General features: G+C 53.0%; 6 protein-coding genes across 12 annotated transcripts in view; 4 read left to right on the top strand and 2 right to left on the bottom strand.

The window, feature by feature from the left end:
* Window positions 1-5,010, top strand: part of ATP4A (ATPase H+/K+ transporting subunit alpha) — a 12,442-nt gene extending 7,432 nt beyond the window's left edge. Inside the window, exons 13-22 of the mRNA XM_057314350.1 lie at window positions 1-87; window positions 177-327; window positions 414-582; window positions 672-826; window positions 1,871-1,994; window positions 2,407-2,552; window positions 3,786-3,919; window positions 4,179-4,280; window positions 4,372-4,463; window positions 4,648-5,010. The exon at window positions 1-87 is cut by the window's left edge and continues 50 nt beyond it. Coding sequence (XP_057170333.1) covers window positions 1-87; window positions 177-327; window positions 414-582; window positions 672-826; window positions 1,871-1,994; window positions 2,407-2,552; window positions 3,786-3,919; window positions 4,179-4,280; window positions 4,372-4,463; window positions 4,648-4,676 — 1,189 coding nt within the window. The 3' untranslated portion in view covers window positions 4,677-5,010. The remainder of the gene's footprint in view (window positions 88-176; window positions 328-413; window positions 583-671; window positions 827-1,870; window positions 1,995-2,406; window positions 2,553-3,785; window positions 3,920-4,178; window positions 4,281-4,371; window positions 4,464-4,647) is intronic.
* Window positions 5,011-7,742: 2,732 nt separating this feature from the next.
* On the bottom strand, window positions 7,743-9,527 carry TMEM147 (transmembrane protein 147). The gene is made up of 7 exons (XM_026484503.4): window positions 9,331-9,527; window positions 9,193-9,262; window positions 8,697-8,756; window positions 8,475-8,611; window positions 8,252-8,336; window positions 8,043-8,164; window positions 7,743-7,959 (listed from the first exon to the last, which is right to left on the bottom strand). The coding sequence occupies exons 1-7, from the start codon at window positions 9,405-9,407 to the stop codon at window positions 7,836-7,838; spliced, it is 675 nt and encodes a 224-aa protein (XP_026340288.1). The 5' UTR covers window positions 9,408-9,527; the 3' UTR covers window positions 7,743-7,835.
* Window positions 9,528-9,756: 229 nt separating this feature from the next.
* On the bottom strand, window positions 9,757-18,800 carry GAPDHS (glyceraldehyde-3-phosphate dehydrogenase, spermatogenic). Its single transcript, XM_026484323.4, has 11 exons — window positions 18,734-18,800; window positions 16,181-16,337; window positions 15,332-15,428; window positions 15,049-15,155; window positions 12,565-12,655; window positions 12,354-12,472; window positions 11,923-12,004; window positions 11,464-11,615; window positions 11,142-11,304; window positions 9,999-10,096; window positions 9,757-9,914 (listed from the first exon to the last, which is right to left on the bottom strand). The coding sequence occupies exons 1-11, from the start codon at window positions 18,798-18,800 to the stop codon at window positions 9,842-9,844; spliced, it is 1,206 nt and encodes a 401-aa protein (XP_026340108.1). The 3' UTR covers window positions 9,757-9,841.
* Window positions 18,801-23,076: 4,276 nt separating this feature from the next.
* SBSN (suprabasin) lies at window positions 23,077-27,629 on the top strand. The gene is made up of 4 exons (XM_026484445.4): window positions 23,077-24,902; window positions 26,356-26,421; window positions 26,528-26,572; window positions 27,454-27,629. The coding sequence occupies exons 1-4, from the start codon at window positions 23,094-23,096 to the stop codon at window positions 27,475-27,477; spliced, it is 1,944 nt and encodes a 647-aa protein (XP_026340230.2). The 5' UTR covers window positions 23,077-23,093; the 3' UTR covers window positions 27,478-27,629.
* A 6,041-nt stretch (window positions 27,630-33,670) lies between these two features.
* On the top strand, window positions 33,671-47,506 carry DMKN (dermokine). 7 transcript variants are annotated; one of them, XM_057314150.1, is made up of 20 exons: window positions 33,675-34,335; window positions 34,596-34,811; window positions 34,924-34,980; window positions 35,265-35,315; window positions 35,474-35,650; window positions 36,280-36,336; window positions 36,722-36,799; window positions 37,048-37,098; window positions 38,435-38,482; window positions 39,132-39,185; window positions 40,297-40,344; window positions 40,547-40,594; window positions 42,839-42,895; window positions 43,200-43,247; window positions 44,877-44,924; window positions 45,044-45,085; window positions 45,415-45,483; window positions 46,513-46,536; window positions 46,644-46,687; window positions 47,200-47,506. In XM_057314150.1, coding segments are annotated over exons 1-20 (1,596 nt in total). In that variant the 5' UTR covers window positions 33,675-33,957; the 3' UTR covers window positions 47,201-47,506. The 7 variants fall into 7 exon arrangements, with proteins under 7 accessions (XP_057170136.1, XP_057170134.1, XP_057170137.1 ...); XM_057314149.1 differs by having other exon boundaries at window positions 33,679-34,335; window positions 46,644-46,691; XM_057314153.1 differs by lacking the exon at window positions 34,596-34,811 and having other exon boundaries at window positions 33,671-34,335; window positions 46,644-46,691.
* An 8,682-nt stretch (window positions 47,507-56,188) lies between these two features.
* On the top strand, window positions 56,189-59,221 carry KRTDAP (keratinocyte differentiation associated protein). The gene is made up of 6 exons (XM_026484527.3): window positions 56,189-56,302; window positions 57,680-57,718; window positions 57,811-57,852; window positions 58,030-58,074; window positions 58,731-58,778; window positions 59,063-59,221. The coding sequence occupies exons 1-6, from the start codon at window positions 56,216-56,218 to the stop codon at window positions 59,099-59,101; spliced, it is 300 nt and encodes a 99-aa protein (XP_026340312.1). The 5' UTR covers window positions 56,189-56,215; the 3' UTR covers window positions 59,102-59,221.
* Window positions 59,222-66,835: the final 7,614 nt, after the last annotated feature.

The raw sequence follows: 66,835 nt of genomic DNA, 5'->3' as shown, positions 1-66,835 counted from the left end.
CAGTGTGGGTATCATTTCAGAAGGCAGCGAGACTGTGGAGGACATCGCCGCCCGCCTCCGTGTGCCTGTGGACCAAGTTAATAGGAAGTAAGCCCCTGCCATCCTCCCCGTGGTTCTTCCCACACCCTGTGCAGCCTGACGCCCTGGTGATAACCTCCCCCCGCCTCCCTTCCCAGGGATGCCCGTGCCTGCGTCATCAATGGCATGCAGCTGAAGGACATGGACCCGTCAGAGCTCGTCGAGGCACTGCGTACTCACCCAGAGATGGTGTTTGCTCGAACCAGTCCCCAGCAGAAGCTGGTGATCGTGGAGAGCTGCCAGCGACTGGTACGATCTGCTGGCGGAGGTGGGACAGTGGGCTGGGCAGCCTGGGGTAGGCCCCTCCCTGACCACCCCTGTCCCCCGCCCTGCAGGGCGCCATCGTGGCTGTGACGGGGGATGGCGTGAACGACTCCCCAGCCCTGAAGAAGGCTGACATCGGCGTGGCCATGGGCATTGCCGGCTCAGATGCTGCCAAAAACGCAGCGGACATGATCCTGCTGGATGACAACTTTGCCTCCATCGTGACCGGCGTGGAGCAGGGTCCGGGCTGGGTCGGAGACGGGGTAGGGGGTGGGGGGGCCCAGGAGGACGCAGGCAGAGAGGAGGCTGAGGCGCCCGCTGTCCCCTAGGCCGGCTGATCTTTGATAACCTGAAGAAGTCCATCGCCTACACGCTGACCAAGAACATCCCTGAGCTGACGCCCTACCTCATCTACATTACCGTGAGCGTGCCGCTGCCCCTCGGGTGTATCACCATCCTCTTCATAGAGCTCTGCACCGACATCGTGAGTGCCCAGCCCCGCGCCCCGCCCGCCCTAGGCGCCGTGCACGCAGTGCGCCGAGGCCCACAGGTGGGGACAGGCAGGCAGGTCCCAGACAGAACTACAGACATGGACGCACAGATGGACCCTCAGCTTGGCAGAGACCTGCAGACTCAGAGGAGGACCCCCAGACACACACACACACACACACACACACACACACACACACACATCTGGCGACACTTGGATCACAGACAGACATCCCTCAACAGACTTGGACAGATGCTGTCAGGCCCCAAGGCAGACAGACAGACAAAGAACCACAGATACAGGCATGAATGTCGCCAGGTGCGTGGCCATATCGACTTTCTTATTCAACGGCACTTACATAGTGTCTTTTCTGGGCCAGACAGGCATTAACTTACTTACTTTTGTCCTCATAAGCACTCTATGGGATGGGCTTTATTTATGTATCACCCCTGTTTTACTGATGAGCGAACTGAGGCACAGACAGGTTGAGCGGCTTGTCCCAGGTCACACAGCCAGTAAGTGGCACAGTGGGATTGGAGTCCAGGCAGTCCAGGGCCCCAGGGCCTCTGCTCTTGACCAGTCCACTCTGCGGCTGCTCTGCAGTGACGGACAGATGGGGTGGGGGAAGGAAGGACACGGGGGCACAGAGACTGAAGAAATGCAGAGAGAGTGACAGGGAGAGACAGGACACAGGGACACAAAAGCAGAAACAGTCACAGAGAAAGAGACCAGAGACAGGGACAGAAAAAACACAATAAGAGGGAGAGGAGGGGTGGGTAGTGGAGGTAAATGCAGATGTTCCAGTGGAGATGGACGGCCGGTCAGATGAGACACAGCTGTAGATGGACATGGTAACACAGCCTCATTGGAGGGCCAGCTGGGCTGTGCTGTCCGGGCCAGTGTGCCCGCACGGTCACCTGCCCACCAACCGTAGTCCTGTTCTGTCCACCCAGTGGGAGGGGGTTGCCAGGGGGAGGAGGACCCGGCACATAGGGGACAGGCCAACCCTTAACCCTGGCTCCTTCCGCTTGTGGCCAGTTCCCGTCTGTGTCCCTGGCATATGAGAAGGCAGAGAGTGACATCATGCATCTCCGTCCACGCAACCCGAAGCGTGACCGCTTGGTCAACGAGCCCCTGGCTGCCTACTCCTACTTCCAGATCGGTGAGGGCCCTTGCGGCTGGGGAGCCCTGTGCTCCCTGCAGGGCTGCTCGCCTGCCTTGGCATCTCTAACCGGGGCTCTGGCTGGTTCTGGACCCCGGGGTCAGCATTGATCCTGGATCTCTGTTGTTCTCTGCATCCGCGTCTGCTGTGATCCCCGTGTCCCTTCTCTGTCTCTCAGCGTGTCTCTGTCTCTGTCTGCCTTGTCTCTTGCGTCCCAGTTGATCTCTCTTGGGATCCTTGTCTCTGTGTCTTTCCATGTCCGTCACTCACCGTCTGTGTGCCGGTCTGTGTCCTTGACCCTCTGTCTCTGGGTATCTCTCTCTGTCCCTATCTTTCCATGTCCTTGTCTCTCTTCATGTCCCTGTCTAGGTCTCCATCTCTGTCTCCCCGTGTCACCTTGCCTGTCCCCCAGGTGCCATCCAGTCATTTGCTGGCTTCACTGACTACTTTACGGCCATGGCCCAGGAGGGCTGGTTCCCACTGCTGTGTGTGGGGCTGCGACCATATTGGGAGAACCACCACCTCCAAGATCTGCAGGACAGCTATGGCCAGGAGTGGGTGAGCCCCTGCCCCCCTCTTCCTGTGGCTCCCTCATTTCCAGTTGTCCACATGTGACAGAGCTCAACCGGAGCACCCCCGGTACCTGGACTCTCTGCCGGTTCAGGGGCTTCTCCCACCACCATCTTGAGCTCCACGCTGCGGCTGCTGATGGTCACGGCTGCAGGAGGTCCCCCTGCCCCCAGTAGCGCGTCATGTCCGGTGCGGAGCCACACCCCGATGCCGTTACTGGGCCACAGCATCACTCACACAGAGTGTCTGCCCGCGTGGCCAGCTGTCATGAGGGTCTGGGGCCCAGAGAGGCTCGATCTGGCTAGCGGGTGTCTTTAGTTTGCCCTGCAGTGAGACAGGCCGGGACGTTCCCCTTGAACAGTCACTGTCACGGTTGAGAATGCAGACCGTGGAGCCAGGCTGCCTGGACTCGTGGTCTGCCGGCATTCCTCAGCAGCTGGGTGACCCTGGGCAAGTTGCTTTGCCTCTCTGTGCCTCGGTTTTCCCATCTGTAGTGGAGATGCTGTCTCCTCAGTGACCTCACCATGTGGTCCTCAGACCTGCAGCAGCAGCGTCACTGGGAACTTATTCGAAATGCAAATCCTCAGTCCTCACCAGAGACCCCTGGGGGTGAGGCCTGGGCGTCTGTTTTAACCAGCCCGGCTGAGGGTGCTGAGGATGCTGAAGTTTGGGCACCCCCGTCTTCCTCAGAGGGTCACTGGGGGGATTCGGTGGGATAATATGTGTGCAACACTCGGGCCTGAAGCCAAGTGCGTGTTCCTCACAATGAGCTGGTATTATAAACAGTTACATTGAAGAAATGGTCTGAGTAGTGGTTGCCCCTTTGAAATGGGGGCGTGTGCCCTGTTCCCCAAAGGCCCTTCTGGGCCACGTTACTCATTTTTGTCATCTGCCCGGGCACCGGAGTCACTGGACTTTGCAAATTCTGCCCTAGGAGTCCGACTCCCTTTTCCCAGGACTTCTTGTGGGTGTGTGGGAAAGTCTGCATCCCTCCTTCCTCGCTCGAGAAGGCAACTGGCCCGACCCGCCATTTGCCCAGGCGCTGACACCTAATCTCTGCAAGGCCAAGATCTCCAGCCCCCCCACCCCCCCAGGGTCCTGCAAACCTGGCAGAGGGTGTCTCTCTCCTCTTCCCCGCTCCAGCCTCTGATGGGAGGGCTTCACGGCCCCAGGCCCTCTCCCCCCGGGCTCAGGCCGCTTCTGCTCCCCTCTGGCCCGCAGACATTCGGGCAGCGCCTGTACCAGCAGTACACCTGCTACACCGTGTTCTTCATCAGCATCGAGATGTGCCAGATCGCGGACGTCCTCATCCGCAAGACGCGCCGCCTCTCCGCCTTCCAGCAGGGCTTCTTCAGGTGTACCCAGCCAGCCCCGCCCCCCACCCCCGTCCCTCTGTCCTCCAGCCCCCAAGCCCTGCTCCAGCTCCCACCACCTGCCTCCCCCCGGCCCCTCTGTTTTCTTCCACCAAAGGGGAGATGTGACAGGACCCGCATCCACTGTTGACGCGTCTCCCTGCTGCTGATGCCATCTGGCCTCCTTTGGCCCAGCACCCTGATTTCCACCTGGTCCCCAGCTCCTCACGGCCTGTCCTTGTCCCACCCTGCCCGCCCGCAGGAACAGGATCCTGGTGATCGCCATCGTGTTCCAGGTCTGCATCGGCTGCTTCCTGTGCTACTGCCCCGGAATGCCCAACATCTTCAACTTCATGCCCATCCGGTGAGGGGCCGGGAGCTGTGAGTGCTGGGACGGGCATGGGAACACAGACTTGAGGGTAGCCTTCACCTTGTCATCTCACCTGGGTCTTCAGGTACCAGTGGTGGCTGGTCCCCATGCCCTTTGGCCTCCTCATCTTCGTCTATGATGAGCTTCGGAAACTTGGAGTTCGCTGTTGCCCAGGGAGTGAGTGTGGAGACCGAGGGCCTGGGGGGGTGGGGGACTGGAACATCCTCAGAACAGCTGCCCTGACCTTTGACCTTTGAGCTCTTGACTCTCCACATCTAGCCTCCATTGATCCCTGCGTCTGAGCCCCTGGTGCCCATGATCCACATCCTGCAGCCCTGAGGCTCCTTTCTCTCTCTCTCAGGCTGGTGGGATCAGGAGCTCTACTATTAGAGGGACTGCCACCTTCAAGCCATCCCTGCGCCCCCCAGAGCAGAGGTGGGGGGCATGGGACCCTCTCGGAGGCCACCTCAACATCTAAGCAATCAAGCCCCAGCACCACCTGTGTCTGCTCCTGCAGCCCACGGCACCCAACCTTGGAGGGACCTCCCCCCGCCCCGCAGAGCTGTGCCTGGGCGCAGTGCTCTGAGGGCGGGCAGGGGGGCTGGGGCAGGGGGTGGGAGCTCTCGGCTCTGCCCTTCGCACTCCAGGCGGGTGGGAGGGCTGCCTGGGGCTCTTCACATACGCACTTGTGCTGCGTGACAGTAATAAACCAGCTCACACTGACGATGCTGTCATTTGGTGCCGGGTCCTGTCCTGAGTGTCCTTACTGATCCCCTTTGATCTCCCCCCGTCCTACAGCTCAGCAGCTGTTGGTTCAGGGCTGTGTCTCAGTTCCTGGAACACAGCCTCATGCATAGTAGGTACACACGAAGTCTTCCTGCGGGGACTGAATTCCCGTTTCTTTACCTGGGGTGACAGCATTCTCAGGCACCCTCAGGTGCCATGCCTTCACCGCTCCACTCGCCTAGACACCACCTGTGGCCTCTCTCCCTGGCGCGTTCTTGTTCTCCCCTCGGCAGCCTCCTTGACAGGGGCTGTCAGAAGCTTTCCTGCCTCAAGCAGCCCCCACCGGCCTCCCTTCCCCGGGTGTCTCACTCTGGTTCCACTCGCTTGCTCCTCTGCTGCTGCAGTGGGACTGAGTCTGGAGGCTACAGTCCCAGGTCTCCTCCTCACACCCCTCGTCCCTGAAAAGTTAACTCCCCGACTGCTGGAAACTGCCTTGACGCCCCCGATCTCCCCCCGCCATCCCCAGCCCCAGCCCCTTCTTCATCTCTCTTCCTTAGTATGAGCCTCCCTGGTAGGACCCCAGGCTTCTCCCTCCTCCTCACCACAGCCCCCCTCTGCTGCCCCCATGGCCTCAGTTCTGTCTCTGCAGCAGCCCCCCCCCCCCCGCATATCCCAGGGATCCCCAGTAGCCTCTGCATCATCCTCCAAACCCGCTCCCTTCCACTGTCCCATCAGCGTGCTTCCTTCTCCCTGGGAAACGTGGTGAGCCCTGGACTCCCTGTCCTTCCCTGGCCCAGAATCCTCTGTGGTTCATCCTGCCCCTGCCGACTGCCAATCTCACAAGCCAGATCTTATTCCAGCCAATTCTTGGGTCACTGGAAAAGCCAGGCCTGTTCTCTGACCTCAAGGCCTTTACACAGGCTTTGCCACCTGCTTTTTCCTCCCGCTCCAATAGCTCATCCTTTAGGTCTCAGCTTACATCTCCTCTCTCACAGGGAACGCATCCTGTCCCCCAGGTTGGGCCCCCCAGCCCATCCCTGATCTGGCCTGTGCTCCCTCCATGGCAGCCCCAACCGCTCTGGTCTCCCTAAGCCCCATATGTGGGATTGTTCCACACAGCTGGCCACCAGCAGGGGCCCGGATCGGAGTCCCAGCTCAGCAAATAGTTGTTGAAGTCACTTCCGCAACCTTCACTTGTCCCCATACTGGTCCGAGGCTAGGTGGGCATGGGATGGAGTTGTGGGAGAGCAATCCTATCACAGGCCCACCCCACTGGGCTGGGGGAGTGCCCATATACTCCGTGACCAATCAGTCGCTCGCCTTGTCACCCCTTCCCCAAGACACCTGCGGACCCTGTCTTGATGAGGGACAATTGAAAGGGGGCAGGGCTAGGTGGTGGGCTGCCCTACCTGAGGGTAAACGCTCCCTCTGAACACACCAAGACTCACAGTACAGCTGTGCTTCGTGTTTTCTAGCCCAGGGTTAAGCAACAGGATGATAGAACCTGACAGCACGGAGGGAAGGAGGGAAGGGGCACTTGCCCTAACCCGAGCGCCTTGGGAGGTCCACCAGCGCTGGGGAGCACCTTCCTGGGTGGGCAGGATTTGCACCAAGGTGGAGCATAAACATGACATTCAAAGCCCTGCTTCTGACAGGTGCCCCTCAGGGAGGGGGAGGGAATGGGGCAGGTGGCTGGCTCCACCAGGACAGGGAAGGGCTGGGGTGGTGTTGGGGGATATGGAGAGCCCATGAACTTGACAGGTTGACCTGTCAGCTGGGAGGCTCCTCACCTCCTCAGTCCTTGGAATGTGCATTCTCACTCGCCGCCCCCCCCCCCCCAGATGCTGGATATAGCCTTGGGACAGTGACGTAGTATTAGATGATGTATGTGACTGAACCCAGTTAAGGCTCCAATTCTAAACTTTTAAGATTTGGCAGGTGGGTGCAGAGATCTAATTGTCTTGCAACCCAAAGAAAAGCCTTGAAGAGTTCCCTTGCTTCTTAAACCTGCCACCTACCAACCTGGAGTGGCCGCCTTTCTCCTCTCTGCCCTTTGGCTAATGGGGGTGGTTTCTGATTGCACCTGAGAAGCTCCCAAGGAGTTTGTGGAACAAGAAGTAGGGAGGGCAGCAACTAGGACAACATCCAAGTGGGTGGGCACAGCTACTGTGCTAGGGGTGTCTGCACCCCACCCTAAGACTCCGGCCAGGACTTGATGTGAGGGCTACAAAACCAAAGCACGGAGGCGCTCAGAATCCTGCCCTCAAGAGCAAAAGCCACAGTTCAGGTGGCTGGACTGTTCAGTGTGCAATGGGAAGTCTCAGATGGTTGCAGACAAGGAGGTTGCACTAATAAAACTGGCATAACAGACAGATGCCCTTGGCCCCCATATGAAGGGTAGATCAGAAGGGAGGTTGGGGCTGAGAGCCTAGGAGGTAAACAGCCAGGGAAGGGCCAGGTTAAGGCTTTGAGGAAAAGCCTCCAAGAACTGTATCCCTGGATTCTAGCTACCTTCTATCACCTGTTCCCTGAGGGCCCCGGTCTCTGCAACTGCTCAAAGATGATCTCTTCCAAGCCCTTCTATCCTGGGAAAATGAGGAGCCGGGGAACTGCTGCAGAACACAGAACAAACCAGTGCTGGCCAGGTTCCCAGCCTATCTACCTGGCTTCAAAGCCAGAACCAGAACCTCTAGAACCCAGTGAGCGTGGTATTGGTGGACAGTTCCAGAGAGAGATGGAGGCAGAAACAACGTTCCAAATACTGTTTACTTCACTGAAACCTGGAGGCAGGGAACGGGTACGTGAATGTCTGGGGCACCAAGCCTAGGAGTGCACGTTGACAACGGCGACATAGAGGGCCAGGGTGCTGAGGGCCAGCAGCCCTGTCACCACTGCCCGGGCCAGCAGTGCTGTCCAGCTGCCCAGGGAACAGAGGTGGACGAAGGTCCTGTGGGGAAACATCACCATGAGAGAAGGAGAACAGATAATCCACCCCCATCTGGACCCAACCTCAAACCCCACCCAGCTCACTCCATGACAAACGCCTTGTAGACGCTAAGGAACATCAGTAGGAGTACCGCTGGCCGAAAAGTATGGTACAGATCGTAGCGTGTTATCATCCAGACCTGAGCAGATGCGACGATGTAATGGACCTGCAGGGAGGCAGGCAGTCAGGCCCAGGCCTCAGGGGAGAGCACAGACAAGGGCAAAAAGGTGTGTGGGAGAGCAGGACTGCATACCAGACTGATGTTGGAGTCAATGCTCATCTGGATGTACTTCCAGTCAAACTCAATGCCCCGGGCTCCAACCCAGAGGGGGATGCAGCTGAGGAAGGCAAAGGGAGGGATTCTCCAGCACCCAAACACCCTCAGCACTCAGAATCTGAGCCCCCCCTCCCCTAGCACCTCCCTAGAACCCACGTGTCCTTTCTCAGGATTCTGGGCTCTGGGCTGCTGCACACACCGGGACATAATGAGCTCGGCGGTGGCCCAGCCCAGGGCAGCAACCATGATCTTGTACTCCCCCTTGCCTGCATTCCGGGACATGACAAGGTTTAGGCCTATCAGGTCTGCCACATCCACGCTGGCCTTCATGAACTCCTGTGGGTCAGGTTGAAGCTTGAGTGAGCACAGGTGGCAGGGGGCCCCACTCCTGCACTCCCTCCCCCTCCCTTGCCCCACTCACCCCAATGAAGTCATAGATGCCGCCTTCCCAGGTGGGAAAAAAAGTGGCCAGGAACAGCATCTGAGAACAGAAAACAGATCATTGCAAGGGGAGGGAATAAACCAAGTGGAGTATGTAGGAAGTCAGTGTGGATGTGGAGAATAAGGTTCTGGGGTTCAGGGGACCCTTGGGGAGAGGGACCACCAGAAGGGGGACGAGATTATAGGATCAGGGTAGATAGAGGGTAGGGATCTGAAGTCTGGGTTCTGTGGTGATCCCAGGCTATCGGGTCAGGCATGAGAGCTGGGGCTAGCTACCCCAGCAGTGTTAGCAGCACCGTGTGGACCCTGGGGTTACTTCGCGCCTCCTAAAAGTACAAAACGCTCCACCACACAACTGAGTTTTCTCAATTTTACTCAAGTGCTATACAAAAGTTGCTTGGAGACCTTTCCCCAGGTTCCACCCCTTCCGGAGCACGTCTTCCAGGGTATTCTCGGGGGTACCCAGGCGCCCTCACCTTGCACAGCTGCACGAAGAGGTAGGTGACCCCGGCCTGCACGCACTTCCAGAAGGCGTTGTACTCAGACCTGCAGGAGCGGGCGGTGAGGCTTAGCCCGGGCCCGCGCCCTCCCGCCCGCGGGCGCCCCGCACTCACAGGCCGCTGCACTTGTAGGTGATGAAGTAGGGGAAGTAGGCCAGGGCGAAGCAGTTCCCGAAGTGGAACAGGGTCATGGCGCCGGCCGCCGGGGCCCGCCGGAGCGCGGGGCCCTGCCTCGGCTTGCCTAGCGCCCCAACCCGGGCCTGGCGCCCACCTGCCTCCGCCGCGACCCGCGCGGCCTTCTGGGAGCGGGGGGCCGGCCGGCGCCGGCGCGCTGACGTCACGGCCCGCGGCCGGTCCCCGGAGCCTGCGCGGCCCCAGTGCGCCGGCGCGGAGCCGGGCTCGGAGGCGGGGCGCGGTGTCCCGCGGGCGCAGGTGGAGTGCTTTTCAGTGCGGGGCGCGCCGTGACCCCGTGTGACCGGCGCAGAGACACGGGCGCGGCTGTGAGCACTCTGTGTTTTTATTTCACAGCGGGGCGCCCTCCTTCCCCGGGGGAGGCGAGAGCGGGAACGGGAGGTGCGGGTTCCGGTCCCGGAGCCTGGGGGAGCAGAGGAGGGGCCATCCTGCTTCACTTGTCGCGGCTGAACATGTAGCGGAGGAGGTCCACCACCCGGTGACTGTAGCCGTATTCGTTGTCGTACCTGGCGAGGGAGGAGGCGGGTCAGGGGATCCCTCCCGACCGCTCCTGGTCCGCCCCCCACGCTCCCGGACCCGTCCCCCCTCACCAGGAAATGAGCTTCACGAAGGTGTCGTTGAGCGCAATGCCGGCGTTAGCATCGAAGATGGACGAGTGGGTGTCGCCCACAAAGTCCGTGGAGACGACCTGGGCGTCCGAATTTCAGAGATAAGTGTGGGTCGCGGATCAAGGTCCTCCAGGAGCCCAGGCTCTGACTCAGGCACATGGGCCAGCCCTTCATCTACACTATCTGGTGGAGCCTTGCTGTGTTCAGGTTCTGGGGACGGTTTGAGGAAGGCACGCGGGGGCTTTGCCTGCGGCCAAGGGACGAAGACCGCAGACACTCTGCTGCTGCACCAACACACGTCACTTGCTGGCAGTGATGCAGGCCTCCATCGTGATGGCAGGCCCCAGAGAGGCCCTTTGAGGGCGCAGGGCGAGATGGGTCTGGATGTCTAGGAGGATCTGGTCACCGCGGGCCCTCCGCAGTGCCTGAGGTGGAAGGAGCCTCAGCACAGAGGCCCTGAGGGTTTGGCCCTAGCGGTGTGGTGTAAGCCCACAGAGGAAGGTTTTCAGCAGTGGGAGGATGTGATCTGCTTTCCTTACAACAGGAGAGCCCGGTGGCTGTGTGACAGCGGAGCCATAGGAGTTAAGCAGAGACAGCACCAGAGGGGGAGGTGCAGAGATGGCACGATGGGGAGCAAATGCACGCTGATGTCCTTTCTCTGCAGGGAAGGCCCCTGGCCATGGCCTGCCCTGAACAAGTGTTGAAAAATGGGAGCCATTGTCTTACTCACTAAGCTCCTATTGAGCACCTGCGTGGGTGCCAGGCCCTGGGACAATGGCTGGAGCCACGGATTCCCAGAGTTCCCACTTTCTTGTGGTGCACATGCTAGCAGGGCCAACAGTGACTATGAAATGAAATTTTAGGTAAGGGAAAGGGCCAGAAAGAGTATCTTAGGACAGAAATTGAAGTAGAGACTTGGAGGAGGTGAGGGCAGACTTTGTGGCCACCGGGAAGAAAAGCTACTCAGGCCAAAGGAACAGCAAGTGCAAAGACCCTGAGGCAGGAAGAGCAGACCTTCGCAGCCCTGCAGTCCCTGTCATGATACATTGTGAGCAGCTCTTTGGCAAGAGGAAAATCACGTTTCCTCTCTAGAGGGCTCCTCCCAGGGTCCCCCCCAGCCCCTACCTCATCCTCGGTGTAGGCAAGGATGCCAGCCATAGGCCCCTTGGCTGCTGCTTTTATGGCATCTTTGATGGCCTCGAATGAGGTAGGCTGCGCCAGGCGGCAGGTCAGGTCCACAACAGATACGTCTGGGGTTGGCACCCGGAACGCCATTCCTGTCAGCTTCCTGGAGAATCCCACATTAGGGGTGGGAGTCAGAACCCAGGACCTTTCCATCCATCCCACATTATCTCTGCTTTCCCCTCGATACACTTAAGGGATTGGGGGCCAGTCCAGTCCTCCTGGGGTGTACCCCCAACCCTGGTTGCAGCTTCTGCCCTCATACCCTTTGAGGTCTGGAATGACCTTGCCAACGGCCTTGGCAGCCCCTGTGGAGGCTGGGATGATGTTCTGGTGGGCACCCCGCCCGTCTCGCCAGGCCTTCTTCGATGGCCCGTCCACCGTCTTCTGGGTGGCAGTGTAGGAATGAACTGTGGTCTTGGGGAAGAAGAAGGCCGAGGTGAGCCCTTCCTCCTCCTAAGCTCCGCTGCCTCTTTTTCCCAGGCCTGAAGTGGTGACCCAGGTGTGGAGGCTGGTGGGACCACCACCACAGACCACAGGAGGTCATGGGCAGGCCAGGGTCCAGCCTTTCTGCAAGTTGCCTGGTGTTTTAAGAAACTTCAGCACTTGGCTCTTCCTCCCGAAACCCTCTCTCCCTGTTCACCCCACACACTAAGTAAGTCCTGGGAAGAAGAAGTAGAGTTTCCCTGCCACCCTCCTGCCTCAGCCCCTCTCTCCAACTCACCATCAACCCTTCCACGATCCCAAATTGCTCGTGGATGACCTTGGCAAGGGGGGCCAGGCAGTTGGTGGTGCAAGATGCGTTGCTGAAATGGCACAGGTGTGAAAGGGCGCTGTGCGGTGAGTCGCAGAGGCAGCCCTGCACCCTCCCCTCCCTCTCGGGTCATGCACGCAGGCCTGGTTTTGTGGATGTCAGGATAGGGATGAGGGGGATCACTGGCGGTGCCCTTCAGGCTGAAGGAGGCGCTGTAGTTAGGGCTGGGGGAGCTCGCCAAGCATGTTTTCCAGGAATCCTGCTGTTCTAACAGGTAGTTTCAGGGAAACGTTAACACGATGGCGTGAAGGCTTTGGGAAGGGCGGTGCGAAGCAAAGAGGGTGAGGCTGGCATGTCCTCTGGGTGCCACTCACACACTTGAGAATGTTGCTGACCATTACCTGACAACTTTCATGGAGCCAGGATCATAGTTCTTCTCATTTACCCCCATGACAAATATGGGTGCATCGGGTGACGGTGCGGAAATGACCACACGCGTGGCACCTGCCTCGATGTGGTACTGGAGGAGAAGCACAGGTGTCAGGGGGCCCTCGGGGGCTACCTCCACACCCCCTCCCCCCGCCCAGCCCCGGGCACTTGTCCCCCACTTACTGAAGCTTCCTCTAAGGACAGGTACACGCCTGTGGACTCCACCACAAAGGGGTTCCCGACAGACTTCCAGGGAATATCTCGGGGCTGCTTGCTGTGGAGGGGTGGCAGCCCCCGAGTCAGTCTCCTCCTGCACCGCCTGGCCTTCACTGTTCCGAAGGCTGACCAGACGCCTTCCTGCCTGGCCTGCACCTGTCTCTCCCCCTCCAGCCCAACATCCTAGCTGTCCTGATGGATTTCACCCTGCTGGTTTCCCATTTCATCACTGACTCCACCTTGCAGGCCACTTTTCTGTCTTGATTCGACCACCCCTGCTGTGCCTGGGGACAAGCTTCTGCCTTCCTGACTCAAGCCTCAACCCCCCCTGACTGCTCCCAGCCAGGTCAGGCCCATTCTACCTATGCTGCCCAGAATGCACCCCAGGAAGGTGAGGCCTGTCCTGCTGCTTCTGGTGCCCGGCCCTAGCAACCTCCCCACGGCCCTCCTCGCCCCTCCTTACCACGCAGCTCCTGCACCAGGAGCCAGCTGCCGGGGGCTGGGCAGCTCCCTGAAGATACACTGCATCCCCGCTCCCAGGGGAGGACTGAAGCCTGAGGCAGCCCCCGGGCCAGCAGTAGCTCGTGGTTTACTTTAGAAAGGGAAAGGAGGGGCGCCTGGGTGGTCAACTCTTGGTTTCAGCTGGAGTCATGTTCTCGGGGTGATGGGATTCAGCCCCATGTTGGGCTCCCTCTGAGCCCGGAGTCTGCTTGGATTTCTCTCTCCCTACCCCCTGCTCGCTCGCTCTGTCTGTCTCTCTCTTGTAACTAAATCTTAAAAAAAAAAAAAAAAAAAAAAAGATTTTGCTTCCTGTTTGAGAAGTTCACATTTCTACTCTATATCAAATGTGTGTATTTGAAACATTAAACATCTATTAGATGTTGCTGTTTTCTCCTTGGCTTTAGCCAACAAGCAGTAAGTGAATGAACTGTATACTGTTTTTGTTTTTTTATCCCTCACAGGGTTTATCACAACAGTGGTACGTTCTTCTGTGATGATTTGTTAGCACCTGTCTTGTCTTCTAGACCATTCTATGCTACTGAGCCTGCTCCCATCAGAGGGTTTCAATCGATGTTTGTGGGTTTTGTTTAACCATTGTACACGTTTACCAAACACCTGCCTCATGCCCATGTTCTAAGTACTCTACCTGTACTGACCCCTTGACCCCCGAAACCTAAGGAGTAAGTACCGTTACTGGCATTTCTCCAAGGAGCCAGCCCCAGGGCAGAGGGGAGGGGCTGCTGGAGTCACCAGGGAAGGCAGCACCTGGGTGCCGGGTGTCCGTTGAAGGGACAGCTGTGTGGGGACCCGGAAGGCAGGGAGAATGCCCTGGGTGGCAGCAGTGCCAGGCCGAGTAAGGAAAGGACGGGATGGCCGCACAGCAACTGCTCCGCTGGGATTGTGTTTGGTGTTAGGGTTCCCAGCTTGGGTCCGGCAGCTTCTCATCCTCACCAAGTCTCCTGTTCCCCCCTCTACCCACCCACCCACCCACCCCCACACCCAGCGCTGAGCACCGCATCACAAGCCCTCCTGCCCCACATGTGCAAGCCAACAAGCCGCGGGGCTGGGAGAGGCTGTGCCCCAGGGCTGAGCGCAGGGTGAGTGCGTGGGAAAGTCTCAAGGCGCCCCCGGGGCCAGCGGTAGCTGCTAATTCACATTAGAAAGCTGAAGGACGGTTCCGGGTTCCCCTTTTGTACATTTTTAAAGTTTTTTTGTTATCATAACAGTTTATATATGAAGCATTTAAAACATCTAACATTATTGCTTTTGATTTACAGATTCGAAACATATCCTTAGATGGACAGAAAGGGTATTAATATCAGTATGAACCATGTGAAATGGGTACTAAGAAGTCAGCATTGGGGGGGGCAGGGTAAGAGGTACTGGTTTAGGATCCCCCCCCCGGGGGCGGGGGTGGATGGCCAAGTGGTTGGGATGACATGGAAAGGCAGGGGGGCAGCGCATGGTGTTGGGGGCCCCAACAGGAGCTGGGGTTTTATTCATGGGGGGCTGGGAAGCCCTTGGAGGGTTTAAGTAGGGGAGTCACGGAGTCCAGTTGATGTTTTTAAAAGGCCTCTGTGGCTACTGTGTAGGAACCGAGTGGAAAGCGTTGGCTAGATGGCGGTGCCACTTCCTGCGGAGGGAGGTGACTAGGTTTGGGGGTTGAAGGAGAATCAGAGGTTGAGTGTTAAACATACTGAGTTGACATGCCTGTGAGAAAACGTGTCAATGTGTGTTAAAAATATTTTGAGTAGAGTGGGACACCTTTCTAGATCAGTGCTTTTTAACCATTTTAGGGGTCAGGGACTTCTCTGACCCAGGACCCAGAAGCACGCACACACACAATTTGGGGGGGTTCTGAGCCCGTGGGGGAGGTTGGACTCCCATTCTGGTCCTCACCACAGCTCCCGCGTTAATACGCCACAGGCATGCGTCAGACAGCACGCTTACCACTGGAAGACACTGATCTCCTGGTTGTCCACGACCAGCTTTCCGCTCCTGTACTCCACGCTCCCCTTGTACCGGCCGTGGGTGGAGTCATATTTAAACATGTACACCTGCGGGCGACAGACAGGATGGCTCCCGTGTCGGGTGGCAAGGGTGGAGAAGCGAGCATCCTTAGGGAGTCCCCGCCTTGGTGAGGGTTCCACATGGCACCTGGGAGCCTTGCATGGAGCTCTCCTCCCCACTGTGGTCCCGCCTTTCCCAGGTCTCCCCTCTGCCTGCTGCTCACCATATATTCCGGGTCAATGAATGGATCGTTCACTGCTACCACCTTCACACCCTTCTCCATGCAGGCCCGGAGCACCAAGCGACCGATGCGTCCAAAGCTGTCCAGGGACAAGGGTGGTGGGGGTTGTGTTCAGAATCCTCGGGTGGCAGGCAGAGGAGGGGATGGGAGGGAAAGGGATAACAGAGGTGGTGCACTCTAGGGGGCTGGGTGGGACTCCTCAGTCTGGGGAAAGAAGACAAAGTGTGGGCACTGTCCTCTCTTGCCCAGATGTCCTCTCCAACCTCTTCACTGCTTTTCCTGCTTCCTCTACCCACCCATCGCACCCTCCTATTCCTGGCTTTGTAGCTGGATGGATCCCCTAGAACTGCAGGCCTGAGTATGTCACTTGGCCTGAACTCCTCCATGGCCCTCAGTCAGTAAAACAGATCCAGACTGCATACCGTGCTGTGGCCTGCCAGGCCCCTGCCAGCTTCCCACCTCCCTCCCCCTTCCTCCCTTGCTTGCTCCACACCCTGACTCCACTTCCTGCGTGTTCTTAGTGTTCTTAGCGCACTGAGCTGCCCCTGTCTCAGAGCTGGCTACTGCCCTACTCCCCAGTCTCACAGGACCCGACTTCCACACTGTTCACAACACACATCATTCAACTGTCGCGTTCCTTCTTCGATTGCTGCCTTCCCACTGGAATGTGAGCTCTCTGAGGGTGGAGCCCTGTCTACATTTTCCCTGTTACCTAAGGGTGGGCAGAATGAAAGCACTGATGGTGAGAAATGGGGAGATGCCCCAGGCAGCAACCAGAGGAAAGGCTGGGCCCTAATACTTCAGGAATGGCTCAGGCCGGGGCCACCTCACCCATTGATGCCCACTGTCAGCTTTCGAACCACAGAAGGCTTCTTAGGTTGAGGAGGTGGGGATTCATTCTTGACTGGCTCAGGTTTGGGCTCTGGCTCAGGCTGCGGCTCCGGCTCTGTCTCAACCTTGGGCTCCGGCGGGGGTGGTGCTCTGGTCACTGTCGGGGGTTGGGTGGGGGCAATGAGCTGCGCGGGCCCGGTGGGAGGGAATGAACACTTTTGGCCCCCCAGAACCCGTTGCTGGCTCCTGGCCCCTGGCGGCCAACCATCTAGCTGTTTCTCCAACCTACCTGATCCACACAATGAGCAGGGAATGGGCTTGCTTTAAAATATCAATGTCAGGGCCCCTTCCCTGGAGAGTCTAACTCAGTGCACGTGTCTTTTTAACAATCACTTGGGGTGATATTGTCTGTGCCTCAGTTTCCTCCTCTGTAAAAGGAAGATGATAGTATGTCTCTCTGAGAGTCCCTGTGATGATTAAGTAAGGTGATAGATGTAAGGCTTATGAGAGAGTCTAGGAAACAGTCCACTTACATGAGTATTTCAAAGATTGTTTCCCAAACTCGTCTGATAATTGCTCTAACCCAGCGGACCCCAAGCTGTTATGATAAGAACCCTGGGGGTAGGCCTCTTCCCAGGGAAATCTGACTCAGTGGGTCTACACTGAGGCCCAGGAATCCTGGTTCTAAAAGCACTCTGGGTGATTCTTATCCTCAGAGTAGTTAGGAAATCGAGGTGTATCATAACATGAAATGGCTGGAAACCCACACCAGCTTCCACCTCTCCAAAGGCACACACTCCCACTCCCGTACGAAAACCCCCATGCTGGGGGTGTGAGAGCCAGGCTGCCGATAAGGGCTTCAGGAGGGGAGATGTGGAGGCCGCAGTCAGGGGGCCAGGCTGGCAGAGGGTTTCCAGCTGGGAATCAGGCCTGACTCTCCCCCCTGCCCCGCTCAGCTGCCTGCCAGCTGTGTAGTCCTGAGCAAGTTAATGACCTCTCTGGCCTGTTTGCTGGTGCCACATCTGCCCTTCTGCCTGGGGGCTTCTGGGAGGACTCAGATCTCACCACCCAGCAGGTGCTGACGTCAACAGAGGAAGGAGGTTGCTACTAAGAGTATTTGTGAAGAAAGGTAGAAGAGGTTAGAGTGGGGCTGGAGGAGGTAGGTGGCCGTTGCTCTTGGTGCCAGAGTCAAAGGCACAGAGACAGGTGGTAGGGCTAGAAGCCATGGGTCCGCTGGCCTGTGTGTGGTCCTCCTGACCTCTAGGGGCTGCCGCAGACCATGTGGCCTGAGCCTGGGCTGTGGGTTTCCTGTGGCAATACCAGTTCTTAAAGTTATGATGAGTGCTTATTTGCGGCAATGACCCTGTGGTTTTGGTGACCCTAGGATATTTGCCTTCCTGGGGGTTCTGCTTCCACTATCAGGAGAGGGGGAGATCTGTCCATGGGGTTGAGTGGGAATCTGAGCCCACTCCTCGACCTTTTAAAAGCAAACTCAGGTGGTTCTCCTCTCCCATCTTCGCCCAGGCTTCCTCTCTCCTCCCCTCCAGTCGAGGGGTGGGGTGCCTGGGCTAGGAAGGCTGCACTAGGAAGGAAGAGCCTGAAGGAGCTTCTGTGATGAAGCATCACCTAGTAGGTGAAACAAGGGCACAGGCGCGCGCTCTCCTCATTAGGATGACGCTCCCATTTCCTGGGCGCCGCCATGGGCTAGGTCCTGTGCGCGCTGAGTGCTGTAGGCATGCACTATAAATCCACCGTACAGAGGGGAGACCGAGGCCCGAGGTCGCAGAGCGAGTGCTGAGCAGGGAGGAAGTTCGCAGCGGCAGCAGAGAACCTGCCCGGGGAGGCTTCTTGGGGGTCCCTCCCACTGACCCGCCGCTGGCGTCCCGCCCACCCCGGCCCGTGGCCCGTGCGGAGGCAGCGCGGGAATGCGGGCTGCCCTTCGGGCCGACCTGGGTTCATCTGGCTGGAGTGTGTGTGCACCATTGGCTGGATGGGGTAGGGCTGCCCAGTGGGAGTGAGCAGGGGACTCCGAGTCCCAACTCTGCTATTCCCGTGCTGAGAGACCTAGGGAGGCGGCTTAAGCTCTCCCACCTCTGATGGCCACTCCTGAGTGGGGACAGTAAACACATTGGCCTCCCCGGGGCGGGGGGGGGGGGGCGGTTGTGAGGCTTCAGTGCGCTCACGCCTGGAAGGCGCTTGGCATGGCCCTGGCAGGTTGCTAGCGCCCAAGAGGACAAAGCCCACCAACCCCCAAACGGCCTTTGGCTCTGGGCGATGGGAGCATCCATCCCCAGAAATGTGCCCTCGTAGATGCGGCTCCGGCCCCTGCTTCACAGCGCCAAGGCCTGTGGGGACCCGCTTCCTGCCCCCCCCCCCATTGCCATAGAAACCACTCCCAGAGCAGGGGTAGGGAGGGTGGGGCCGGTGGGAAGGCGCGCCGCAGTCCGTCTCCGCCCCCTCACTCGAGCGCAGGGCGAGGCGGGCACGTGGGCCGCAGGGGCTCCCAACCGCCCTGTCTCCCCTTCCCAGGGGTTGCCCCGTCGCCTCCCTCACCCGGGCACGGCTGTCGCAGCAGCTGGACAACGGTGACATTGGTGAGGACGATGTCGCGTTTCGACATGGCCTAAGGTTTCATGGCCTAGCCGCTCGGGGACCGCCGCGATGTTACTGCGGCGCGGGACGCCCGGGCTAGTGGGGCCGGAGCTTCTCGCCGGGACGTCACAGTGCCCAGTGATGTCACAAAGGCGGTGGCAAAGCGCGTGACGTCTGCATGCCGAGTCTCACCGTCCCCAGCCACCACTGGCATCTAGCAAAGAATCCAGCTTTCTACACTGGTTCTCGAGGCCCTTGTCTCTCCCCCTTCCCTTCCTTCTCCCTGGCTCTGTGCTGCTCTTTGGCCCTCCTCTGGATAGTTAGCTGCCCTAGCAGTTCTCTCTTGCCTGGAAAGCCCTGCCCTGTCCTTGCTCAGGGGGCGTCCTGGTTTCCTTCAGGTGCCACTCTTTAAGAGGGGCCCTCCTAACTCTCCATGTAAAGCTCTCTCCTTCCTCAGTCACTGTCGCCATGGCCCTCACCCCCTCAATCTACTCATCTTCTAGAAGCTTCGTGTGACTTCGCTTCCTGGGTTAGATGCTTCAGTGTGCAAAGCTACTCCATGGCTATGCTCTCTACGTTTTTTGTTTTCCTCACAGCATATGCCTCTCTTTAAAAATCATCCTGTGTATTCGTTTTCTTGCCAGTTGTTTCTGCCCACCAGAGTGTAAGCTCTCGGAGGGCGGAGTGCTTGTCTGCCTTCACTTTTGTATCCCATCGACTAGAAGGTTTGGTGTCTACGGGTGCTCACTCAATGAACGCCAGAATGCGAACATAAATATGGCCGCCTCCCATTCCTTCTGACCACCAATCTTAAATTTAAGTGACCTCCAAGCCAGACCCTCTCACTGCACCCCGTTCTTCTCCTTGTGGCTTTTCATGTGGTTTGTCATGATCAACTTATTGATTTACTTGCTCAGGGTGTCCCGTTGTTCACTGCGGGGCCTTCGCCGCCACCTAGAACTACGCCTGGCACAAAGCAGCTTCTGGGGAAGAACAGGACAGATGGCTCCTTTCCTCTAACGCACTGGGGGTGGGGGCTTATTTGCACATCTGTGATTCACAGATAGGTGCCTTCACCTGCAGGGCTGGCTGACACACAGCTGTGACCAAGATTTTGGGGGTGTGGGGGTTTGGGCCAGGAAGGAGTCATCATCCCAGACAGAGGTGTGGAAGCAAGAAGGAGCAGAATGACGTAACCTCTTCCTTCCCTAAGTCTTCACGGGAACTCAGTTCGCTAAGCACCTGCAATGGGACAGGGTGAGGGTGAGGCGCTCCTGCTTAGATGGTCCAGAGAGGTGGAACTGAAAATAAAGGGTGTACAGATGGGGAATTTCAATGACCCAAGACCAAAATGCAGGTATTAATTAAACAAAGGGGGACAAACTTAACACATATGATGGGGGTTGGGGGGGGATGCAGGGTGTGGAAGATCACACAAATAAAACCAGGACGGAAAAGAGGCCAACTTTGTACAACTTTATAATAACAGATGTGAAAAGCTAGATGCAATTAAAAATTTTCTTAGAAAATATAAAGGTGCAGGGGCGCCTGGGTGGCACAGCGGTTAAGCGTCTGCCTTCAGCTCAGGGCGTGATCCCGGCGTTCTGGGATCGAGCCCCACATCAAGGCTCCTCTGCTATGAGCCTGCTTCTCCCACTCCCCCTGCTTGTGTTCCCTCTCTCGCTGGCTGTCTCTATCTCTGTCGAATAAATAAATAAAGTCTTTATAAAAAAAAAAAAAGAAAATATAAAGGTGCAAATCAGAGTAGGCCAATAACAAGAGAAGAACCGGAATTAAGATCTATTCTCCCCAAGGCTGATTCAGATCCAGATGACTTTATGGGCAGGATTTGCCAAAAAGCACCGGGAGCTAATGTTTGCCAGCCCGCAGGAACTGGTGCGGATCCCAACCAGAGCAGGGAGGCTGGGTGGCAGCTCCCTCGAACAGAGGCTCTGGGCAGGGCACGTGCTCCGAGGCCCCAAGGCCCCGCAGCTGGCCAGCACACAACCTGGGAGTGCTCTGCGGGAGGGCCGGACGCTGGGGCACGGAGACCACCTCTGCCGCCTCTGGAAAAGCAGCAGGCTCACTTTACCCCAACGAGTGGAGGGCGGCAAAGAAAGGACAACTCCAGGCCAATCTCTTATGGGGATGGATGCCAAAGTCCTGAATCAATTAGTGGCCAATGGGAATGGGACCGAGAGGGATTGGGGCCGACTGACGGAAGATGATGGGATGGGCAGAGAGGGGTGGGAAGAGAAGATGGGAGTACGTTTCAAAAGGAGAAACCCCACCTCTCCATCTCAGGGCGGATTAGGATTCTGCAGCTCACCGCCCACCCTTCCCCACCCTGCAATCTCCTGCATGGGAAACTCCCTCATTTAGGCACTGGCCGAGCGCAGAAGAGCCACACCTGAGGCTGCCCAGGGATTTGGCTTTGTCCCGAGAGCGTGAAACCGGGAAACAGATTTAATGAGCTCAAGCTTGGAGAGGTGGCCTGATTAGTCACCCTCCATAGGCAGTGCCTAGAATGGCAGAAGCTCCTAGGTCTTTGGGCCTGGGTGTCCAGGACCTGGGGTGGAAGCATGGGTCCACCGAGGGGAGTGGGCCTAGTCACCGTCGTTTGAGCAGAGCCTGAAAACACGTGCAGATTCTCACCACACCCGGGCGCCCACACACATAACTCTGCCACCCCCACTGGCTCACACCCTACACATTCCTTCCCGCCAGCCTTCCCACCTGCAATCCCACCCCCACCCCCTCTCTGTCTCTTCCCTTGGCACCAAGACCCAAATATCTTTCACCCCTGCACCCAACTTACCCACCCACTGGCTCTTGTTCTTCTGGTCTCTGCCTGCCTCTGAACTAGCCCCAGATAGCTACACTGCCACAGACCGCCCAGCCACCACCTGCCCTTCCTTCTGATGACCCTCTTCACGCCCAGGGTAGACTCCCAGCTGTTCCCCTTCATCCCGTGTCACCATGTCAATGCTCGGGGCTTTAGGTTGTGATGGAGGAGGCCTCAGGGGGAGGAGGAAAGGGAGGATGAGGCCCTGGTCTCCAGCCCAGGTTCTGGCTGACAGTCTCCTGCTGCCCCAGGTCTTCAGCCCCTCCCCGTGGCTGCCTCAACCGGCTTTTCAGGAGACACTGCGTCCTGTCCCAGCTCATGGCAATCGGTCCCCTGCCCTTGCCCCAGGGCTGGGAAGCAGGAGGCCCAGGTCCTGTTATGAAAATGTGTCCTGGCTCCAAAATCTGTAACCCTCCCCGAGGGGCCCCAGGCTGCTCTGGGGACCCAGGCACCCTTCTCTCCAGCACTCTATGAGACTCAGGCTTAGCCTGTCTTCCCTGGGCTTTCCTTAGCAAGCACACTACTTACATCACATACTTTTTGGGAGTGCTTCTTTTAATCCATCCATTTGTTCAATATATAAATATTTATTGAACCCCAGGCAATGTTCTAAAAATTGGGGATATAGCAGTGACCAACACAAAAGCCCTGTCCTCTGGAAGTTTACAATCCGATAGGTGAGGTAGACAGTATAAAAGATAATTTTGGATCATGGTAAGTGCTTATAAAAACAAAAGGATGATATCACCCAGTATAACTGAGGGATGGCCAGGGAAGGTTTTTTGAGGTGGCATTTGAACCAAGAACAGAATAAGAAAGAAACTACCATGTGATGATGGGAGTTCTGCCTTCCAGGCAGAGAGGACAGCATGTGCAAAGGCCATGAGGCAGGAATGAGCCTGGTGTGTCTGAGGACCAGGGCGAAGACCTGTGGGGCTGGGAGGTGGTAAGCGTAGGGGAGTGTCAACAAGAACAGTAAGAGCCAGGTCTGATGACGCCCTCAACTCCCCGGGAGTGCTCTCCTCCCCCTGACTGAGCCTCCCATCTTCCCAGACTCTTGCTGCTGGGGAAACTGGATCCTTGATTCCCTGAGGAGTGAAGAACCAGGCCTGGGTCCTGGGGATGGAGGTGATTGAAGGTGGGGTTGGGAGAGAGGAGGCCTGGATAGTGCATGAGGAATGAAAAGAGGAGGTGGTTGAAAGGGCATCCATCTGGGCTTTGGGGTGGAGGGCCTGAGCTGGGCAAGAAGCAAAGATGCCACGTGAGTGTTCTCCATTCATGACTCACCTTCTCTTCCTCCTCCTCTTCATTGCTCAACTCAAAGCTCCCTGGGAAATGCCTCCCTGATGGAACCAAGTCTGTGCCTTACAGGGGTAATTGAGTCATGAGGGGTGGAGAAGAGAGAGGGAGGTAGAGTATAAATAGCAGCTTTGCTTCCCTGGCTCCTCTCTGCATCCTCCCCACCCTGCCAACAACATGCACCTTGCCAGTTTGGTCAGCTCCTGCTCCCTCCTACTGCTACTGGGGACCCTTCCTGGATGGGCAGCCAATGATGACCCCATTGAGAAGGTCATTGAAGGAATCAACCGAGGGCTGAGCAATGCAGAGAGAGAGGTGGGCAAGGCCCTGGAAGGCATCAATAATGGAATCACTCACGCTGGAAGGGAAGTGGAGAAAGTTTTTAATGGACTTAGCCACATGGGGAGCCAGGCCGGCAAGGAACTGGACAAAGGCGTCCAGGGGCTCAACAGCGGCTTGGACAAGGTAGCCCATGGGATCAACAATGGCATCGGACAAGCAGGAAAGGAGGCAGAGAAGTTTGCCCATGGGGTCAACAACGCTGCTGGACAGGTTGGGAAGGAGGCAGACAAAGTGATTCAGGGGGTCCATCATGGGGTCAACCAGGCGGGAAGTGAGGCAGGGAGGTTTGGCCAGGGGGTCCATCATGGAGTTAACCAAGCTGGGAAGGAGGCGGAGAAATTTGGTCAAGGGGTCCATCATGGGGTTAACCAGGCTGGGAAGGAGGCAGAGAAGTTTGGTCAGGGGGTCCATCATGGGGTTAACCAAGCTGGGAAGGAGGTGGAGAAGTTTGGTCAGGGGGTCCATCATGGGGTTAACCAAGCTGGGAAGGAGGCGGAGAAGTTTGGTCAAGGGGTCCACCATGGGGTTAACCAGGCTGGGAAGGAGGCAGAGAAGTTTGGTCAGGGGGTCCACCATGGGGTTAACCAGGCTGGGAAGGAGGCAGAGAAGTTTGGTCAGGGTGTCCATCATGGGGTTAACCAGGCAGGGAAGGAGGCAGAGAAGTTTGGTCAAGGGGTCCACCATGGGGTTAACCAGGCAGGGAAGGAGGCAGAGAAGTTTGGTCAAGGGGTCCATCATGGGGTTAACCAGGCAGGGAAGGAGGCAGAGAAGTTTGGTCAAGGGGTCCACCATGGGGTTAACCAGGCAGGGAAGGAGGCAGAGAAGTTTGGTCAAGGGGTCCACCATGGGGTTAACCAGGCAGGGAAGGAGGCAGAGAAGTTTGGTCAAGGGGTCCACCATGGGGTTAACCAGGCTGGGAAGGAGGCAGAGAAGTTTGGTCAAGGGGTCCACCATGGGGTTAACCAGGCTGGGAAGGAGGCAGAGAAGTTTGGTCAGGGGGTCCACCATGGGGTTAACCAGGCAGGGAAGGAGGCAGAGAAGTTTGGTCAAGGGGTCCACCATGGGGTTAACCAAGCTGGGAACGAAGCAGAGAAGTTTGGTCAGGGGGTCCACCATGGAGTTAACCAGGCTGGGAAGGAGGCAGAGAAGTTTGGTCAAGGGGTCCATCATGGGGTTAACCAAGCTGGGAACGAAGCAGAGAAGTTTGGTCAGGGGGTCCACCATGGAGTTAACCAGGCTGGGAAGGAGGTGGAGAAGTTTGGCCATGATGTTCATTATGCTGCAGGGCAGGCTGGGAAAGAGGGAGACAAAATAGTCCAAGGGGTCCATCCTGGGGTCAACCAGGCTGGGAAGGAGGTGGAGCACTTTGGCCAGGGAGTTCACCATGCCGTTGAACAGGCTGGAAAGGAGGCAGACAAAGTGGTCCAAGGGGTCCACGATGGGGTCAACCAGGCCGGGAAGGAGGCAGAGAAATTTGGCCAAGGGGTCAACCACGCTGCTGGCCAGGCTGGAAAGGAAGCGGAGAAACTTGGCCAAGGTGTCCACCATGCTGCTGGCCAGGCCGGGAAGGAGGTGGACAGGTTGCCGCAGAATGTTCATAATGGGGTCAACCAAGCCGGCAAGGAGGCCAACCAGCTGCTGAATGTAGGTGAACAGGGGTGGGGAAATGGGAAGAAGGGGCTGGGGGAGGGAGAGGTTAAGCCCTTGGGATATTTGGGTAGTCCATGTAGCCTTTGTTCAGTGAAAGAAGCTTGGGGAGCTCTATGACCATGTTCCCTTTCCTCCTCTCCATCTCCTTACAAAGGAGCTGGTGCTCAGCTGGTGAGATGGATCAAACTATCTTGCCCACAAAGCCCTAGATCAGACAGAGAGAGCCTTCACACTTAAGGGAGCTGCTCTGCTCGTTGAGGAGGTGTAAAGAGAGGAACATGAAGCCTCTCCTGGGGAACAGGAAACAATTACTGAGTCAAGATCTTGTGCAGTGCAAACAGAGTGAGTGTTGAGAAAACCCAGAGCATCAGAGTAAGCATGAGGAATGGCTTTGGGAGATAAGCCCTGTTCTGTTTAATTTTCGTAACAAGCCTCTGAGGTAGTCAGGGTGAGGATGCTGACTCTCTGATTCTCAGATAAGGAGATAGAAGCTCAGTGAAGTTTTAAGGGGATTTGTCAAGGTCAGGTGGCTGGTGCGCAGGTCTGGTGAATCACAGGTCAGGGTTCTTTTTCTTCCCCCACACTGTCCCTTTTGGGGGAGGTCTCCTGGAGGACTTCTGTAGAGGAAACATTTCTGTAGAGGGAACAAATACTGGAGGACAGGCGGAGACAAGGGGTGCCATTCACAGCGGACCAGGCACCAAGGAGGGGGACTAGGAGAAGGCTGACCCGTGCCTGCCTCAGTTCCCTACGCTCCAATCTCCATGAGGTGTCTTTGGGACACCATCTTGAGGACTGGCTCAGACCTGGAAACCGAGAGCCACCTGGGCCACAGGCAGGGACCAGGGATGGGTGGGTGGGAAGGAAGGGACTCTGCAGAAAGTGTGCACAGTAGAGGAATGGGCTCTGAGGCAGAGGGCAGTCTTCACTGCGAAGAAGTCAGGAGGGGGAGGTTTGTTATGGGATTCAGAGCTGGCCACGGCAGCAGCAGAGGCATGGCTGAGTATCTGGGGGGTAAAATGAGGACAGGGATCAACCGAAGTTAGGGACCAGGCCAGAGGGTGTAGAGCAGGGGTAGAGCTGAGATCGGGCTGAGGTTAAACTACGGTCCTAGGATTTGCGTGCGTTCTCTGGGTTCCCTTTCCAGTTTCCAGTCAGGCCCTTCTCAGTGACTAAGGGAATTTCACTCACTGAAATAAAAGGGAATTGGGGGAAGACTAGTCAGTAGGGGCAGGCATCCTTCCAGGCTTTTCTTCCCATCTCACAGAATTCCCACAGCGACATGGGCTTTGGGTTTTCTTTCTGGATAATGAGGGTGTAGGAGGTTAGCCTCTGCCTCCCACCCTGGCTCCAGTCACCCTAGAGGGTGGCAGGTCACTGGGGAAGAGGAACTTGGGAGACCCTCAGGGCTGAGGAGTTGTAATGACAGTCTGGGCTTGGTCCGCAGGGCACTCATCCAGGCGTTTCCACCGGCCAGCACGGAGGGGGCGCAACCACAACATTGACATCTGGAGTAAGTCTCCCAAGCACAGCAATGCCTGGGTGGGGGGTGGGGGGACCCTCCTAGGATGGCGGTGGGGCGGATGCTGGTGACCAACCCTCTTGTCCTTGAATTCCAGGCCTCGGTCAACAAGCCCTTCATCAGCTTTCCAGCTCTGTGGAAGGTGAGTGCCCAGGAGGTTTCAACTTTCTGCTGTCTCTGGAGATAGTCTCACACTCCCTTCCCACGGACAAGCTCATTGTGGACAGACTCTCGGCCTTGCAGAAACCATCCAATCTGTTTCCCAGCTCTGGCCTTCTCTTTCTTCATCTGCTCTTTGTCCCTCATACCCTGCTCTCCTCTTCTGGCTGCTTTCCGTTCCCTTGGAGGCAAACACAAGCTGGCAAAACGACCCCCAGGGGCCAGCGAGGGAGGTGCTGCTGAAACCATCCCCTCCACGTGCTCACTACTGCTCATCATCTTCCCTCCGATTCCCTCCCTACCTCAGTCCACTGGGAGGTCCATGGGCCGCCTTACGGGGCGGTATGCTGGGGGGAGGAAGCCTGAGTCTCTGGGCTCTGTCCTTTCCCTGGCTGACAGGAACCCCCAGTAGAAAGGCTCCTGGGGGACCCTGGTCCCTACTCTGGGCCCAGACCAAAGTCCTAGCTTTGCATTTTTCTCTTTGCATGTAGCACATGGCTGCATGAGCCTGGGGCAAAAGGATGAGGGTGTGAAACAGCCCTGTGGACTGTTCCCGGAACCCAAAGGCACAGCCTTGTTTATTCCTGAGCAATGGGGGTGCCGGGGACCCTCTGAGACAAAACAGATGAGGCTTCTTGGCTCCTCCACAGGCCGCTGTCACCTCTGCCTGGGAGGCCTGGTGCCCTGTTCTCCCTGAATCTAGGAGCCACTTTCCTGAAGACATTCTGCAGAACATAAGCAATTCCTAGGCCCGAGAAGCTAATGTCGATGTCCCCCTCATTTCTCTAGGGGACGTGAAGGCAGAGGTCTTGGTCCCCTCAGGGCTGTGTTCCCTGCATTCATTCCCTCTCTCCTTTCTTCCAGAGCGTCACCGATATCATTCCCTAAACTGATGCACTGGCCTCGCTCAGCAGACTGACATCCTGTTGTCATACTAGCTGAAATGACCCAGAGGAGCTGGGGGCCGGGGCGGGGGGGCAGAATTCCTGAGTCCCGGGAGCGGGCTGTACTGGGATTTGTGAATAAATATGACACCTTATACTCTCATCATGGTCCACTCTGCTCCCCGAGGAGGGGTGGGCGGGGGGAGGCTTCTCTTTCTCTATTTTACGGAAGGAGCCGCGGACTGATGCACAGGGGGGCCGAGCTGGAGATTTCAGGCAGGTCAGATGTAAGATGTAAGAGGGCGAGAGAGCACTCATGGGGACAAGCCAGGCTTCGCTAGTGGGCAAAATCCATGCGTGCTCAGCACTAAGGGCAGCATCTGTGCAGAGAAGGCCACCTCAGGCCAGCAGTGGGGGCAGAAGCACCTGCAAAGAGAGTGGCGGGAACCTAGGCGCAGCCCAAGAGGGTAGCATCCTCGTCTGGGGGGTGTGGCACCAAGGGAATAACAATGGTAACTTGTATTTGTTGCACAATGCTGGGCTCCCTGCTGGGTGCTTTCCACGCATGACATCACCGAATCCTCCCAACCGCCCCCCGCCCCAGTTAGGTAAGAGGTTCCGCTACTGCCCCTTTTTACAGAGAAGCACATGGAGGCTCCTGCAGGTTAAGAAACATGACCAAGTTCACACAGTCAGAAAGTGGAGAAACGACTTCAGAGCTACAAAGCATATTCTGAACGTACAGTCTTTGTTTGGCATCCCATAGTGGGGAATCGTGCAGAGGGGAGAGGACAGAAATGCATGTGGGAGGTCCTTGCATGGGGAGGAGCACCAAAGGCTGAGGGGGGGACGGCACCCTGAGGACAGGAGGGTGGGCCTCTCTACAACGACAGGAATGGGGACACAGAAGGCCCGGTTTTCAGATGCATAATAGCGGCGACTGTTCACTAAGCACTAGCTAGCTTCCAGTACTGTGTGAAGAGCTAAAACCATTTAAGCCTCCCACAACCCAAAGGCAGAAGCCCTCTTGTGATCCCCATTGTATGGATGAGGAAATGGAGGCTCAGAGGGGCCAGGGCACTGGCTGTCCACGCCAGAACCTTACCTTCACAGTTGCCTAAAGAGTCTCTGGAAGGCTTGCCAAGCATTGGCCTGGGTGCTGGGAGATTCCCAGTAGGACCATGTACCTGTGGGCAGTTCCCTTCTAGGGGCCACAGTTTCCATCTATATATGGGGGGAGGGCTACATGCAGGAGAGGACTACAAACATGGCTTCCAGCGCCAAAATTCCATCAATTGTGGGACCAAAAATAAGAGGCCAAAAATTGCCCTTGGGAAATTTACAGGCTTCCAGGGGATACAAGGCGCATAAACAGAATATAAAAACAAATACGAAGCAATATATTGATGAGAACTGCCACCAGGAGGGGGTGGGGTGGGGGCTGCGTGTGTACAATAAAGGTGATGCTCCCAAGACGTTACATTTACTGCATTTTTCCTGATTTGTAGAATACCATCATTTTTATGACTTATGGTCCTTCCCTTCCCCTACAATATTTTAACTTGAAACTATTTCAAATGCACCATAAAGATGAGTTTTATAGTGAATACTGCGTAGCCACCACTTAGAGTCTACCATTAACATTTATTCTCCTTGCTTGATCTCACGTCACGTATCTATCCATCTAGTCATGCACATTTTTGATGCATTTCAAAGTAAATGGCAATTGTCTGTCTCCCGCATTTTAATAAACAGGAAGCATTCATTCATATCACACATTTACTGAGGGTCTGCTCTGTGCTGGAACTCGTTTCATACAAACTGGAGGAGTCCCTTCTGGAAAGGGCATATTCAAGGGAATCCTTCTTTTCTCAAGTAAAAGCTTTCACCGATTTTATTTGTATGCACATTTTCTTGCTGGGTTTACTTGCATGGGGTTCCTGAAAGTGCCAAAGAGATATGGGATAATCCTCCGTGTGTTGGGGGTTGTCAATCTTGGGAGGCTTTTGGAAAAGAACTTTTTCAAGGGTAAAAGAGGCATGGCTCACTCCTGCCTCGGGGTCTGGTGTGCCCCTCCCTCTGCTAGGAATAGTCTCCCTGTCCCTCTTGTCCCCTGCGCAGGCCCCTCCTTACCCTGCAGGTGGCAGCTACCTTGACCACACCACCCAAACGAAGGGCCGCCTTTGCTATTCTCTGTCCTGGCACGCTGATCTTTTTCTTCACAGTGCTTATGACAACGTGTAATTATGTATTTACTCATTTAATGTCCATTTTCCCCCTAGACTAACATATTCAAGAGGAGAGGCCAAGGCCAGGCACAGATGGCTGGCCACTAACAAAGGGGAGGCTACTGCCTTGAGCAGACTTGGTTTCCCCTTCGACCATGGACTAAGAGGGAGCAGGAAGCAGGTACCTGAGACAGACAGGTGGAGGCAGGCTAGGGGTGAGGAGAGGAAAGGCCAGTTTGTGCAGAAGTGGAAGAACAGGGAGGGGAGTTCGGGCGGGACCCCTGCAGTCTTCTTTTATTGGGTGCTGACTACGTCTGTGCTGAGCACTTACAGACATCATTCATTCCATCCTCCTGAGCTCCCGTGAGGCAGGCACCATGACGGTCCTCCTCCCAGACTGAGGCCGCCCAGCTAGTGAGTGGTGATGGCCCAGCTCCTCCTGGTCACGAGCACTTCTGTGCTGCCGGTCTCTGCTGGCGAGGTGGCCTGCTTCCCTGGGACCCTCTGGGAGGGGAAGGGAGCTACCTCAAAATAAGTCCTCTTTAAACTTCAGTTTCAGCCTTCAGGAGGTGCGTGCGTGCCTGTGTAGGGGTCTCACAATTAAACTGCCAAGAAAATACTCCAACATCAGCAGGCCCATCACTAGCAAGAACACACAGTGCGTGCACAGGAGTGCCAGGCGCTGTTCTGAGCACCCCGCCAGGATTCCCTCATTTCCCCCTCGCACTCCTGCCTCCGCCGGACAAGGGAACTATGAACAGGTGGGCTGATCACAGCTAGTAAGGGGAGGAGTTAGGGTTTGAAGCGAGGCTCCAGGAGAGGAGCACAGATGCCAGCTGGAGGCTCAGGATACCACAGAGGGAGCAGAGACACCACCCTAAGCCTCATCTCCTCTCTCTTCTTGAGTCCAGCCTCTGTCCTCCCCCCTGAAGCCTCCTCCCTGGTCTCCGTACCCACCTCCTCCCCCCCAGCCTGCTCCTCAGAGGGACCCTGTTAACACTGAGTCCTCAAGACCACAGCCCTCCTCAGTCAAAACCCTCCACTGGTTCTACTTCATTCAGAAAAAGAATCAGAGTCCTCACAATGGTCCCAAGTCCCCCTGTATGGGCCGGTTTCTCTTTCACTTCAACTCTTCCGATTTCCCCTCCCTGCTCCAGCCACAATGGTCCACAAATAGAGTAAGTAGTTTCCTGCCCCAGGGCCTTTGCACTGCTGTCCTTCCACTTGGGATACTCTATCCCCAGACATCCTCATGGCTCACTGTCTCACTTCCTTTGGGTTTCAGTTCATAGGTCACATCTCAAAGAGCCTTTCCTGATTACCCGATTTAAAATACTCTGCCTTCTCTAGTCCCTCACCTCACTGTATTTTTCTTCATTAGTGCTCACCACCTGATATGTTTATTGTCCAACCTCCTCACAATGAGTGTGAGCTCCCTAAGGAGAGAGATGTCAATGATCTTCTTCCACGCTGCACCCCCCTGCCTAGAACAGGTGTGACATACAGCAGGTACTCAATAAGTACTTATGGAATGAATGAAGTAGTGGCTTAGAAAAGCTGAAAGCGGAGGGTCTTAGACATGAGGTCGGGCAGGTCAGATTTGTGGACGCCATTAGGTACAAGAACAAAAGACGCATGGGGATGCAGGAGAAAAAGCTGTTTGGAGTCAGACAGACCTGGGTCATATTCGGACACCACCATTTTACCACCATCTTTTTAAAATACACTATTATGTGTGTGTTTACCAGCCCTGGGCCTTAGTTACCTCACCTGTAAAATGGGAATGTGTACTCCCCCCGCCCTGGGGTTGTCGTAAGGATTAAATGAGATCATGCATGTGGAAGCGCTTAGCCTTCTGTTTGGTTCACAACAGGTATTTCATAAATGTGCCTGCAGACCACGTGAGGTGACTCTCAGGTCCAGAGATGTCTGAGGGTACTTTTCCCCAGAAGACAGAACATGGGAGTGGATGGGAGCATCCAGCTGGTTCAGGAACATGGCTTTGAATAAGTCTGAATCACACAGTGAGAGCCATGCCCTTTTCTCAATTTTCTCTAAAGCTCTCTGATTATGTCAGAGAAGAAGACTCAATTTCTGTGCTCCTGTACCTCGAATACCCCCCTCATACTTGCCAATCTCCTTTTTTTAAACACAGGAGCCACAGCCAGCCATCATGTAACACCGTTGTGTGCTTCTCACTATGTTTTCTGGTACTTTCTATTTGTGGGCAAGTGATCCTGGCTTTCCACTTAGAGTAGCAACATAAAATATACTTAAAAAAGTAAGCTGGCTTAAAGAAAAATATCAGTAGCAGAGATGGGCCAAGGGGCAGATACACAGCACGGTGAAGGCGGTGTCCCGGGAGGGAAGTGCGGGAAGGAGTGTCCAAGGCAGGGAGCGCCCTATCTCCAGCCCCACGGTCCTGCCCTTGGAAGCGGGAGCAGCCGGCTCAGGGGCTGAGGTGGCCATCAGCAACCCGGAGGCCTCAGATTTGCTCCTGCCCCCTGCCCTCCATAAGGCCCCAGGGCAAAACCACCACCAATTCCATCCGGAGAAGAATGAAGGTTTTGACAAGCAAGGGGAGATTTGAGACAGATGACGACAGAATGTGCTGGGAGCAGGGTTTAGGAGTGGGGCAGGCCTGGGCTTGGCTTTGGCTCTACCACACACCACCATTCCGCTCTGAGCCCCAGGTTCTGTGTCTCGAAACGGGATAATAGTAAGACTATCTCCCAGGGCTGTGCGAACCTTCAAGCGCTTACTCCGGCACCGGGCACGCAGAACCGTGGATAGACTGGAGCTGCAATGACAATTACCATGATGATTACCACTACCACCATTACCACTATCGTTAGAGAGAGAATAACAGGGAGGTAGGAGGCACCCGGGACAGACAGGGATTGTGTTTACGTGGTGAGAGCTGTTGGATATTACAAGTTGGGGTGCGGGTGTTGGGGTGGAGAGAGACTGACTGAGAGACATTGAGAAAGGCGGATGGAAACCGGCCCCTCCTAACTTGGCGATGAGTTCCAGTGATACAAGGCCGGAGACAAGTGGGAGGCCCTGGGGCCCTGGGAGCAGAGAAGCGGCTGGGTGCTGGACAGGGGTGAGACGGGGAAGATGCCTGAGCTCTGTATTCTGAGCTGGGATGGGAGAGGGCCATGCTGCTGACTGAGGGCCCTGGCAGGGGTGGGGTGGGGGGCTCATGCTGACCCCTCCTTCCCTGCCGGTGAGGCCAGGCCCTGGGGAGACTGGGGGGTGGGTGGGGCGAGCAGCAGTCTCAGTCGTCTCAGGAGGCTCTGAGCTCACACACGTGCCCCTGTGGGCCAGGTAAACAGGATGGGTGCCTGGGTCAGCTGCTCCCTCCCACTCATCCCCTGAGGGTGGCTGGCCCGCCCAGTTCCCTGCTCCGCACCCAGCTTTCCCAGCCAAAACCAGCCCAAATGCTGAGACGCCCTGATGACCCGTCTTGGGCCGGACACTTCCTTCCTCGGTACCTGGGGTCCCCACTGAGGCAGTCTCACAGCTCCCAGACTCTCTTTGGGCCGGAAGGCATGGAAGTCACCTTTAGGTGGTAGTATGGGAGGGAAGAGAGATGGGAGAGAAAAAGGCCACCAAAACTGAGAGAGTAAGGCCAAGAAAGGGCAGCTGCCTCTCACTCTGGTGCCCCTGACCCAGGCTGGCTTACATCTCAGGTGGGTCCCGCCCCACTGGGTTCCCTACGTTTGCCTCCTGGTTGGGTCCCGCCTGTGGATCCTTTCTCCTGAGTCCTCTCCACCACCACCACCTCTAAGAGATACCAACCACCTATCTCCTCAGATGCCCCCATCCCCACCCTGCGCCCCAAATTCCTGGGGTTGGGAAATCGGAACACTTTTGCACCTGCCTCATCCCATCTCTTACTCCCTCTCTGATGCTCGGGCTCCCTCTCTGTTTCAACACAGACTCTCAGACTCACAATTACAGCTCATTACCCTATCGGTGGCTGGCCCTGAGTCACGAGGGAGGGACTCTGGGATACCCAGCCCTGTCACCTTCTCCCAGGCCACAGTATAAGGAGTAGCGGCAGGGAGGAGGACTCTGGGAAGGCAGGGGAGTCTGGGAAAGGAGAGAGAAGGCTGCGGACTTAGAGGGACGGAGAGTAAGTCAGGAGAAAGCGCACAAAAGAGGGCACACACAGACACGGAGGGGGAGGAAGGGCAAAGAGAAGAAAACTCGGGTGGGAAGAAGACAGGAGGGAGAGGAGTGAGGGAGAGATGAAGTCACAGGGCTCCCTGGCTTGTCTCCTCCTGGCCCTGTGCCTGGGCAGTGGGGAGGCTGGCCCACTGCTGCGAGGAGGGGAGAGCGCTGGAGCAGGTGCTGGGGAGGCCGTGGGACATGGGGTGGGAGATGCCATTGGACAGGGGGTGGGAGACGCCATTAGCCATGGAGTCGAAGAGGCTGTTGGCCAAGGGGCTGGAGAGGCAGCCCGCTCTGCAACCAGGGAGGTCATGGCCCATGGCATGGGGGAGGCATCCCATGTCCTTGGAAACACTGGGAGTGAGGCTGGCAGACAGGTTGAGAACATCATTCGACATGGAGGAGATGGCACCCACAGCTCCTGGCAGGGGATGCCTGGCAGCAACAGTGCTTGGGTGAGTAGCTGGAAGCTGGGAGTGGAAATGGGAGGCTGTGGGCAGTTGGGCTGAGAATCCTGGGTATCAGTTGGAAGGATGATTGGGTCTCTTATTTGTGGCTGTCTGGGGTGGTTTCCCTCCATGTGATGGTGCATGCTGCTTCTACTGTGCTGGGGTCTGCCTCTACCTGCCTCTGCCTATGTCCTGCTGTCCCTGCCCTCCCCTATCACAGAGGGGGAAGGGCACGCACACTCAGTGCAGGTGTGTTGCTCTTGCAGGGAACTAACGGCCAGCCTCCAACTGGAGGCCATGGCATCTTTGGCTCTGAGGGTGGCTCTGGAGGCCACAGCCAGGGCAATCCTGGAGGTGCGGGGACTCCCTGGGGCCAGGGATACCCTGGAGGTTCAGATGGCAGCTTTGGAACCCACTCTCAGGGAGGCTCCCGGGGCCAAGGAGGCAATGGAGGGTCTTTCAGCTCGGGCACCAACGCTCAGGTACAGTAACCACCCGAGCCCTGATGCATGCCACCTCCTGCCCTTCAAGCCCACTCTCCATGCCTCCTCATCTTTCTGTCAGTACCCACACTGAGCCTCCTCCTCTCTGCAGGGGACTGTGGTTCAACCCGGTTACGGCTCAGTGAGAGGCAGCAACTCACATACGGAGGTAAGAGGAAGAGTCTGGGGAAGAAGACGGTGTCGGGGTGCATGTGACAGAAAGTAGGAGAGATGAAGAGGAAAGAAAGAAGGATGGGGGGCTGAGGTGTAAGGCAGATTGGACAGGGAAGAGATGGGCCAGGTGAGGAGGCCAGGAAGAGGGGAGGGAGTGGGATGGGCATGGGGCAGAAACACGTGGGGAAAGAAGGCCAAGCCATAGGAAGCAGGAGAGCCTGGCCTGTGGCGGTGGCTTTGACTGAAAACTCACCTGTCCCTGGTAACTTTCCTCCACAGTGCACCAACGCCCCGCCATCCGGCTCAGGCGGAAGCTCTAGCAGCCCCGGGGTAAGGGGACTGGAGGTTGGAGGCATTTTGTGCTGGGAGAAGACAGAATGTCGATTCCCCTCAGACTGCGCACGGGGAATTTGCTGGAACAAGACAGGGAAGGGAGGGAGGGAAGCAAACACCCCTGGTGTTCTCACTCTGGTCTTTCTGGACCTCAGGAAGGCGGCAGTGGCAGCAGTGGCAGTGGCAGTGGCAGCGGCGGTGGCGGCAGTGGCAGTGGTGGCAGCGGTGGCAGCAGTGGTGGCAGCAGTGGCAGCGGTGGCAGCAGTGGTGGCAGTGGCAATGGCGGCGGCGGCGGCAGTAGAGGCAGTGGCAGCAGTTACGGGCCCAGCTGGGTGAGTCCTGTCCTCTGCTCGCATCCTGGGGCTCCTGGGCTCCTGCTCCCCACCTCCCCAGCCCCTCCAGGCAGGCTTCTTGACGCAGCCGTCCAATGCCTCAGCAGAGGTGCCCCGCCTGTGTCTGCTCACTCCGCTCCGAGCGGCGGAGATGCTCTGCTTCCTGTCTAACCGATTCCCGCTTGGCGGGCGGATCTGACTAGAGCTGGGGGTTGCAGAGGGAAGAAGAGAGGTGGACACAGGAACCAGGACACGTGCTTGGGAAGCTCCCAAGAGACGGGGCGGGGGGGGGGGCAGGCCTGTCACACACACACACACACACACACACACACACACACACACACGGAGACAGGGACGCGTACAGAGCCGTGGTGTAGGTGACGCTGATGAATACAGGGCACATGAGGCCCCTCCGAAAGGGCTGAGGGGGCCGGGAGGGGACCATGGTCGTGCAGCCGGCTGAGGGTGGCTCTCCCATGGAGGGGCCTGCAAACAGGAGCACAGTTGGCTTCCTTGGGTATCTGGGAAAGGTCTCAGGCAAGAGGAGAGAGGTAACGAGAACAAGCCAGGTCACGTAAGCCGCTTTAACTTACTGCTCCTCATCCTACCTGCTTTCCCTCCCACTCTAGGACCGTCCCTTAGAAAATTCTAGGAATTTTGATCAAGGCAGCTACTCAGGCTCCCAGGTAAGGACTCTGGGGGTCCCTTCCTCTTTCTAGGTTCCAGGAGAGGGCGGGGTGAGGAGAGGCAGGGGGAAGACAGAATGGGCCCCTAGGTGCCAGGGTCAAGGCTCTTAAGACATTAGGATCCAGAGGCTTTTTCACTTCCGGCATGTGGTAGGGGGAGAGGACAACAGCTCAGAATCCCCAAACTGTCTCACATTTCCAAATACAATTGGCCACACCTGTTCTTTGTGCTCTGAATAACTTCCCTCAGTGGCCGGCTGGCTCAAGATGGGAGGAGATGGAGGTTATGCAGAGGGGAGTAAAACAAATTATAATGCCCTGGCAACTATTTGGTTCCCACGGAGTCTTTTTAAGACCCTGTGTGGACTCTTGCCTCCCCTCGTAGGGACACAATACTGGCTCTTCCTGGGGTAGCAGTGGCGGCGGAAGTGGCAGCGGAAGTGGTGGTGGAAATAAACCCGGGGTGAGTGTTTGCTGAGGCACAGATCTATCTCCTTTCCCTGGGGGGATGGGAAATAAGGGGTGCTGAGGCCCCTCTGGTGATAGGAGAGCTGGGAGAGCGCCAGACAGAGCCGAGAATGGGCTGAGGTGGGGCCTCAGGGTTGACTGCTGAAGTGTGGGGGCTGGGACTGGTGTCTTGGTGGCAACAGAAGGAAAGCTGTCTCTCTCTCTCTCTCTCTCTCTCTCTCTCTCTCTCTCTCTCTCTCACAGTGTGACAGCCCCGGGAATGAAGTCCGCATATCCGGAGGATCTGGGGGTCAGGTGAGAGCCAAACTTGGGACAGTGCCCACTCCTGCTTGGCACCACTCCTAAGACTAACCTCCATCCCAGCCCCATCCGTGGGGAAGAAACCAAAAGCACACTCCCACAAATACTAACAATCTCCAAAGTAATAATTAATCGCAAATCCTTACGTGATGTGCCTCACTTTATACCCTGGATGGGGCTGTGAGAAATCACATAGAAACCAGTCCTTTTAGAAACATAATCACTTCAAACAACCTACACCCACCTGGCCAGTGAACAGAATGCCGTGACCTCTTTGACGGCATTTGGAAACTGGGTTTGGAAGGCGTGCAGTTCCCTCCTAGTTGTTCTGGAAATCTGGGCTTTCTGTCAGCACCTGCAGCACTGACAAGAGGAAATGTTACGCTAAGGTCCCCACGAATCACCTAGAGGTCTTGTGAAAATGCAGGTTCTGAGTCAGCAGGCCTCGGGTGGGGCTGAGATTTTGGTTTCTACCAGGTTCTGGGCAAGGCCAATGTGCACTGGTGTGAGCCGGCCAACGGGGAGAAGGCTCCCTGAATATTAGGCTCCTTGGATATTAGGGATACTAACCTCTATGGCTAGACAGGTGTTAGGAAAGCTCCTGGCTTGTAACTCTATTTCTAGTTTTTTGTGGACCAAAGTCTTAAATATGTAGTCAAATATACCCGTCTCTTCTATGGTTTCTGTTCTTGAAAAGAAAAAGGCCTCGATTTTCTTCTAGAACTACGAATACCTCTATCTATACTTTCATTTTTTCTATTTAACTCTTTAATCTATCTGGGCTTTACTTTGCTATATACAATCTATTCCCATTCCTCAGTTCGGCTAGACTCGCCCCACACTTTGGATCAGAGCTGTGTGCTCTCTTATGAAGGGTAAACCAGATAAGAACAGAAGGGGGGGAATCAGCAAGGTGTAACTAAGTGTCCCCTGCACCCCCCAAATATTTAGCTGGTGTTCCCAGCCAAACGCATTGAATTATTTACACCACTGATGTAAAATGTCACTTGTAAATACCTTCGTATTTTGGGAGTGCTTCTGGGAGTTCCATTTGGTTAAACTGACTCATCTATTCTGTGACGCTGCTTTCTTTATGGGACATTAATATCTGCCAGTACAAGTCCTCCTTTGTTGCCTGTCTTTCCCAGTGTTTTCTCACCTGTCCTTCAACATGTATTCTTCCAGATGAATTCCCAGATTATTTTGACCAGTTCCAAAAGAGAATTGCACGAGGATTTTTAGAGGAACTGTATTGAATCAATACGTAAGTGTGCAGGGATGGACCTAAGATCTACAGCAATGATCTCTGTTGCACTGTCTCGTCCCTCAGGGCTTCGGAGGAGGACAGGGAGGCTCCGGTGGCTATGGTGACATCAGGGTAAGGAGATGACCGGCCTTGACCGTAGAGACTGGAGGCGGGAGATGGACGGAGGTCAGCTTTGCAGTAGCAATGCTAACAGAGCAGATGGTCCTGCAATGCAGGCTGGTCTTGATCGTAGCTCAGGGAATTCATCTCAGTCCCAGGAAGGTGGGACTCAAGAGGCACCTCCCTCTAACTTAGGAGGAGAGGAACCAGACGACTCTGTGCCACTAGGCTCCCGCTGACTCTCCAGTCAGCATCCCCTTTCTGACCAATGCAACACATCTGCCCAGACTGCATCCCACAGTTTGAATCAGTTTAGTCCAACAGTCTGGCTGGCTTCTGCCTCAAAACCAGGGGACAGTTCAGATACTTTGGTGGCAAAGGCCCTTCCTGTTGGATTTTGGGCAGTTTGCAGAAGTGAATATAAAGAGATGCTTTTGTTGCCAATAAGTATCATAAGTGAGCAATAACCCAATCCACAGGAAGTTGAAACAAGATTTGCCAGGGAGAAGAGCCCCTTTTGGGGCCCTGGGAAATCTGCTGCTGTGTTCGTGCCGCCGTCCCTTGATTCGGGAGTCCCTTGCTCACGTCCTGCTATCCTGCCCTCTCATCCTGCATGTTCCCTGCTTCCCCACTGACTCTTCTCCATTTTCTCTCTCTGCAGGAAATAAGCAAAGAGGGCAGTCGCCTAGTTGGCGGCCCCCAAGACAATTATCAGGTGAGTGGGGATGGCTTTAGGAGAAGGGGTGGTGGAGTGTGGGGAGAATACTAAGGGATGGGGAAACAAACAGAAACATCAGTGTCTTCTTGCAAGCTGCTCTAACTCTGGGTCGAGTGACCACCAGGAGACCAGACATGGGTCTGGGATCGCTGTCTCCTTGGTTCATCCATTCTCTCCCTTCTTCAAACTGTGATCATCACTGTGTATTATCACTGCGAGGGGAAACACAGCCAAAAGTAACAGGAGCATGGTCAAGGGGCTATTTTTGGAACCCGTACTTAAGAGGTGCTGACAAGTGGAAAACAGTGGCCTCTGAGTTAGAAGACGGGGGTTCAGAGGACAGCTGTCTCACCTGTCATCTGTGCATCTTCAGGCAGGGCAGTTGACCTCTCTGAGCCTGGGCCTCCTCTTGGGTAAAATGGGGATGGCAAAACCTAACTTGCTCAACCCCACAGTTATTGCAGAGCTTTCTGCGTCGTAACCAGAGCAAGGTGGTTCAGGATCTGGACACTGGAGTCTGACACTGAGACAGACCCTGAGGCACGCTGCTGGACAGCTCTGAGTTTGCTTTCCTTGTCTGTCAAGTAGAGATGTCTCCACACAGGATTGTGTGCTAGGCGCGTGGTGGGACTACACATTAACTCCCAGTGGTGTTTTGGGGACAGGCTTTGGGGGGAGGCAGAATAAGAATATGATTCAAGGGACTGGGCAGGGTTATTTTCTAGGAAAAGTGGCCAATCATTCCAAGAAGGTGGGGTTTCCTAGCTGCTGTGTGAAAAAGAAGGAGATGGCTTTACACAGAGTACACAGAGTTTGAGCAAAGGCAGAGATGGTGGGCCAGGAGCAGGCTGATAGGTGGCATGCATGACAGGAGGCACAGGCCTTGAACCGTAGTCCCCCCTTCCTACCCAGTGGCAAGGGTCCAGTGGAAGAGGTGAAGCTGTCAGTGGGATCAATACCTTGGTGAGTGTAGGCATCACCCCACCTTTGGCCGGAACCATGGCGTCAAGCAATCCCTGCCTCCCCTCCTGACCCCCAGAGCTCCTGCCCCGCCTCTCGCTCACAGGCTGGGTTCCTACTCTCATCCCCTTTCTCTTCGGTTCCTTAGAACTCTCAGACGTCTCCTGGGCTCTTCAACTTTGACACTTTCTGGAAGGTGAGTTCAGCAAGATCTCTCTGCGCCCTCTCTTTTGGAAAAGCAAAGCTTTGTCCCTCTGCCCAGCAGGCTGAGGTCCTCTTTCCAGAAGGACTGACCATCAGAGGTGGCCCTTGACCTCTTACCCTGAGGCCCTAAGCCAGCATTACATTACATTACAACTCAATTTGCCATTTTCCGTCTTTTTCCCGCCTCTCTGCAGAATTTTAAGTCCAAGCTGGGTTTCATTAACTGGGATGCCATAAACAAGGTAAGGGCAGGAAGGCCGTGCCATTTGATCTTTGTGGGAGAGGGAAACAGAGAAGAAAGCTAACAGCTAAACCCCCGCGTGGGGAGCTGGGGAAACGATGGTGGCACTGGAAGGCTGTTTTGTCCAGTGCTTACAAAAAGGACAAAAATAAAGAGGAAGGAGGCAGAGCTGAGAAGAGGGGGTAGCTTGGAAACAGCTGGGAAACTGGGATGAGGAAGGAATGGACCTCTTTCATGTCTCAACATGCAGACTGAGCAGGTGTGAACCTCAGTTTCTCCTTCGAGACCTCGAAGGTTAAGGGGAGAGTGAGGAGGCCTAGTCCTCAGGAAATCAGAGAGTTAGGAGGGGCAGGGTGGGGGACGGACTGAACAGTCAGGAGGAGCTAAAGGCCCCAGGAGGACTGACGCTGAGAGAGAAGGGAAGGGAAGCGATTATGTGCCCAGTGCCTGCTGGGTGCCTGGCGTTCTGGGCCCTGGGTGTGCATAAGTTTAAGAGGCACGTGGGGCCCAGAACCCCTCTCTCCTTCCCCCTGCCCACCCCGTCCACGCTCAGGGGAACCCCCCGCCAGGCTGATTTGACACCCGAATAGCAGACGCGCCTCAAGAGCAGAGACAGACCAACAATCTGAACAAACACCAAAGGCAGAAGTTGCCTTTGATGTGCTTTGTTTGATCCCCTCTTTTTATTTTAAAAACACTATGAATTAGTTGCCAAAGTTTAAAAACTGAGAAGTTTTACAAAATGACACGGAATTCTGCTTCTCTTGAAAAATGAGGCAACGCCGGCCCTTGCCCTCTTTCCTCGAGCTCCTCCGATGACAAGAGCTGAATAGCAGCTGCTTCTCTCCAGCGGCCATGCGCTGCTGCCCGCCACAGTCACCCCAGCAGCTGAGCTTCCGACCCTTAGCCCTTACTGTAGAAGAAGGAAGATAAGGATCCGAGGATCCCTGCCTTCTCAGACTTGTGGTGGGGGGTGGGGGGCAAGGTGGTGGTAGGCAGGGAGGCAAGAGAAAGCCCCACCCTCAGGCAAGGCCAAGTCTGTGCCTTGGGGAAGAATGTGGGAGAGTGAAAGATAGGGGAGGCAGAAGTTCCCAGCCCCAGCGCAGTTCAGGTTTGGATGAACTAAGGGAGCCAAAAGGACTGTTCTGTTTCAGAGAGAACCGTCTCTGGGAGGGGCAAGACGAGGCCCCCCCCCCCCAAGCACGAGGAGCTTAGGGTCAGAGGCACAGACTGATACTTGGGGGCGGGGGGCAGGGAGGCAGTGAACGTTCTTGTACACCTAGGAGTAGTAAGGGAGTAAAGGGAGTGCTGAAGTTAGGCAGGATCCTGTGGGACAGCTTCCCCAGGAGCAGATCTAGGAAGAGGGGCGGGACAGAGATGGGCAGAGAGGAGAACAGAAGGCCCCTCTCCTTCACAGGGAGGGAGCTGAGCACTGGGGCCAGAGTGAGCAGTGACAACAGGGGGACTATAGGTAACAGTTCTTGGAAAGTATGAGGTGTTCATCCCAAACTGGAATATGTGGATTTGGCTGGATGACAGCTGTGGGCAAAAAGATCCCTGCAGATTTCAGGAGCAGAGGCCTGATCCACCCCTGACTTGGCCCATTAGCCCCTGAATTCTTATTCCTTGAGCTCCCTCTTAGAACTTATTTCTTTGCCCAGGACCAGAGGAGCTTTCGCGCCCCGTGACCTCCAGACAAGGAGCTACCAGATGGATGGGAGCCCCCCACCCCTTCTTAAAACCTCACTATCCCATCACTAATCTCAATCCTTCCCCTTGAAATAAACCGTAGCTGCCCCACACTCCTGGTCTCTGCTCCTTTCTTACGTCTCCATTGTTGTTCCAGGGGGGTTTGGAAGGGTCAACCGCAGCCCCGCAGCTTCACAGCTTTGGGAAATGGGCTGGGGGCGGAACGGCAGGTAAAAAGGTGGGAAGCTCTGGCGGCAGGTCCCAGTCCTGAGGTTTGGCTGCAGTGAGGTTCTGGCAGAGGCTGGGGAAGCAGGGAGAGTGAAGAGCGTGGTGTGTGTGGGGGGGAGAGGGGCTAGTTAGCGGCTCCAGAGATCTAGTCTCTCTCCCTCTGCTTCCAAAGCAGTTTTCTGGTGTCCCTAAAAGACACCCAGCTTCCCCCCAAACCTTAGTCACGATTATATTCTGAAGGTTGAGCAATGGTGGTAGAGAGAATAGGGGTGTAGGTGAGCAGGGGGCCGGGCTCCCTCCTCACCTTCACCCCACCTTTCCTCCACAGGGCCAAGTCCCACGCCCCAGCACACGTGCCCTGCTCTACTTCAGCCGACTCTGGGAGGTAGGAGAACTCTCACTTTTCAGAGAACTGGGCATCTGGTCATCTGTCCCTCTCCCCACCTCCCTCAAGCTCCAGCCCACCTGTCACAAAATTCGCCCTCTTTTCATTTTTGAGATGGGCAATCTTACCCGAATACCATCAGAAGTGCTAACACCCTCAACCTCCGCTATGCTTAGCTTCATCTAACCCCAAACCACACCCAGGCACCAATACCCATTCTTGCACCCGAGCTTGAAACTTTCCAACAAGCTGCCGTACCACACTCCCCACTCTGAGGCCCACTCATGTCTTCTACTCCCTCTAGGATTTCAAACACAACACCCCTTTCCTGAACTGGAAAGCCATTATTGAGGTAAGGGTGGCAGAACCTCTCGTTTTGGGGTCAGGAAGCCCAACTCTGGGAACATGGGACCTGGGCTCTTGGCAATGGCTTGCATTTGGTGTCTGTTGCTTACTTTCCCGCCTCCCTTCCCACTCTCCTCCCTTTCTGCAACACTAAGTGGGGGTGGGGTAGGAGAGAGAAGCCGGTGAGTCACTAGAGAAGGAGTAGGGTGGGCGGTCCTCCCTAGGATAAAAGCTGAAGCCAAGGGCTGGGGCCTCCACAGGCACAGGAACATGAAGCCAGCCACTGTCTCTGCTCTGCTGCTGTTCCTGCTGGGCGTGGCCTGGCTCAGGGGGAGCCACAGCTGGGTGGGTACTGCAGGGTGAGGAGGGGCAGGGGACACAGGGTGGGGAAGAGAGAGGGGCCTGGAGCCGGGGTCAGCTCTCAGGACTGGAAAAGGGGTGTTAGGGAGGAAAGCTGAAAGGAAACAGGAGGCATGAGGAGAGGAGGTCAGGCCATGGTCGAGTGTGAGCAGGTGCAGAAGGTCTGAATATCTGGGTTCGGGGAAGGATGGGTCCTGCAGAAGGCCACATCTTGATTATTCATGGCCGATGGCCTTTGGGCACTGATGCAAAGGTTGCCCACTCACTCACCTGTGTGGGCCAGACACATGAGGCTGGACAGGTGGGGCCACACAAAGGGGGAGGTCAGGGCACTCCTGGTGCGTGTTGTCATGCGCTCATGAATGCCCAGTGTGGCATGTCATCCGATGGAAATCTGATTTTTAATTGTTCACAACTGATTTGATTTAAAAATGCAGGCCAAGCAAAAAATGCCTGGAGGCCTGTGGTCAAGCAGTTTGTGACCTCAGGGTTAGGGCTAAGAGTGGGGCTAAAATTCAATGGGCGTTACGTCAGAGTTAGCAGGAACATCCCAACCCTGTGTGCATGTGTGTGGGGTGGGGTGGGAGTGGGGTTCCAAGAGGAGAAGTGGTGGTCACAGAAACAAAACTTCTCTCTTGCTGCTGAGAATTTTCCCCTTGCCTTGACTGCGGAGGGGGGATGGCCCATGTACCTGTGCTGTGTCTCACGGGGCTTCCAGGCTTTCTGGAATTTCTCCTCTCTCTCTCTCTCTCCTTTGGCCCAGTGCGAATCTAATCATCTCACGCTGCCTCTGTTTGCTGAGGATAACAGCCCATCCTTCTGGGAACCCTGTGGGAACAGCATTTGTGAAAAGGAATTATAGAGCTAAGGAGGGAGCCGGGTTTGGTGTTGGCAGTAGGTAGGTTGGGGCTGAGGTGCCATGTCTGCCCCAAGGGAGCCTGTGTGGGCACCCCTCACTTGCCATTCCTGCTCAGTCCCAGGCCGGCCTGCGGAAGCTCCAGGTGCACGGGTGGGGTGGTGTTGCCTCGCTCCCCCACGCTGAGTGTAGAAATCTGTCCTGTATCTATTGGGGTCATCAGTGTCCTCCAGGCTGACTGCTTTCTTTGGAGGCAGTGCTGATCCTGGACCACGGAGAGGGGCGTGGCGGGGTGTATAGGTGTTGGTGCTCCCACGGGAGGGCAGAGCCTAGGCGGCAGGCTGCTGGAGCCCTGTGAGTCTGGCAGGGCCCGAAGGACTTTGGACAAGGACACCCTCATGGCGTCTCTCTCCCTTCCAGGGTGCCGATGCGTCCTTGCTCCAGAAGAGGTCAGGCAGTGCTGGTCAGGTGAGTCTCTCTGCCCTCAGACTGCCTTTGACGGTCTCAGGTCCATCTCGGTCTGGTTCTCAGGGCTGGCCAATCTGAAATTCTCTCTCCTCCACACACCCATTCTGTTGTTTCCTCAGTCTGCCTCAGGATGGCAAGAGGTGGCCGCTGTGACTTCTAAGGTAAGACGTCTGCCACCTGACCACCTGATTCAAACCTCACTCATTTCCTTGGTCTCCTGCCTTCATCTCCCAAGTAACACTTGAGGAGCTGGGAGAGGTACCGGGGAAGGAGGAGGCAGGGCCATTTGGAGTAGGACCGGAAGTGAGGTGAGGCTGTGGGCTCTGGCTGGCTGAAGGAGATTTTACAGAAAAAAACGCACGACACAAGGAGGGCAGCGGGGGCTTGGAGACAGGTCTGGCCCAGGCCAGGAGCCGGGGTGTTTATTTCACAACAAAACGCCCTCATCCCTTCTCTCCAACCCGCACCCCCCCCCCACTTTCTTCCACAGAACACCTATAACCAGCAGGCATACCCGACTCCCTCTGGTGGGCAGTACTCAGCCAAGATCCCCTCTAAGGTAAGACTCCCAACTGCCCAGTTTCCCCACTGGGGCCTCTGCATGGGGGTGAGGGAGGGAGGTTTCACGGCCAGGCTTAGCTGAGGCAGAATCCTGTTCATTTTGACAGTCATGTCTCCCCGCCCCTGTGTAGGGAGACTTGGGCTCCCTGAGAGCCACTGGGAAGTGGAGGGTGGGAGGTTCGATGTTCTCCACACCCACCCACTCAGAAAAGGTTACAAGGGGGCAGCAGCTGTGTCGCATGCCCTGGAGAAAACTGGGAACCAACGTCCTCTCAAAGAGGGATACACAGCTCTAAAAAACCTCACATGACACACAGCAAAACAAGCAGCCTTCCCATGTCGTAGCGTCTGCTCCCTCCACCTCTTTAACTGCTGACGTTCCTTCGGGGTAGGGGTGGGGGAGGGCGAGAGGAGGGCACACTAACACTTAGGGGAGGCTTGCCCAGAAACTTGTCATTGGTGGGAAAGTTAACGCTTCGTTCCACAAAGGAAATGACAGGAAAACAAAACAAAACAAAAAAACCCCTGAGAATTTTGTTTCGTTCAGTTGCAAAGAAAGCAATCTTATAAATTCAGTAAATGAACATCCTACATACTAATTAGGCTGGTGAAGAAAAAAAACAGGCGCTATTTCCCTCCATCTCTCAGAACAAGGAAGCCCCTGGCCTCAGGGACAGGACTTGTACTGAGAAATCAGGAGTCACCTCCTGACTGGAAGCGGGTGAAGAAGCAGTTAATGCTGCCCGTGGGTATCCATCCACTGGCCAATTTATATCCACCTAGCAGGCGGAGGGACACCTATCTACCTTCCTTTCACTCTGCTTGGTCAGTGTGTGCTCATCTTGGGTAAATGTACTTAGGATGATAAATCTGCTTCGAAAGAAAGTCTGTGGGCTGAATGTCCATGCTCAGACCCAAGGACCTCTGAGATAATCTGGGTCTGAGCCTGCCCCTGCCATTGGGTCCCTCCCGGGGGAACATGGCAAGGTCACTGTAACCCCACATCACCTCCTCTGATCTTTTCCAGGGGGGAGCCACGCCTTCTTCCTCGGTAAGTACTGGGGCAGAGAAAATCTGGCTCCTGAGAGAAGGGGTCTGGGGCCAGAGGGTGTGCAGGGCCAGGCCCATGGCCACTCAGACGTTCTCCCTGTCCTGCAGGCTTCCCGGGTGCGCCCTGGCCTGCTGCAGTGGGTGAAGTTCTGGTAGGTGAGTGTCAGAGTGAGCTGTGAAAGCCTGTGTCCAGGAGCTGAGGCACAGCGACCCCAGGGGCAGGGCTGGGATCTTGGCATTTGCTTTGCTTTGGGTGGATGCTCTACAGGCGTCGAGGAGGAGACCCCAGCGGAGAAAGACTCATCAGGAAATGACAGAAGAAAGCACCTGCTGAGCGCTGAGTGAAGGCCTGCCAGAGGCGGGCTGTGCAGGGACAACCATAAGGGGAGGTGGAGGAGAGGGATGGGACAGAAGGGTCTGGGGGAGCTGCAGAGGAGGGTTCAGAGGCAGGAAGAAGTGAGTTGCTAGTGGGGAAGGGGCAATAGATTAACTTGGCAGAACCACAAAATCTGTTTCAGGGAAGAGCAAGAGTAAGGGGACATGCAGGTGAAACAGGCAGGACACCAAAAACTGTGGGAGGGCAGAGGCTGGATGAAAGGATACCCGGTTCCAACACGTTCAGGAGTAGCCACGTTCTACCATTTGCTCATTTCTTTTCTTCTAGAAAATTACTTCCAATCATGATGAGGCCCTGAACATCAGCTGTCAGGGAGCCCGACTGTGCCCTGCCCCCAACTCTCTCCCTGTGTCAGGCTTGGTCTGGGTGCTGACACCTGCTTTTTCCAGGTTGGGGACCTGGTCTGTCTGTCCCTGTTTCTTCCAACTGCACTGTGGGGTCTCCTTGTCCAGCAACCTCATAGAATAAACCCGCCACTTTCTTCACCTACTCCGTTTTGTGACCTGAAGTCACCGTGACAATTCTTCAGAAGAAGCTTCCTACTTTTGAGTTTCTTTGTGGAAATAAAACATGAATCTTGTTTCTTTAAGACTTCTCACGCTGTGTTCTTTAATGTTATGCTGATGGCGGATCAGGGAGGATGGAAGTGATCTAGGGGCAGATAATTTGCCTTCCTGCTGAAGTGGTAGACCAAATGTGTGTCGTCCCCACCCCCAACCCCCGCCCCAGAGATAAGACCTGGGTGGTCCGACAAGAGGCAGCTAGCTGATCTCACTGTGCTTCAGTTTCTCCATCTGTAGAACATCATCTTGGCCCAGCCTGTGTCTGAATGCCATGCACCGCCCCCCCCCCCCCCCCCAGGCACTCAAAGGTGTTTTGCTAGCCTGAAAAGACAACAGGGAACTTATCGGGAGGTGGGAGTAGAGAGGCTTTTCAAGAGAGGAGGCCAGTCCCAGAGGGTCAGGAAGGGGGCAAGAACAGGGGCCAGGGGCTTGCAGAGCACATACCTCAATCTTGCAAACACACTGAGGTGTGGAGGAGGCTCTGTACTTAGGAAGCTGTGGGCAAGCGGCTCATACCCAACCCAGTGCCTTATCCTATGCAGTGGCTCTGTGTGTCCGGGATGCAAGGGGGTGGTGGAAACTTCTACTCCATTAATGTGCCAAGGAAAATGGCAGGGGTTCTTGGCGCAGGCTGAGCCTAGGCTTATTGCAAGCCTAGGAATTCTACAGACACGCCTGGAGAGTCTGCACTTAGAATCTCTTGGTCAAAGTCCCATCAAGGCCATATAATGTGCCCAAATTAGGGAGTCCCCACCACTCATCCCTGACATCACTGCAGGGACCCAGGAAGTAAAAGGAGGACAGAAAGCACCCTGCCAGCCTCGGTGACTGCCTCGGAAATTACAAGTTCTCTGAGGGCACAGCTCCTGTCTGCCTTGGTCATCACTCCATCCCCAGCAATGACCACAGGGCCTGGTATGGAGTGGGCCTCAAATATTTGATGACTAAATGAAAAAACTTGGTCCAAAATGGACTTGGGGAAACTGTCTTGATTAAACCCATCTGGGTGAGAGAAAGACGAGGACTATTCCTTTGCTCTGCATCCTACTTTCACTTTTGTCCTTAAATTGGGGCTACCACTTTGTAGACATACCTCATTTTATCGTGCTTTGCTCTATTGCATTTCGCGGATATTATGTCTTTTACAAACTGAAGGTTTGTGGCAACCCCGCATCAAGCAAGTCTATTGGAACCAGTTTTCCAATAGTATTTGCTCACTTCATGTCTCTGTGTTACATTTTGGTAATTCTCTCAATATTTCAAACTTTTTCATCTTTATTGTATTTGTTATGGTGATCTGTGACCCCGATCTTTGATGTTACTATTGTAATTATTGTGGGGCACCACAAATTGCACCCACATAAGACAGCAAGCTTAATCCATAGTGTTGTGTGTGTTGACCACTCCACTGACTGGCTGTTCTCCCATCTCTCTCCTCTTCTTGGGCCTCTATTCCCCGAGACAACAATATTGAAATTAGGCCAGTTGGGTGGTGCAGTCAGTTAAGCATCCGACTCTTGGTTTTGACTTGGGTCCTGATTTCAGGATCATGGGATTGAGGCCCATGTTGGCCTCCACGCTCAGCAGGGAGTCTGCTTAGGATTTTCTCTCCCTCTCCCTCTGTTCCTCCCCACCTCTGGAATAAATAAATAAATCTTAAAAAAAAGAGAGAGAGAAAAGAAATCAGGCCAATTAATAACCCTATACTGGCCTCTAAGTGTTCAAGTGAAAGGAAGAGTCACGTGTCTCTCACTTTAAATCTAAAGCTAGAAATGACAAGCTTGGTGAGGAAGGCATGTGGAAAGCCGAGACAGGCCGACAGCTAGGCCTCTTGCTCCAGTCAGCCCTTTGTGAATGCAAAAGAAAAGTACTTGAAGGAAATGAAAAGCGCTACTTTAGTAAGCACATGATTGATCAGAAAGCAAACAGCCTTGTTGCTGATATGGAGAAAATTTCAGTGGTCTGGATAGAAGTTCAAACCAGCTACAATATTCCCTTAAGCCAAAGCCAGGCCCTGACTCTCTTCAATTCTGTGAAGGCTGAGAGAGGTGGGGAAGCTGCAGAAGAAAAGTTGGAAGCTAGCAGAGGTAGGTTCATAAGGTTTAAGGAAGGAAGCCGTCTCCATGAAAAAAGAAATTGCAAGGTGAAGCAGCAAGTGCTGATGTAGAAGCTGCAGCCAGTGACCCACAAGATCTAGCTAAGGTCATTCCTGAAGGACTCAAGCAACAGATCTTCAATATAGATGAAACAGCCTTCTATCGGAAGGAGATGCTGTCTAGGACTTGGAAAGCTGGTGAGAGGTCAATGCCTGGCTTCACAGCTTCAAAGCACAGACTGACTCTTATTAGAGGCAAATGAAGTTGGTAACTAAGTTGAAGCCACTGCTCATTGGCCATTCTGAAAATCCTAGGGCTCCAAAGACTTATGCTAAATCTACTCTGCCTGTGCTCTATACATGGAATAACAAAGCCTGGATGGCAGCACATCTGTTTACAACATGGTCTACTGAATATTTTAAGCCCACTGGGAGACCTACTGCTCAGACAAAAAGATTCCTTTCAAAATACTACCGCTCATGGACAATGTACCTGGTCACCCAAGAGCTCTGATGGAGATGGACAGTGAGATTCACGTTTTCATGCCTGCTGACACAACATCCACTCCACAGCCCATGGATCAAGGAGTCACTGTGACTTTCAAATCTTATTTAAGAAATACATTTTGTAAGGCAGTAGCCGCCACAGCGGTTCCTCTGATGGATCTGGGCAAAGTAAATCGAAAACCTTTTGGAAGAGATTCACTGTTCTAGACACTATTAAGAATATCTGTGATTCATGGGAAGAGGTCAAAATACCAACATGTACGAGAGTTTGGAAGAAGCTGATTCCAGCCCTCGTGGACACTTTGAGGGGTTCAGGACTTCAGTGGAGGAAGTCACTGCAGATGTGGTGGAAAGAGCAAGAAAAGACGAATTAGAAGTGGAGCCTGAGCATGGGACTGAATTGCTGTGATCTCATGATCAAACTGAAGGGATGAGGAGCTGCTTCTTATGAATGAGCAAAGAAAGCAGTTTCTTGAGATGGAATCAGGTCCTGGTGAAGGTGCTGTGAAGACTGTTGAAATGACAACAAAGGATTTAGACTATGACATAGACTTAGTTGATAAAGCAGCAGCAGAATCTGAGAAGCCTGACTCCAATTCTGAAGGAAGTTCTACTGTGGGTAAAATGCTATCCAAAGGCATCACATATTACAGAGAAATTGTTCATGGAAGGAAGAGTCAACTGATGCAGGAAACTTCAGTTTGTCTTAAGAAACTGCCACAGTCACCCAGCCTTCAGCAACCACTGCCCTGGTCAGTCAGCAGCCATGGACATCAAAGCGAGACCCTCCACCGGCAAAGATTACACTTTGCCGAAAGCTCACTTGATGGTTAGCATTCTTTAGCAATGAAGTGTTTGTTTATTTATTTATTTATTTATTTATTTATTTATTTTTAAGATTTTATTTAACACAGAGAGAGAGAGCACAAGCAGGAGGAGTGGCAGTGGGAGAACGAGAAGCAGGCTCCCTGCAGAGCAAGGAGCCCGATGTGGGGCTTAATCCCAGAACCCCAGGATCATGACCTGAGACGAAGGCAGATGCTTAACCGACTGAGCCACCCAGGCGCCCAATAAAGTTTTTTTAAATTAAGATATGTACATTGTTTCTTTTATGGCATAATGCTATTGCACACTTACTAGACTATAGTGTAAACATAATTTTTATGTGCATTGGGAAATCAAAAAATTCATTTGACTCAGAGGGGTGCCTGGATGGCTCAGTCGGTTGAGCATCCGGCTCTTGGTTTTGGCTCAGGTCTCGATCTCAGGGTCCTGGGATCAAGCCCTATGATGGGCTTCACACTGAGTGGGGAGTCTGCTTGAAGATTCTCTCTCCCTCTCCCTCTGCCCCTCCCCATGCTCATGTCCCCCCCAAAACAAATAAGTAAATCTTTAAAAAAACATTTAAAAAATAAATTAAAAATTCATTGGACTTACTTTATTGCAATATTTGCTTTATTGTGGTCATCCGGAACCCAACCTGTAGTATCTCCAAGGTGTGCCTGTCCTTGTCTTGGATTTCAGCTGTATAGGGAGGGCCTTGCAGTACCTCCTGGAAGCCACAGGGAGGAGAACCCAGCTCTCCCCAGGGCAGACGCTCAGTTCTTTGGTGGACTGACAGCTAGCTTCCTGGAGTGTGGGTGATGAATCAGAAAGAGCTAGAACTCAGGTCTCCTGGAGCCAGTCCCTGAGGCATGGTGGGAGAAGCTGAGGTGGTCAACATGGTTCTAGACTCTCAGAGTGTTCCAGGTCCAAAGGGCTCAAAGCAGCCCTTTCAAGTTCGAAGTACCACCTGAAGCAGGCAAAGGCCCTCTGGTGTAAAGGACTCTTTAATAAAAGGGTAGGACACCCCTTTCTCCTTCCTGGGCCTCTGAAGCAGCCTCTGACTTTCATTTTTCCCTAAAATCCATTCTCCCATGACAGCCAGGCAGGATCTATGCCCAGAATCCTCCACAAATTTTTCAGTAGCCGTAGAATGAAATCCCAACTCACCATGGCTTGGGGATGATCTGGCTCTGGCCTCCCTCTTCCCTGTCAACCCAGACCTGCTGGGAGCAACTCTCAAGGAACACTGCTGCTACCTGTCCCTACAACTCAAGGTCTTCAGAAAGCCTGGAGCTTTAACTGCTTTTGGTCTACAGTCAAATGTCCCCTCACCCAGCCAGCTGAACCAAGGACACCTACACGATCACAATCACATCGCACCCATTTTATTTTCTCCCCAGAACTTGTCATTCTCTGAAGTTACCTTGTTTCCTAATTTTTTTTTATTAGACTATGATCTGTTTTCTCCCCTGGAACATAAGCTCCACATGACAGGTACCTTATCTATCTTGAATTCCCAGCGCCAAGAGCCAAAGTGTCTGCTCAGTATTTGTGAATGAGAAAATGGGAGGAGGGATCAGAATTCAGTGGGATTGATCCAGGAAGTCTTCCTGGGAGAAGTATAATAAGCAAAGGGTACACAGGGACAAAAAGTGGGTGGTAAAGGAAGAAACCAGACCAGCTGGACAATGTGGCTGCTTTCTGGGGTGTGACAATAACATTGGCAGAGGCACAGGAAAGGAAGGGACAGGGATGTCCCAAATTCTGCCTCCCAATACCCAAAACCCAGCTCCTTTTCTCTTCCAAAGTTTGGGCTTTTCACCTAGGTGTTCACCAAGGTCCCAAGGCCCCAGTGTGCATACCTTCAAACCCTGCATTCCCTCTCTGAACCCAGGAGGCTGGCTCCTAGCCCCTAGGTGTGTCTCTAATGTAGCAATCAGGGCTGGGCCTTGCCTCCTACCTACACTCAAGTTCTGGCAGATATGGGGTGGGGTGGGGGCAGGCCTGTGGGAAAACAGGGGCTTACTGGTATTCTCAGAGAGGAAACTAGAACATCAACTGGACTTGGAGATGGGTTGATGCAGAGCAAATCTGTGTGATTCTGCCTGACAACATTAACCCCATGAGATGCATCCAAAGCATTGCTCAAATCCAGGGGTTCTCCTGTCACCCATCACCCAAACTGCTGGGACTGTGAGAATCCCCTCCCCCTTTTTTCCCCCACTTGCCCAACCATGGGACACCGGGCAGTCAGGAAACACAAACCTGCTGAGGCAGTGCAGAGACGCTACATTCTAAAGTTAGCACTTACAGCATAAATCTGCCTTTGAAGATCCATCAGGAAGGTACAAGTGGAAACAAAGCTGTCTAGCACGGCCAGTTCTCTTCTCCAGAGTGAGAACATATTTCTTTGATTGTGCACATTGTGTTCAGAGGCATTGTACAGAAGTACCTATCTTTATTTTTTTTAAAGATTTTATTTATTTATTTGACAGAAAGAGACAGCCAGCGAGAGAGGGAACACAAGCAGGGGGAGTGGGAGAGGAAGAAGCAGGCTCCCAGTGGAGCAGGGAGCCCAATGCGGAGCTCGGTCCCAGGACCCTGGGATCATGCCCTGAGCTGAAGGCAGACGCTTAACGACTGAGCTACCCAGGCGCCCCCCAGAAGTACCTATCTTTAAACACCAGAACTGTAAAGCCAGAACTAGAAGAAGCGGACGGTCTTTAAATGCACACTTGGTGCAGCAAGTTGCTCCTACTGGATCCGAGAGGCACCTGGAGTCCGAGGCAACGGCAGGTTTATTATGGGGGATATGCTCATGGAGGGCGATTAATCTCTTAATTTTCTGTGTTAATTTTGCCAAAAGGGTACAGGTTAACTCATTGAAATTAATGCACGTATGCCTGGAGCAGCCACCTACAGCTATGCAGGCTGCACGCCGCGAAGGGACCCCTGGGCAAGGGGACAAGTGGGGGCTAAATGCAGCCTGCCCTCCAACTCTTGGGGCGTGAGTCTGACTCATGCGAGGTGCTACGTGGGCTGGCGAGGTCCTTTGGAGGACACGACTCCACAGTACAGCACGGGAGCAATCCAGGTGCAAGCCCTGAAATCCCGGGGTTCTCATGCTGGCCTTGCCACACATGGGTTGTGTGACCTTGGGTGAGTTGCTTAACCTTTACATGCTGTGGTTCCCCTGCCTGTAGAATGTGGATAATTGTAGTACCTACCTCATAGAATCACTGTGCTACGTCAATGAGATCATTCATTCAGAGCACTTAGAACAAGACCTGCCACATAATAAGATATCAATACATTGGCAAACATTATCAGCAGCATTAGCGTTCGGTGGAGAGGAAAACACTGGGAAGTCAATTTGTTGCAAAAGAACTCTAGAGCGAAACAGATGATGGTGTTTGGCTCCTCTGTGGCTTTGGATCACCCAGGCCAAAGTGCTCCTCCATTAGCATGCGTAAGTGGAGACAATTATACAGCATCAGTTCTCCTTTGCCCATTCTTCTTTCCCTCTGCTCCCAGAGTTAACCCTATGCTGACAGAATGGTGGTTAATGAGCTCCTTCAGTCACTGGTATTAATTAGTAAGAATCCATTACACATTAAAAACTTGTGTCCTCCAGAAAACCTTTTGAGAGGCGCTCCACCCGCCTCAGGCATTTCGTTTCTCGTCCCCTCCAGCAGCACCGACTGTGCGACAGCTCCTGCCACCTGGCCATTTGTGCTTAGTGAGTGTTGCTCGAGCCCTGTCTCCTCAGGTAGCTCCACAAAGCGGGAGGTGCTGTTATAAAGACAGAGGAGGCTTCCTGAGCCTATAGAGGGGCTGAGAGTGGGCTGTGGGGGCAGCATGGGAACTGAACTGAAGCGCCGACTTCTGGGGTTCCCGAAGATCGTTCATGAGTGCCATATGGCCCCTCTACCCCAGGCCTGCCATCTGTGTGCGTTGCATCAGGTCGGGGTAAAAAGGCCTGCTCTCAAGTAAGGTCTTGCTTTGTCTTGGCAGCACCAGTCTACGTCCCAGCCCCTCCCTATGACACCAGGAACCGGCTGGGCCACCTGAACCTCACAGTGGAGAAGGTGGCTTGATTAGAATATTTTGTCACTTTGAGATGATACAACTCCCAAGTTGGGGGGTGGGGCAGGGGGTGGGATAAACTCCATGAAGTGAAGAAGGCACTCAAAGTTCAGGACCTAGATCCTATCTCCAACTGGGCATCTTTAAGACTTGTTTTGCATTTTTGTGTTGTTTCCCCCCACCCCTACCCACGTGTTCTCTATTCTTCTGTCTTTGTAGTTCAAGACAGTCATCTCTCTGAAGACCTAAGAGTAAAAGATGGGCAACTGGATAATGGGAGGGGTCCAGCCCCAAAGGAGGGAAGTGTACAACTTGGTGGAAGGATGCTCGAACCCTAACTTACCCAATCTAATAAATGCTGGCTCCGCCTGTACTGTCTAAGCATGGTGTAGAGGTATGTAAAGGTGATTAAGATATAATTCTCAACTTCAAGGAACTTCATATTCTAAGAGAGAAATAAGAGAAGCGCATTAAGTTACCCCAGGTACAATGCTGAGAGAAACAAGTGGAACAATTTCTATGACAATTCCAAGAAGGGAAGGGTATGGGGAGTGGGGGGCGGTGAGGGATGATGGGAAAAATCTGGGAAGCTTCATCCAAGATGGATTTGGGTTCTGAGAACTAGAGATGATAGAAGGGCATTTTAGGAATAAGTAAGAGTACTGGAAGATGCTTGGAGGACCAAGAAGGGTTTATTTCATAGGGAGTCCAGCTTGACCAGAATGTGGGGTCATGTGCAAAGGAGTAAAAGAAGTCAGAAAGGTAGGTCGAGGCCAGAGCATGGAAGGCCGTCAATGCCAGTCTAAAGAGTTTATATGGAATTGGGTACTGTGGGAGAAACCCCGAATTATAAGAGCAGAATGAAGGGTATAATGGAAAGAGGCAAAGGCAAAAGGAAAGGTTGCTTGGATGCCACTGCCAATCCTTTGGAGGGACAGGTTCAACCTGTCTCCATCCCAGCTCCATTGGCATGAAGCACCCCATTGCCATCTCACCTTCCTAGTGCCTGGGGCAGAATGTGAATTGAGAAATCCAAGGTAAGTGGGGAACAGTCTACACCTCCCCCTCCCAGAGCCTCGGGGGTGGGCGATGGGATCTGGGGGTGAGTCAGTGGGGTGGGGACCCCATTTCTGCTCATATCCACCTCCCTGGGAATATAAAGGGCAAGCGGTGAGGCCCCGCCTCAGAGCACCCCAAACTTGACACCATGAAGATCCCAGTTCTTCCTGCTGTGGTTCTTCTCTCTCTTCTGGCGCTCCATTCTGCTCAGGGGGCTTCCCTGGGAAGTTCTGAGGTGAGCACATCACCTGGATTCTCTTTCTCTTACCTATTACCTTGCTTAATCCTCCATTTCTTTACCTTCAATGCATTATTGAATACGTGGCTCCTATTTTTGGAGGCTGAAGAAAAGCAGGGGCTCTGAGGAAGGGAAGAAAGGGGGAAGGAGACAAAGCGTTCCCAGGAAGACATGTAGATGGAGGTGCTTTATTTCTGGAAGGGATGGTGAGAGTATAGGCAGAGGCTAGACAACTGAATCCTGGGAGGAGACAGGGGCTGAGATTGTCGTCTGGGCTCAGCTTCACCTGTGTTTTGTCTGTTTCCCAGGGAATGGCTTCCAGGTGACTGGGAGCTCCCTACCGTCTCTGGAGCCTAGGCCATAGCAAGGATCCCTAAGAGACAGTCTCCAGTCAGGAGGAAGCTGGAGTCCCCTCTCTCCCCATCTTCTCCCAAGGTTGGGAGAGAGTGTCCATGCTGGATTTAAAAGTCTGAGATGGGGTCACACACACAACTGCTTGGGATCCAAGCAAGTGAAGTCAGTGAGCAGGTGGGCTGGTGGGGCCCCAGGGAAGGTGGTGTGAACCTGCCCAATCTAAAAAGGGACAGTCTGTATACCACCAAACTGCTGCTAAGCAGGAAAATGTACCCAGTGTGGCCAGAGTTTTTAAATTTTCGGGAGAAACCAGAAATCTGATTTATGTATTTTTACTAATTAAAAATGTTTTATTCAAATTTAAAAACAAGACAAACTACTAGGAGAGCTAAACATTTGGGTCTAGCCTATAGGATAAACCTTTGTGACCTTTGTTGTGGAAAGGAAGAAATAAAGGACAATGAAGCTGGGCAACTAAAGCAGGGAGAGCGACAAGATGGGGTGCACTGAGGTCCAAGGGAGTGACTACATGGGGGAGGGAAATGGTGACTCTGACTTTGGTGGCAATAAAGTCACAAAGCAAGCCAACCTCAATCGATTAAAGGCAGGTAGGGCACCTCAGCAGCATGGCTCCTACCCGCATGCTAATCTCCCCACCCAGCTCTATGGGCTAAGCGTAGGAGTCTCAAGAGCACCCCAAGTCAATTGCACAGCAACACTAGCCCGATTTCTTGGGAGGAGTCCTCTCTTCTCCACCCCTTGCACCTGCTGCCTACCATGGATGCAGCCTGGGTTTTAGCTTCTCTGTCTCACACATGCCATTCTCCAATCCCTCCTCCTCGCCTTGCTGTCAAACATCTGACTTACCAGAACAGAACAGTATATCTGAGGCCCCACGGCAGAGAACGGGCTATATCCTTGGGGACTGGCCTGTGGAGGAAGGCAGGGCTGGCAGAGAGGGTTTGGGGACAAAGACTTACCTTTATGTGAACCTTTGGTTTTCTCCCCTTCACTTTCCAGGAAGAAACCACCATTGGTAATTATGCGGCAGGCCCTGAGGTAAACACCCCATTTTCCCACACTCCAGCCTGAGTCTGTGCCCTCATCTATGTTCCTTCGCCACTTTCTTAACACCCCATCTCTTTGCCTAGGCCTTTAACGCTAACTTCCTGAACATCGACAAGTTGCGCGCTGTAAGTACCATTCTCCAGTGCTGCCCCCCCTCAAAACATCCACACCATAAAGGAGACCAATGCCTTAGTAGACAGCTTGCAAAGCTGCCGTGGACCCCTCACCTTTTCCAGGGGGCTGGGGGCTGAGCTCTGTCCTCCCTTGGAACTGACCCTTTTCTGGTCTCTCTGTCTCCATAGGCTTTTAAGCCCGATGAATTCCTGAACTGGCACGCCCTCTTTGAGGTAAGTGCATGGGCACCCCTTCTTCTCCTTGACTGTTTGTGGTCTCTCCAGCGTAGGGCCAACACATTCTAGTTCTAGCCCTTTTGGTTGTTTCCTGAGTTCTTGGAGGGAGTAACTGCCCTGCTTGACAGAAGAAAGTTTCTTTAGGACACTGAAACGAACACACCTATTTTCCTAATGCAGCAGTGGGGGAGCAGAGCCACAAAGACAATTCCAGAAAAGGCAGAACTTAATCAGACAAGAGTTTGAGTCCCTTTATCATCTATGAAGAAACTGAAGTCCTAAGTTGGGTGTTTTACTCATACTTAGAAGGCGAAGTCGGTGACAGTGCGGGCATTAGAGCCTGTGTCACACGACTCTGCACGTACTTGCTACGTGTCTTCACACAAATGTCTCTGAGCCTCAGCTTCCTCATCTCTGATGTGGGCTTGACAGTACCGACCTCAAAAGGTGGCTGTGCAGACCAAATGAAAGCATGCCTATGGAGCAGTTAGTATGAGGCAGACACAGAATAAGGGCTCAGGAAATATTAGTTCTTCCTGTAATTGTAAATGATAACACCATCACCACTATGGAGAGCTCATTCACTGAGTCTTTACTGATCCATGCTCACCTGACCTGTACCACATCATTATCGTTCTTTTTTTCTCTTCTAGTCTATCAAAAGGAAACTTCCTTTCCTCAACTGGGATGCCTTTCCTAAGGTAAGAGGCGGTGGTGGGCAGTACAAGGACAGAAGTTGGGGGTGGGCAAAAAAGCCAACGATCTGGGATCTGGGAGGAAGGGTTAGGACGGGTAACAAAGGATAAACCATCCTCTCACTAAAGCTAAGGGAAGTCTCAGATACTGCATTTAGAGAATGGGAACTCAGATCAAGGCAGGGATTCCTTTCTATCTCTGCCCCATGCTATCGTGGGCTTCCTCATGGGGGACTCCAGCTCCCGACACCCAAGGGTCCCCAATCTGACCATACCCTCTCTCCCTCCAGCTGAAGGGTTTGAGGAGTGCAACTCCTGACGCCCAGTGACTGTTCCCTTCAAGACCAAGCACTGCTGACACCCACTGGAAGAGGGGCTAGCGTGGGCTCTGGTCACCATTCTATAAGCACTCTCTCTGGGCTCAGTAACACCAATAAAATGTTTTCCAACCTACAGCTCCTGTATCTGTGTCTGTCCTTATCCCACCAGACTCTAGAAGGGAATTAGGATGAAGTAGTCTCCAAGGCTTGTAGGCAGAAATCTTGAATTCTGAGAGGGTAGTAAGCAGTGATGTAGGAGGAAGTGGGGAGGGCTTATCAAGATGGCAAGAGATGCCGTGTGTCTTAGTTCCTTGGTACTGGCTGACGTACTTGAGGAGCATGACACTGTGACTTGTTTACTAAGATCTTCAAGGAATCAAACCTGCTCTCTGAACTACTGGTACCTTCCCTGCCTGCCTTCTGAGAACCTGATTCCCTTGGTGGGGGCAATTTGGTATGAGAGCTATCTGGAATCCAAGGCTCAGAGGCAAGCTGAAATCATATGAGCTCATCTAAAATTCTTTTTAAAAGAATTAGGTAGGTTATAAATAAAGAAAACTAGTGATGTGATCCTGGGCCTTTCTAAACCTCCACTTCTTTATCTATGCAACCAGCGTGGAAATAAACAAGAATGATAATAACTACCCTGTGGCGTTGTTATGAAAGTCAAAAGAGATAAGATATGTAAAGCCCCTTGCACAGGGCTGGGCATACAGTAGGTGCTCGACAATGACATGTTCCCTCCATTCCCCCACAGAGCTGCCCCAATGACCCAGATTCATTATTGACTCCCTCACCCATCCATCCATCCATTCATCCATTCATTTACTGCAAAGGTCTTGAAACATGGAATGGATTTCATCTCGGTTCTGAATGTGTATTCTGTATGGAATCTCTGTGTCTGCTCTGTACTTAAAATGTTGACTTAGCTGAGATTATTTCTGGTTTCTCTTGAAAACTGGGAAAATTGGAGAGCAATGGACTTGGGATTGGCTTAAATCCAAGTAACAGCTGCCCTCTTTGCAGGATGTGGTCTCCAGATCAGTAAAATTTCCCTTGGCAAGTTTCACTTATTTACACTGCCTTTTGGCCTGTCAGTGACTGAGTTTGCAAACTGTGGCCTGTAGCTTACTTGAGGAAGTGGACTACAAAGGGAAATTAAACTTGTGTAGGGAAGCAAAAACTTCCTTCTACCTCTGAAATTCTATGGCTGGCCTAAGAATTAAAGTGACATAAGACAGATTAACAGGAGAAAAGCATACAAAGTTATTTAATATATTTTTACATATATACAGGAGTCTTCAGACAGAAAAGCAAGACTCAAAGGAGCCATTAGGCCCCAAAGCTTATATACCTTTTACCTCAACGAATGACAAATTGTGGGGATGTGACAAGACAAAGGGGCTTGGACTGGGGGCAAGAAGTTTGGGAGTGATTAGGACATACATGGGGGAAACTAATGGGAGATAAGGGTTATTTTAGTATATTTGTTTGTACGAACTGGAGTTGACTCCCAGGCTCTGCTGATAAGAATATTCTTCTCTTCCTGGTACAGAGAGGGCACCTTTCTCAAGGAAAATTTTATGACTTGCTTTTAGGTAGAAAGGGCAATGTCAGAGAGCCCTTCCTGCATCTGCTATTTCTCAATTGCCTTCAGCTTAAAATAATCAATATGCAAAAAAGCAATGTATTTTGGGGTGGTATGTTCTGAACCCCTTTACTTGGCTCCTGCTTCCAAAGGGCTTCCAGACTAGACAAATAAGACATGTACATGTTGCTTATACCCCTTCCTTCTGGTTAACTAAAAATCATGACACACACACACAAACAAGAAGCAACTTATAAATGGGATCATTGACAGAAAAGAAAAAAAAATGAAGGGTGCTCACATGCCACAATCAATTAAAATATTTAGCAAAGATTGAATGCTCATAATTTCACTGAAAGGAACTAGAGTAGAGGAAGAAGGTGGGGAGATCCTTAAGACGGATGTATTGAGTGGCTAAGTTTTAGGGGAGGCCAAGAGTCAGCACACACAAGTCGCGAGCATCTCTGAGATAAAGCAGTAGTTCTCAAAGTGTAGACCTGAGATCAGCATAGTCAGCATTACATGGGAATTTATAAGAAGCACAAATCCTTGGGTCCCACCCCCTATCTATTAAATCAGAAACTGGGGGTGGAGCACAGCAATCTGTGTTTTAACAGGCCCTCTAGATGATTCTGATGCACTAAGATTCAGAACCACTGAGAAAAGGAAAGCCAGAGAATGATTAATATAAAATTTGGGACCGTAGTTACCTCTCAAGGAAGAGACCATCATGTGATAGGGGAAGGGCACCCGGAGGGGAGTGGTGACAGAAGGCTTCTACTGTTCATGTTTTTATTTTTTCCTTAAATATATCGTAGTGGAGGAAAAAACGTCTTTTCCTTCTACCAGTCTAGGTTTTGGCTAGGTCTCTGTAACAAAAGGCAGATGAACAAGAGAACGGCATACAAATTTATTTAATAGAAGGAAATGAAGACCTGAAGAAGTAGTTAAAACTGTGTGTTTTTGTGCTGGGTTTGGTGAAGAGTGGAAAGTCAGGGAGAAATGTGATTGGATAAAGGGAGTATAAACTCAGTGTGGTAAACTGGGGGAAACTCAGCAAGGCCTGTTCATTCAAATTCCTCTTGGGGGGGGTGTCCTCCCTCCTGGAGATAAAGATGATCCTTTCCTCAGTACATAGGGAGGGCACTTCTCACATGAAGGTCTTAGGACCTGCTTCAGGGGAAGGTCAAAGAGTCCTTCCTGCACCTGTTTTCTCAAATTCCTTCAACTTGAAATATTCAGTATGCCAAGGCACCATATTTTGGGGTAGCATGTCCTGAACTCTGTCAATATACGTTTTATACACACTTACGTATGTAACGTTTCACAATAAGATATTACTAAAACAAGAGAATATCTTTGAGTAACTTGTGAGTGCTAAGGGAATTACAGAGAAAAGCAATAATTTGAGTCTATGAAGACTGGAATCGTATAAAAAAAAGAAGTATAGACATATTTGTGCAAATGAGGGATGGATATACTCTAGATCAAATAAAACTGACAGAAATATACAAACATGGGACAGGTAATTCAGAGGATTCAAAGAATGGAAGATGAGACCCCCCCCCCCATGCCCTGCAAAATGTGTAGGATGAGGAAGAAACCAGGACAGAGTCACACTTCACTGGATACTTCACACAAACCACGAATGCATCTTGGATGGATACTATGCCACCCATTAAACAGGGTGTGGAGACATATGTTGAGATACAGAATAATCTCCAAGATATAGTAAAATGAAAAAAGAAAGCAGCAGAGCAGTGTGAACAATACGGTGGGAAAAAAAAAGAGAGATGGTACAAACAGATGTTCTTACATGCATAAAATAGTTCTAGAATAAAACTCAAGAAGTAACAGCTTTCACATCTGGGGACTGATGTACTTTCATTGTGAGTCCTTTTGGATTTTACGAAAAAAAATTTTTTTTACTCTGTGCACTCTTACATAGTCAAAAGAATATGTTAAAAAAATTAAACCCTCTAATAAGACAAACAAACATACAAACAACCCTTTTCATTTATGGTAACAGGGCTTAGCCCATGAACTGGCCTAGACTGGGCACTTTTTTTTTGTTGTTGAAGATTTTATTTATTTATTTGAGATAGAGCACGAATGGGGAGACAGAGGGAGAGGGAGAAGCAGGCTCTTCACTGGTCAGAGAGCCCAACGTGAGGCTTGATCCCAGGACCTTGGGATCATGACCTGAACTCAGGGCAGATGCTTAACTGACTGAGCCACCCAGGTGCCCCAGACTGGGCACTTCTTACTGAATGAATGAAATCAATTTCTCATACAATCACCATACCTCTTTGCTACTTAAAAAAAAAAGATTTTATTTATTTATTTGACAGAGAGAGAGAGAGAGAACGAGCACAAGCAGGGGGAATGGCAGGCAGAGGGAGAAGCAGGTGGATCATGACCCAAGCCGAAGGCAGACACTTAACCAACTGAGCCACCCAGGCACCCCCCTCTTTGCTACTTTGAGTGTGGTCCTTATTGGTGGGGTCTACACCACAATGACATACCATCTCACACCAGTCAGAATGGCTAAAATTAACAACTCAGGAAACAACAGATGGTGGTGAGGATGTGGAAAAAGGGGAACCCTCTTACACTGTTGGTGAGAATGCAAACTGGTGCAGCCACTGTGGAAACAGTATGGAGGTTCCTCAAAAAGCTGAAAATAGAGCTATCCTACGATCCATTAATTGCACTACTAGGTATCTTCCCTAAAGATACAAATGTAGTGATCTGAAGGGATACCTGCACCCCAACGTTTATAGCAGCAATGTTCACAATAGCCAAACTATGGAAAGAGCCCAGATGTCCATTGACAAATAAAGAAGATGTGTGTGTGTGTGTGTGTGTGTATCTATCATCTATCTATTTATCTATCTATCTATCTATCTATCATCTATCTATCATCTATCTATCGTGGACTATTACTTAGCCATCAAAAAGAATGAGATCTTGCCATTTGCAACGATGTGAATAGACTAGAGGGTATTATGCTAAGCGAAAAAAGTCAGTCAGAGAAAGACAGATATCATATGATTCCACTCATATGTGGAATTTAAGAAACAAAACAGATGAATATAGGGGATGGGAAGGAAATATAAAACAAGACAAAATCAGAGAGGGAGACAAACCATAAGACATGCTGAACTCCAGGAAACAAACTGAGGGTTGCTGAAGGGGATGGGGGTGGGAGTATGGGGTAACTGGGTAATGGGCATTGAGGAGGGCACTTGATGTAATGAGCACTGGGGGTTATATGCAACTGATGAATCACTAAATTCTACCTCTGAAACTAATATTACACTATATGTTAATTAATTGATTAAAAAAAAAGTATAGTCCTTAGACCAGCAGCATTAATGTCACCTGGCTTGGGAGAAATTCAGACACTCAGCCTACACCAGAGCTAAGGAATCAGAGTATGCATTTTAATAAGACATGCCCCCTCCCATGGTTCAGATGCACAGTGAAGTTTGAGAAGCACTACCTGAGGCATTATGTAAAGTACTGTGTAGAAATGCCTGCTCAGAGCTTATGATCCAGCTGAAGATAAAGGAACTACACAGATAGAAAGTGCTGGATGCTGCTAGAAAAGACGTGTTTAAATTCAGCAGAAGGGAGAAATCCCTTTTGAGTTAGGGTAAGAACACTAGGGGAGGTAACTTTTGAGCCAGGCATTCACAATGGGACTAAAAAACAAGATTTGATTGATTTCAGTCAGATGCGGAATTTAAGAAACAAAACAAACGATCATAGGGGAAAAAAAGAAAGAGGCAAACCAAGAAACAGACTTAGCTATAGAGAACACACAGATGGTTGCAAGAGGGGCGGTGGGTCAGACACGTGATGGGGCTTAAGGAGTGCACTTGTTGTGACCAGCACTGGGTGTTGCTTGGAAGTGTTGAATCACTAAATTGTACACCTGCAGCTAGTATTACACTGTATGTTAACTAACTGGGATTTAAACAAAAACTTAAAAAATAAATCAGGGGCGCCTGGGTGGCTCAGTCGTTAAGCTTCTGCCTTTGGCTCAGGGCGTGATCCCAGTGTTCTGGGATCAAACCCCACATCAGGCTCCTCCGCTGGAAGCCTGCTTCTTCCTCTCCCACTCCCCCTGCTTGTCTTCCCTCTCTCGCTGTCTGTCTCTATCTCTGTCAAATGAACAAATAAAATCTTAATATCAATCAATCAATCAATCAATCAACAACAACAACCTCTTTGGTTACCTTCAGAGGCTGCCAGGAACCAATTCATTATTTTGAGAACTAGTAAATAAAGGGATGACTCAAGCATTTATTCTCTTTCTTTATAAATGTACTTTGGGGCAAACCAACAAGTTTTCTTTATACAAGGATTTGCAGCTAATAAATGCAGATGGAATAACAGAATTATAATATTACCATTTTTTGCAAGACTTAATAAAATAATGGACTGAGGCCGATAAAATAATGGACTGCAGCTGGCGTCAATGATTGCTAAAACTGCCCAGTGAAAGGCTGACAGGAAACTTTAGAGTGGAGGGTCGGGCTGACACCCTGTGAATCCATGGATCCACCTGACACAAAAAGACTTAAAAGGAGACCTGTCTCTGCAGATCTGATACAAGAGAAGGGATGGATCACCACTGTGAAGTATTCTGGTCGCAAGTCAACCCCAAATCTGATTAAACCTCTGGAATCTAGAACTAACCTCCAGTTTGCAGGGGGGAAAAGTTACAGAGGAACCTGGTAAAGGGTTCCAGGGAGAAATTAGCAACCCCTCCCCTCACCCCACAGCCCAAATTTCCCATGGGAAATTCTAGAGGCCTAATAACTGTTTCCTTAACAAAAAATTGTAGGCAAAAAAGAGAAAGGGGGGAAGGAACTTGAAGATAAAAACAAATTTAAGGAGCAGATCATGTAAATGCAATGTAGAGATCTTGTCTGTATCCTGATTTGAACAAATCAACTAAGAAAAAAGATTTATGAGATGATAAAGAAAAACTGAACACTGACATATTGATACTGAGAAATTATTCATCTTTCTCCAATGTGAAATAGTATTGTAGTTATGTTTTTTAAAAAAGAATCTTTACCTTAGAGATACGAAACGATGGATTTACAGATGAAATGATAAACTGGGATTTAATCTGGTGGGGAGAGTAGGCTGGGGTATATATAGGAAATAAGGTTGGTAACTACTAAAGCTAAGTGATGGATACATGGGAGGTTCATGATACTAGTTTTTCTAACTTCTGCATACTTTGAAAATTTCCCTAATAAAAGTTTTAAAAAATATTTTTTAAAAAGCATACTTTCACACTTTATGAGCAAGGGAGAGGCCAAAGGACAAAAGATGGTCCCCCCTCGTGGGCAAAGCTATACACACAGACACACAGAACTGGTAGTGTAGGATCCCGGCTTGGGACGTTGTAATTCAGCTTGGCTACTGTGTAGGTGTTGAAGTCTAGAAATGCAGGTTGGGTAAGATGATGGAGGGCATGAAGGCAAGGCTGAGAGATTTCCACTCCATCCTGTGGTCAGTGAAGGTGGTCATAGCCACAGCCACAACTGCAACAGCCACCCTTATTTGGCTGTTATCACGAGCCAGGCTGTATGCCAAGTGCTTTGCATATATTATCTCAGTTGGTCCACATAACAACGCTGGTAGGTTGGCATCATTTCCCCATCTTACAAATGAAGAAACTGAATCTCAGAGAGATAAAGTAATTTGTTTAGGCTCACACAGCAGTACCTGGCAGAGTCAGGATTAAACCTACCCATGCCGAGAATATTACCCCCACTTTAACTGCACTAGATCTAACTTTGTTTGCTTTATTTACTGGGGTTCCATATGAGATTTTGCTGGACAAAATGCTTCCATTCCTTAAAAAAAGATTTGGAAACCACTGCTGTGAATGATGGGCAGCTGCTGAAAGCTTTAAGGCAGTATTGTCTAGTGGTTAGATCACAAGGTTTTATTTTTTGTTTTGTTTTGTTTTTAATTTTTTGTTGTTGTTTTTGTTTGTTGTTTGTTGTTGTTTGTTTTTGTTTTTTGCTTGTTTTTTGTTTTTAAATCAGTCAGACCTGGTTCAAATTCCGTTCCTACCACTTTATTAGTTATGTGACCTCCGTGTGGCCATGCTGGCAAGGCCTCAG

This window comes from Ursus arctos, unplaced genomic scaffold (genome assembly GCF_023065955.2).
Source record: "Ursus arctos isolate Adak ecotype North America unplaced genomic scaffold, UrsArc2.0 scaffold_19, whole genome shotgun sequence".
Taxonomy (NCBI): domain Eukaryota; kingdom Metazoa; phylum Chordata; class Mammalia; order Carnivora; family Ursidae; genus Ursus; species Ursus arctos.
The sequence above is the reverse complement of the archived record's forward strand: the minus strand, read 5'-3'. Positions and strand labels throughout refer to the sequence as shown.

Coding starts and splice junctions, on each gene's coding strand:
- TMEM147 (XM_026484503.4), bottom strand. CDS start 9,407: ATGACCCTGTTCCACTTCGGGAACTGCTTCGCCCTGGCCTACTTCCCC. Junction 8,612..8,696: donor GCATCTATGACTTCATTGGG/GTGAGTGGGGCA, acceptor CCTGACCCACAG/GAGTTCATGAAGGCCAGCGT. Junction 8,165..8,251: donor TTGACTCCAACATCAGTCTG/GTATGCAGTCCT, acceptor GCCTCCCTGCAG/GTCCATTACATCGTCGCATC.
- GAPDHS (XM_026484323.4), bottom strand. CDS start 18,800: ATGTCGAAACGCGACATCGTCCTCACCAATGTCACCGTTGTCCAGCTG. Junction 12,473..12,564: donor TGTCCTTAGAGGAAGCTTCA/GTAAGTGGGGGA, acceptor CTTCTCCTCCAG/TACCACATCGAGGCAGGTGC. Junction 11,305..11,463: donor GTCATTCCAGACCTCAAAGG/GTATGAGGGCAG, acceptor GGGATTCTCCAG/GAAGCTGACAGGAATGGCGT.
- SBSN (XM_026484445.4), top strand. CDS start 23,094: ATGCACCTTGCCAGTTTGGTCAGCTCCTGCTCCCTCCTACTGCTACTG. Junction 24,903..26,355: donor AGGCCAACCAGCTGCTGAAT/GTAGGTGAACAG, acceptor CTTGGTCCGCAG/GGCACTCATCCAGGCGTTTC. Junction 26,422..26,527: donor CCACAACATTGACATCTGGA/GTAAGTCTCCCA, acceptor CTTGAATTCCAG/GCCTCGGTCAACAAGCCCTT.
- DMKN (XM_057314149.1), top strand. CDS start 33,958: ATGAAGTCACAGGGCTCCCTGGCTTGTCTCCTCCTGGCCCTGTGCCTG. Junction 34,336..34,595: donor CTGGCAGCAACAGTGCTTGG/GTGAGTAGCTGG, acceptor TTGCTCTTGCAG/GGAACTAACGGCCAGCCTCC. Junction 34,981..35,264: donor GCAGCAACTCACATACGGAG/GTAAGAGGAAGA, acceptor TTTCCTCCACAG/TGCACCAACGCCCCGCCATC.
- KRTDAP (XM_026484527.3), top strand. CDS start 56,216: ATGAAGATCCCAGTTCTTCCTGCTGTGGTTCTTCTCTCTCTTCTGGCG. Junction 57,853..58,029: donor ACATCGACAAGTTGCGCGCT/GTAAGTACCATT, acceptor CTGTCTCCATAG/GCTTTTAAGCCCGATGAATT. Junction 58,779..59,062: donor ACTGGGATGCCTTTCCTAAG/GTAAGAGGCGGT, acceptor CTCTCCCTCCAG/CTGAAGGGTTTGAGGAGTGC.